Source organism: Elaeis guineensis, chromosome 3 (genome assembly GCF_000442705.2).
Source record: "Elaeis guineensis isolate ETL-2024a chromosome 3, EG11, whole genome shotgun sequence".
NCBI lineage: Eukaryota > Viridiplantae > Streptophyta > Magnoliopsida > Arecales > Arecaceae > Elaeis > Elaeis guineensis.
Genome location: NC_025995.2, coordinates 3742961 through 3815049, shown reverse-complemented (window position 1 = coordinate 3815049; position 72089 = coordinate 3742961). Strand labels below are relative to the sequence as shown.

Here is a 72089-nt window from a genome sequence, read left to right as displayed (position 1 = left end):
TAGGATCTAATCTTGCTCAATTTGGAGTCCTGTAGCTTACCTTTTAGGGGTCCTCACACCAAAATATCTAGAATTTAGATTGGTTGACTAGATGGGAGAGATTAACTGCTTGATTTATTTCCTGCACCTATAGTTTCTTTTCTGAATGATGATGCCAAAAAGGATAAGGTGTGGGGTCCATTGATATCTTGATTTGGTTACTCTGCTTTGAGATGGACTCTGATTTTGATGCAAGACCTGATGACTCCGGATGACAAACCCTACTGAATCGGACTCAACCAATTTCACTTAATTTGACCTTTAAAACATGGTTAAGCCCATTTAGGTATGACCTGGCTCAATTACCTGCAATTGACATAAAACATATCAGGTTCTTACATTTATTTAGTTAATTATTATACCAATTTCATCAAAATCATTAAAAACTAATAATAATAATTACTATAAAAATGCAATACATCAAATACCCCCAAACCTAAGTTTTTGGTTGTCCCCAAGCAAAAGAAAAGTCCAAATCAAAAATGGAGAATCTCAAAAAAATTAATGCTAAAAACTTTATTTAACATTAATATACTCAAAATCCATCTAGACACAAGGGAGTAATACCCAAATGCCATGGCTTAACCACCCCAACTCAAAATCAAAAAGCAAACCCACAAGCTAACTATTCCAAACTCATTCATAGTCAAACAAAATTACGCACAATCAATAGCTACCCTGTTTCCTTTAGGTTTTAATAAAATAATTCGGTTCAAACATCCAATCCTGAATGCAAAATCCTATCAGCCCATCTCCACTAGTGCAAACAACGTACTCAAGAGATCAATAGGACTTTTTCGGATAAAAAAAATGGAAAGCAAGCAACAAGAATGATGGTTATGGTCACATAAGTGAAAATAAATTAACCACAATAAATCAGAGCATACTCAATTACTTATGCTTTACATTCCTTCCTTTATTTGTTTTATTTTATACTTTTAGAACAGCCTATACACTTTGGCACTCTTCCTTAAGTCATCATTTGCCTTTTTACGCGAATACCGACATTGGTGATGAAGGCACCCGGTTACTCAGTAAGTCATATACTCAAAGTGCTTTGCATACTCATAATTCAAGTCACTGTTTGACGTAAAAGCAAACATGGGGCTCATGAATGCTCCTAGTTACTAGGCAACTTGAAACAGCGGAGTAGATTGTGCTTTTTTTTTTTTTTTTTTTTTTTTTTTTTTTTTTTTTAAGGGAAGGAAAACTAAAAATTCAGTATGCTCTAACCATTATAATCAATTTATTCTCAAAAAATATGAACAGTAGATATGAGATAGGATGAAAAGAAAATACAAGGGGTCAAAAAGGATATGCCAAAGGAATGCCTATATCATTTCTCCCAAGTAAATTGTCTACATTTTATTGCAACAAAGCTCACAAATAGGATTGGTGAAGCAAAGTAACTATCTCCTATACGAGATTTTATTTAAGTATTTACAAGTTTAAAACAGTCAATCCCTGAATTTGACTTCCAAATTTAAAGCTAAGATAGCCAAACAATAACACAAAAGTAAAATTGTCCCCCTCTATATCCTTACAAGTGATCAATGAATCAACATTCCAAATTTTTTTTTTTTTTTAAATTTTATTAAAAAATAAAGATAAAGATGCAAACATAATGGCAATCCTATATTATTAACACGAAATGCTCATGCAAATGCACCCCCAAATCTGAATTGGACATTGTGCTCAATGACAAGATCATCATCACAATACATATTATAGTAAGACATTCTTAAAGGTTAGGGGTACTCCCCTTTGTAGCGTGCCTATACGCTTGTGCGAGTTTGCAACTCGTCCTCAGTCATTTCATCTCTCTTGTCTTCTTCAATGTGCCTACAAAAAGTGAACAACGTCCATTCAAACCTTGAAAATATAGTGAGGATTAAAATTGACTCAAAAAATAAAGAAAATAAAAAGAATTTTTGCTTGGGTTGCCTCCCAAGAAGCGCTAGTTTATAGTCGTTAGCTTGACTATCCCAATGCATTATGTCAGTGCTATGGAGATTTTTGGTTGCTCAAATCCTCCATCTATGTATTCCTTCAACCTTTGCCCATTAACTTTGAAGGTCCTATCACCACTCTTCAGCTCAACAGCTCCATGTGGAAAAACTTGTATAATCTCAAATGGACCTGACCACCTAGACCGGAGCTTGCCTGGAAATAGCTTTAGGCGAGAGTTATACAGCAACACCTTTTGTCCTGGTTGGAATTCACGCCTCACAATATGTTTGTCATGCCATCTTTTCGTTCTCTCCTTATAAATTCTTGCATTTTCATATGCATGGAGGCGGAACTCATCAAGTTCATTAAGCTGCAATAACCTTTTCTCCCCAGCAGCTTCCATATTGAAATTTAGCAACCTAGTTGCCCAGTAAGCTCGATGCTCTAGCTCCACAGGTAAATGGCATACTTTTCCATAAACTAGACGATACGGGGACATCCCAATTGGCATTTTGAATGCTGTTCTATATGCCCATAACGCATCATCTAATTTTAGGGACCAATCCTTTCTTGATGAGTTGACAGTAGTCTCCAATATTCTTTTAATTTCACGGTTGGAGATCTCTACTTGTCCACTTGTTTGAGGATGATATGGTGTTCCTACACGATGAGTAACACCGTATTTTATCAATAGAGAATCCAAATAACGATTACAAAAATGCTTACCTCCATCCGTGATGATAGCTCTTGGAATACCAAAGTGTGTGAATATGTATTTCTTTAAGAACTTGAGCACACTCTTGGCATCATTAGAGGGAAGTGCTACTGCCTCAATCCATTTGGATACATAATCCACCGCCACCAGGATGTATTGATTTGAATGAGAAGGTGGAAAAGGCCCCATAAAATCTAATCCCCACACATCGAACAGTTCTACTTCAAGGATATTGGTTAGTGGCATTTCCTGTCTAAAAGAAATATTTCCAGTTCTTTGACATCGGTCACAAGAAGAAACAAAAGCAATAGCATCTTTAAACAGGTTAGGCCAATAAAAACCACACTGTAATACTTTAGCAGCTATTTTGTTGGGTCCAAAATGGCCTCCACACTCTAATGAATGGCAGTGTTTTAAAATATTTTTCATTTCATCATCAGGCACACATTTCCTAATAAGCTGATCTGGACAATACTTATATAAATATGGATCCTCCCAAAAATAATATTTTGCATCATGTAAAAATTTCTTTTTTTGCTGGTAATTAAATTCCGGAGGAATAATATCACATGCCTTAAAATTAACAATATCAGCATACCAGGGTGTACTAGATATGAGTAATGCAAATAATTGCTCATCAGGGAATGACTCATTAATGGGTACCTCAGTGTTCTCAATTTCTTTACTTAACTCTAACCGAGACAAGTGATCTGCTACAAGATTTTCTGCTCCTTTCTTATCCCTAATCTCCAAGTCAAATTCCTGCAATAAGAGCACCCAACGAATTAGTCTCGGTTTCGCATCCTTCTTTTCAAGTAAATATTTAATTGCTGAGTGATCAGTATAAACTATTGTTTTTGCTCCTATAAGATAATGCCTAAATTTATCAAAAGCAAAAACAATGGCGAGCAACTCTTTTTCTGTGGTGGCATAGTTCAATTGTGCATTATTCAGTGTTCGACTCGCATAGTACACCACATGAAGTCTATTCTCCTTTCTTTGTCCCAAGACTGCTCCTATAGCATAGTCGCTTGCATCACACATGAGTTCAAATGGTAGATTCCAGTCAGGTGCAGTGATGATAGGAGCTGAGATTAATTCTCTTTTTAACCTGTTAAAAGCAACCAAACACTCATCAGTAATTTTAAAAGGTGCATCCTTGATCAATAAATTACAAAGAGGTTTGGTAATTTTAGAGAAGTCTTTTATAAATCTTCTATAGAAGCCAGCATGCCCTAAGAAACTCCTCACTCCTTTAACAGATGTTGGTGGTGGTAATTTTTCAATGATCTCCACCTTTGCTTTATCTACTTCTATCCCTCTAGATGAAATCTTATGGCCTAAAACTACTCCTTCCTGCACCATAAAATGACATTTCTCCCAGTTCAACACAAGATTAGTTTTTTCATAACGCTGTAGAACTTGGGAGAGGTTAGTCAAACACATATCAAAAGAAGGACCAAAAACTGAAAAATCATCCATAAAGATTTCAATGAATTTTTCAACCATATCAGAGAATATAGACATCATACATCTTTGAAAAGTTGCAGGTGCATTACATAACCCAAATGGCATTCTCCTATATGCAAATGTTCCATATGGACAAGTAAATGTAGTTTTTTCTTGATCCTCAGGTACAATAGGAATTTGAAAATATCCTGAATAACCATCTAAAAAATAGTAGAAGGGATATCCGGACAATCTCTCAAGCATCTGGTCAATAAAAGGCAAAGAAAAATGGTCCTTTCGTGTGGCTTTGTTTAACTTCCTATAATCAATACACACACGCCAACCAGTGACTGTTCTAGTGGGTATCAGCTCATTTTTATTATTTGTAATAACAGTCATCCCCCCTTTCTTAGGAACTACTTGAACAGGACTCACCCAACTACTATCAGAAATAGGATAGATAATTCCTGCATCAAGTAACTTCATTACTTCAGTTCTAACTACTTCCTTCATATTAGGATTTAACCTACGTTGATGCTCAATTGAAGGTTTGTAGTTTTCTTCCATTAAAATTTTATGCATGCATATACTGGGACTAATTCCCTTAATATCATCAATAGACCAGCCTAATGCTCTCTTATGCTTTTTCAACACATGCAACAATTTTTTTTCTTGTTCCGTAGACAAATGAGCAGATATAATGACAGAAAAAATAGATGAGTCTCCCAAGAATGCATATCTTAAGTGAGAAGGGAGCTGCTTAAGCTCAAGCTTGCGGTTTGGCTTAGCCTCTACTGAATCCTGTATTTTCTCAACATCATTTAATATATCAACATGCTGTTTATTTTTAACACCATCAATCAAGTCATATTCAGAATTGTCAATTATTTCACTAACAAATTTATTAATCACATCTAATCTAAAACATTCATCATTCTCAAGAGGATATTTAGAAGAATTAAGCACGTTAAAAATTACCTCTTCTTGTCCCACTCTTAAAGTAAGCTTACCCTCATGGACATCTATAAGTGCCTTACCAGTTGCAAGGAATGGACGCCCCAATATCAAAGGAACCTCTCTATCTTCCTCCATATCCAAGACAATGAAATCCACTGGGAAGATAAATTTGTCCACCTTGACTAATACATCCTCCACTATGCCTTTAGGATATGTCACCAATCGATCAGCTAGTTATAATGAGACACTGGTTTGTTTCACATCCCCTAGTCCAAGCTTCCTGAAAACAGATAAAGGCATTAAGTTAATGCTAGCACCTAAATCGCACAATGCTTTAGTGAATTCGATATTGCCAATATTGCATGGAATTGTAAAACTCCCTGGATCTTTTAATTTTGATGGCAACTTGTTCTGAATGATCGCACTGCACTCTTCGGTGAGCATGACTGTCTCATGGTCCTCTAGCCTTCTCTTTTTGGAAAGGATGTCCTTCAAGAATTTGGCATAGCTAGGCATCTGAGCTAATGCCTCTGCAAATGGAATATTTATGTGTAGTTTCTTGAAGACCTCCAAAAACTTCAGAAAGTTCTTGTCATCCTTACTTTGCTTGAGCCTTTGAGGAAAAGGAACTGGTGGATTGTAGGGCTTTACTGGCTCTTTCTTTTTCTCTTTTAGCTTCTCTTTGACCATAGTCTCTTCTTGAGTTTGTTCCTTTACTTGTTCTTTAACAGGCTCTTTCCCTTGTTGTTCCCCTAGTTGTTTTCCACTCCTCAAGGTAATTATCTTCACATGCTCCTTCGGGTTCGTTTCAGTATTGCTAGGCAATGATCCTTGAGTTCTGTTAGCTACCATATTGGCCAACTGTCCCATTTGTATTTCCAAATTTTTAATGGCAGCTTGCTGGTTTTGAAAATTTGCCTTAGTTTCACCCATGAAATCAGTAGTGGCCTTGGTGAGAGTTGCAACCAATTCTTCCAGGTTAGACTTCTTTTCTTGCTGTGGAAAACCAGGTGGTCCTCTATTCTGATAATTCTGTTGTTGCTGTTGATTTCTCCAGAAAAAATTTGGATGGTTCTTCCAGGCAGGCGTGTAGGTGTTTGAGTATGGATTGTTCTGTTGTCTTCCTTGGTTTGCCACATATTGTACTTGTTCTTGTACTGGAGGCATGAATGAGCTGTCAATCGGGCAATCTCGAGTAGCATGTTGTCCAGTACACATCTCACAGGTCTGCACACAAGTATTGACAGCATTAATAGACAAATGATCTAATTTTTTGAAAAGAGTGTCTACCTTTGCATTGAGTGCAGTAATAGCATCTATCTCATGAACCCCAGCAGGTCTCCTCGCCATGTTTCTCTCATTGGGCCATTGGTAATTGTTGTTGGCCATTTCCTCCAAAAGATCATAGGCTTCATCAAGCGACTTCCCCATCAATGAACCTCCAGCAGCAGCATCAATATTAATTCTGGTATGGTTGTTCAGCCCATTGTAGAAGGTTTGCACAACCAACCATTTAGGCAGTCCGTGGTGTGGACACCTCCTAAGTAGATCCTTGAACCTTTCCCAGGCTTCATATAAGGTCTCCATATCGAATTGCACAAAGGTTTGGATGTCAGTCCTCAACTTGGCAGTCTTAGCAGGTGGAAAGAATTTTGCCAAAAATTTTTGTGCTAAGTCATTCCAAGTGGTGATCGAGCCAGCAGGAAGAGACTGTAACCATGCTTTAGCCTTGTCTCTAAGTGAAAACGGGAACAATCTTAACCGAATTGCATCATCTGACACTCCATTATGCTTAAGGGTATCACATATCTCCAAAAAGTTTGCAATGTGCGCATTAGGGTCATCATTGGGCAATCCTCCAAACTGAACTGCTGTCTGGATCATTTGGATCAAAGCAGGCTTGATCTCAAAGTTGTTTGCTTGCACAGGTGGTCTTGTGATGCTAGATGAAGTTTCATTCACGGTAGGCATGGCATAATCCCGCAGTGCCCTGGGGTTTGCCTCTCTAGCAACCTCATTATTCCCTACTAGGATTACTTCTCTCCTTGGATCTTCAGCCATTTTTGGATCTACTTTTGCCTCAGATTTCTTCCTTTCTCTGACTGCTTTAATGTTTTGTTTACAAGTGCGTTCAATTTCTTGACTTGAAATGGGATTTGATTCAATTCTTACCAGTCGACCCGATTCTCTTTTCCAAGTTGTAATTTTGAAAGATTATTATCTTTTTTTTTTTTTTTTTTTTTTTAAGAGAAGAGAGAAGAGGAAAGAGAGAGAAAAGAGTTCTAGAGATGAGTCCTAAGGAGTCCTAAATCTAGAGATGAAAGAGAAGAGTGTTTTAATTAGGTTTAAATTTTAATGGCAAACAAGTTAGCACAAAATGGACTTTCTATCCTAGGGTTAATCTAGATCTAGACAGCTCCTAACTGTTCCAAGATCGCCTTCAAGCACTCCAAGCCCAAAACTGACTAACTGTCTCGGCCAGGTAAGTGTAAGATGTGGGAGGTCCCCTGCTTGTTGCTTTTCTTAGACACCAACTGAGTTGGCCAGGTCAGACAACGGAACCAATTGAAAACCACCTTCTTAAACCACTTGCCTTTGACACCGAGCAATTAATCAATTCGAACCCGGTCTAACTTTAGGGCTTTCTTGTCCTATTGAGCTCGAATATCCTAGGGCCAACGTTTAATTGATTTTAGATTAAGGTCTAGGTTATGCAGAATGAAGGATGTGGTTTTTGGGCTAAGGAAGGGTGATCAAATCCCCACTTTATCTGATTAATGGGTTAAGTGCCCTTAAAGTTAATTATGGAGATGCAATGCAAAGAAACAAGATGTCCAATCAAGTTTGATTTTTTTTTTTTTTATATTTTTGGTTATACTATATTAGTTAAGCGTTATGAAATGTCAGTGATTTTTTTTTTTTTAAATATCTAAGAAATAAAATATCTAGATTACTAGTAAAATCAACTATTCTTGATATTAAAGCACCAGTCCCCGGCAACGGCGCCAAAAACTTGATAGCCTATTTCTCAAGTGCACGAAATCGCTAAAGTAATATAATGATAAATAAGAGATCGTTCCCACGAGGACTGAGTTTAATTATCAAAAATGAACGCTAATTTTACTAATATCTAAACGATCGAAACTGAATGATAATGGAAAATAAAATTAACTCTAAAGAACTCAATGAAAGCTGAATCAAAATTCGATTGATAAAGCACTAGGGTATATCTGATTTCACTTGGACCAATTATCAATTCCAGCTATTCCGATTAATAATCCAAATTTAATTATTAATGCAAGGATAAATAATCCTAAATTATTTAATAATCTCTCCCGAGTCTTATTAAATATACTAATTAAAACCTATAATCTATCTTCCAATAGTAAAATAGATTTTAATTAGTTCAACAAGCACAGTGATTATTTTCAAGATCCCACAGGTCAAATCTTCTGCTCCCGCTCCAATTATTATTCCTATGATGTTTGTTATTAACTCCAACTTATAATCTTCCTTCCCAGTACCAATTATAAATCAAAATCAATCAAGTACCAAAGATAATAATACTTAAAAGCATTAAGTGCAAATAACAAACAATTGCATTAACAAAGAAAATTAATACAAGATTCTGGAATTGAAATTAAATTCAAGCTACATCAGGTACCCTAGCTAGAAATTTAGCTTTTCATCATAACAAAATCAAACTCAAGTTTACTTGAATAAAACTCCAAAATCATCCTAACAATGAGTTCTAGAAAATAAATTCAAAGTAAACAAGAGAAAGAAAAAAAACTCTGAAGGAATTGCAGAGCCGAATGAATCTTCTCTTCAAATCTTCCAGATACTCCAAACTCTCCTTGCTTGATTTCTAGCTTTCAAAGATGATTCTCCTCCCCTCCTGCTGGTGTTTTAGGATCCTTAAATAGGGCTAGGGCTAGGGTTAAGGTGGTATTTTTCTCATGATTTTATTCTATATATCATTCTTTTTATTTGGTATAGAATCTCTCCTCCTTTGGATAGGTTTTAAGCAACCACCAGCCATCTACTCCTTATGCTGCCCAAATTTTCTGATTTTATTATGATTTCCATAGTAAAAGAAGGAAAGAAGGCATGGTTAATTAGAGGAGAAGAATTTCTTCCTTTCTGGGTCCACAAAATCTGCAAAACAAGGTAAGGTTTCGGCTGTCCAAATCAAGTTTTTCAAGAATTAGTTTCAATTCTTTCTCAGTTTGCTCTTCATGCAGAATTAGTTTGGACTCTGATTTTTTTTCATTTAATTCTTTCCAAGATAGCTCTTTGCCACCCAAAATTAGTTGTCATATCAGATCTTTGTGCCAAGAAATACTAAGAAGAATCTGGGTGTATCGGGTGTTTCTTGTTGTGTCCAACATTGTTACCAACTTCAACCTATTGTAGCTACCTCATTTGGAATCCAAATTCAATTCTGTAAATTATGTTCCTTTCTTGCTTCTCTCAAAATTCTGTAGGATCTAATCTTGCTCAATTTGGAGTCTTGTAGCTTACCTTTTAGGGGTCCTCACACCAAAATATCTAGAATTTAGATTGGTTGACTAGATGGGAGAGATTGACTGCTTGATTTATTTCCTGCACCTCTAGTTTCTTTTCTGGATGATGATGCCAAAAAGGATAAGGTGTGGGGTCCATTGATATCTTGATTTGGTTACTCTGCTTTGAGATGGACTCTGATTTTGATGTAAGACCTGATGACTCCGGATGACAAACCCTACTGAATCGGACTCAACCAATTTCACTTAATTTGACCTTTAAAACATGGTTAAGCCCATTTAGGTGTGACCTGGCTCAATTACCTGCAATTGACATAAAACATATCAGGTTCTTACATTTATTTAGTTAATTATTATACCAATTTCATCAAAATCATTAAAAACTAATAATAATAATTACTATAAAAATGCAATACATCAGTACGAAAGGAAGCCGCTCTCCAGAAGCTCTTCTCGGTACTCTTCCGAGTCGCGGAAGTCTTCGACGGTCCGACCCAAGGCCTCCTTCGCCGACTCTGCTTCGGCTTTCGCAATGTCTGCATCGGCCTGGGCGATGGACAAGCCTTCTTCGGCCTTGGCAAGATTCCCGAGACTTACTCGGAGCTGCTCGCGGTCGGCCTCCAGCTCCTTGGCGACGCTGTCTCGCTCGTGCCGGAGCCGACGGACGGTCCGAGACTTCTTTATCGCATCGTCCCTGGCCGACTGCAGCTCCGACTCCGACATCGCCAAAGCTCCCTTGAGTCGGGAGACCTCTTCCGTAAGTCGGGTGATCTCCCCCTCGAGTCGGTTCTCCCATTCGACCGACTGCTGTAGCTGGTCGACCAGGACAACCTTGTCGGCTTCAAGGCCCGCGACCTTGTCTCTCCAGGCCGCGTGCATGTCGCCGAACTTTCGATATCCGGCCTCTAGCTCGGATATATTGAAGACCAACTGCACAAAACAAAACCGACCGTTAAGAGACCAAACTTACGGAAGCTACATTAGAGGCAAGGGGAAGAGGAGCTTACCCGGATCATCATCGGATAAAATGAAGACAGCATGTCGGAGACATGCTGGTTCTTCATCGCCTCAATGTTGGTAGGAAGAAGGATCGCATGGCATAGTCTCCTGGCCAGGTCGTGGTTGGCCAGGCCCGACGCACCTTCGGAGAGTGGGAAGTCGGTCGATCCTTCGTCGGTCGACCGTTCTTCATCGTCCGACGCCATGGGGGCCTTCCTTCGGCCAGACGCCCGGGCCCTAACGTCGGAGATGGACGGCAAGATCGAGCCCGACCGAGTCTCGACCGTCGGTGTGGCAGTAGCTGGCGTGGGTCGCTCGGGCTCATGCGCCTCCTCCCGATCCTCCTCTGTCGGCTGAGCAGCCGGTGCACCATCGACTGACTCATCGGCCGCCCTTCTTTCGACCGAAACGGCGCCCTCGCCCGATGGTCCCTCAGACGGGACTTCGACGAGCACTACCAGTGCCGACGGTGCGATAACGGGCTCCGCCCCCGACCCAGTCGGTTCGCTCGGCGGAGCTGTGTGGGACCTCTTGGGAGGCTGCGATGGCCCGGCGTCCTGCGCCGGCCTCTTCCGGGCGGCGTACTGGCGTACGTCGGCTGCCGTCAGTCATGATCTCGACGGCATATCTGCAGAAGGGCGACAGATGGTCAGCACCGTAATAAAGAAACGAAAAGGAGAAAGAGGGCAAGAAAACGAAAAACCGACCTAGGCGGGGGACCGGGCTGAGGCCAGCATCGTACAGGGCCTGCTCGGTGACGAGCTCACTCTGCTTCGGCACCGAGATATCCTTCAGCCGGTGGAAGTCCTCTCGGTCTTCAGCCTCCACCTGACTGTTCTCATTTGGCTCAGTTCGGGGATTCCCCCAACGGGCAGGAAACCCCCATGAAATTGAAGACGATGCAAAGAAGAACTGGTTCTTCCATCCGTGAATGGACGACGGAAGACCAGTGATGAAGGAGAGCCCCTTCTGAGGAACGAAGTACCACCACCCTCTGGCTTTAGGGTGGGGTCGGAGGACGAAGAAAGCTCGGAAGAGGGAGATCCGAGGATCGATCGGCAAAAGCCGACACAGAAGTGCGAAGCTGACTATCAGCCGAACAGAGTTCGGCGCGAGTTGTGCCGGGCACAGCCCGTAATAGTCAAAGATGTTTCGGACGAATTTCAGAACCGAAAAACGAAGGTCGGTCCGGAGGTCCTCCACGTAGAAGGCCACCTGGCCCTCAGGCGGGCTGTTAACCCGACCGTTGGCACCAGGGGCGAACAGTCGAAACTGCCCTGGGATGCAGTATTGCTCCCGGAGCCGATCGACGTTCGGCCCCGAAAGTGAAGAAACCTCCACCTCTGGGGTCGACCGAGTATCGTCAGTCGGCTCTCCCGACCGACTACCTCGTGGAGATGTCCTAGCCATGGACTCACATGAATGACAGGGAAGAAGAAGAAGGAGACGGTGAAGATGATGATAGCCCTCAGAAGAAGAAGAAGGAACTACAAAGAAAAAGAAAAGCGGGGGAGAGTACCTGGAATGAGGACTTACGCAGGCAAAATCTCGACAGTGAAATGAGGGAGGTAAAAAATTGAATAGGGGCGACCCTGTATATATAGTGCCCCCCGACGGTCGAGATGAAAGCACAACCAACGAGGAGTCCCCAGATCCCGCCACGTGGCGTCATTCGGGCCGTCCGTCCGTCCGACGGTTCGGCGCACCCACCTTCAGATCGCGCCACATCACCTCCATCCGCTCCAACAAGCCCGTCCCAATGGCCGCTCGCCACGTGGTGCATAGGCCGTGACGTTTCGTATCGCCGAAGGGACGGCGGGAATGGCGGTTCCTCTCCCCGATGGGACGGCGGTTTTTCTTCCCGATGGGACGGCTGTTCCCCTTCCCGATGGGACGGTGGTTCCCCTTTCCGACGGGACGGGACACCTGACGCCGATATGACGTCTGACACCGACGGAACGTCTGACATCGACGGGACGTCCGACGCCTGAAGGACGTCCGAGACCGACGGGGCGGGACATCCGATACCAACTGGACTCACGGCATTCATGAGACGCCAGACGTCATATCAACATGCGGTACGGTCGGAACCCGTCACACATCCACTCCTTTTCGCCCGACGCTACTACCCAAGCGACGACATCGGCCAGCGCACCGTCCGACTCAGGAGTGGAGGGGGGCAACTGTTGGGGAGTACCGACCGATCCCGTTTGTGCCGACTTATAATCGAACATTTTCGACCGACCGACCGACCGACCACCCGACCGACCGACGACTGTCGGCCGACCGAAGATATGTCGGTCGGACGGATCCTCCTGCCCTCCCTCCCGACTGCATCAGGAGGCCCAATGCCCAACTCCCGCGACGTGCCCGACTTACCGTCGGAGGGATCCAAATCTCCACCCGACGCCCCACAGCTGGCCACCGACCCAAGGTCGGTGGGTTCCACAAGTCGCCGTACTTCTGTCAGAGACTGACGGTCCTGACAACGGCATGCGGCACTGCCGCCTAGGGGCATTATCCCACCTGGGGTATGGGTCAACCCTAGTGATTTGACAGCCCCATGGCGACGTGACACCTTCACAGCGACTCTGACAGTCTGCAGTGAGTTGACAATTCTGCAATTGTCCGCGCCATTAATGACGGTGCCATACCACGCTCCACTATATATATCGGGGAAGGCTACAGTGCTAGAGGCCCTTCGAAAAACCCACCATGCTTGGTCCCTTTCCCTCTCTCTCTCGTTGAGTTCTTGGCTTTCTTCTCACTGTTGCCTAGTCTCCTCTCTGACTTGACCGTCGGAGGGTCCCCGCTGGAGCCCTCTCTGGTCAGTGCGGACTTTCTTGTGCAGGTGCTCGTACCCGGCGACCAGGCGACGAGGGGATTGGCCGCAACAATTCTCTAATGGCTGATGATTTTGGAACCAATGGTAAGTTAATGTGATCGGCTAAGCTGCATATAGAAATATTAAAGCTTGATATACATTATTGACCTAACTATTTTCTATTCGTTAAAGGTTTAAGTGGCTATCGGTTTTGATTGGATTATATTTGGAGGAATGCTACATTTACATGGCTCAGCTGCCATCATGAGCTTGGTGTTCTTCATGCGAGACCAACACCGAAAATGAACACACCATAATACCTCTTAGGATAAACATTTTGATTAGATTGGACAAATTGTAAAGCTCTCTAATTCAACAAGATTGTGATTCGAGAATTTTTCTATTGTCAATGTATGCATCAATGAATGGCTTTCTTTTTCAAGCCAGTCACCAAGCCAATTTATCTTCTCTTGGCTTTACAGGTGCAAATAGAGCGTGCTATGCTTCCTCTACAGCTAAGCGCATATGTCTTCAACCATAGCTTGAGTTAAGTCTAGGCTGAGTTATCCCAAAGGACTTCAGCCCAAGTTTAACCCAAGTCAGAGCAATGTACTGTCCAGCCACTGCACCATTGGTGCCACTGGTGCATCCAAATATTCCATTAGAATTCACAACATTAAAGAAATAATATATGCAAGAGTATGCTTGGGAAGTAAAGTAATATAATGATGGTGGAACTCCAATCAGATGCACATTTCCAAGAAGAATTCTTCCATAGTCTTTTGTGGTCCTGACACTTGTGACATGCTATTTCAGTTTGAAGTGGCTTACTAGCAACATACTTGCTCGAGTGCTATGCTGCAGAGTTCTATCAATTTTTTCCCCATACATGGTAATTAAATAGAGATTGGTGTGATTCACCAGAGGGTTGAATAATTTTCAGATTTTTAGTTCATTCATGGGCAGCGATTTTCCTCAGCTAAGAACGCCATTGAAGCGAGTCATGCCGACAATGAAACCTTAAAGCCATGGAGGTAGATGTTGGATATGCCATGTTAGATTTAAATGTAACTTAACTAACAAATGGTTTGATTGTAATTGCTCTAAAGTTGATAACTAGAAAATGAAATGTCTGTAACATGACACTAAATTCTATAACGCGGTCTAGTTTTGGTTTCCAGTGACGTACTGCTCAATGGAGTGGTCAATTTCAAAGGGTCAGATGTTTGTAGAGTTCAGTTATCATAAGTCTTCAGGAAAATTAAACAGTACTTCACTTCATTTTGTATATGGTTATTTTTAACGTTTAATTAACATTGTTGATTCATTCTCTAATAGCTTAACTTTCTGAAGGTAAATAGTTAATATAATACATGGAAAGTATGTTAACCTTGATATATATTATTACCCCAACTATTTTCTATGTGAAAAGGATTCAATCACTGGCCTGGTTTTTCTAGCATCCCCAAAGCCAGGCAAACAATCACTAGGAAGTTAGAAATAAATTATTAAAACTTAAAAGTTTAACCTCCACTTAATGTGCGTATCAAAATTCATCATAATGGTCTGTGTTCTCTCTCTATATATAATCTGCTCTTGGATATTAAAGCCCAACTTGATATTAAATCTCAGGTAAATGTTGAATAGATTCAGGATAGGTATACATGTAATCATACATTAAAAATGATGTCTCAACACAACACCAAACTCAACCTAATGTTGTCAAAACCCAACTTCATGAAACTAGCCAGGTTGACACAGGCAAGTGTGCTCCAAGCCAAAGTGCAACCTTACTCTATTTGCAAAGACACAATAATGGAACCACAGGAGGCAGATAAATCTACATTGAATATAGCCTGAAGTGCCCAGATTTTTTTTTTTTTGGAAAAATAAAAAATGGCTGATCTGAAACACAAAGGTCCCATATTTCAATAATTTATTACTAGATTATGGAACATATGATTCACATGTTGTTTCAATTTTAATCAAAAAAAATAAATAATATACATATGGGGAAAGGACTTGAATCTTCGAGTCGACTTATGGTTAGCCACAAGCCATAAGCAATTAATCTCATGGATAACAGAAATGTAAGGTGGAAAACTGTGCAGTGTGGAACTAAGAAAGGCTTGCAGGTAAGATGTGAGGATGATTAGATATACATCGTCAGAACAAGACACATCTCAATTCGTCCTGCTAGCCTACGTGCCAATTTGGACTTAAAGTTCTTCAGCTCTGTTACCCCAACATACCTGTTGGGTGGATGTCTGGCCAGGATACCACCTCTCAAGACCCTTTCAGTACCACGCGATGCAGCAGGAAGAAAGAAGAAACAAAACAAAAGGAAAAACAATCAAAATACGTGGATCAGCCACAAAAGGGCTCGTCTCCATGGGGCATGCAAACTTCACTATGAAAAGAAAATTTTACAAGAAGAGACCTCACCCTCAACCCTTGTACACCTAATTCTCTCTCACATAAAGTTCCCCTCACAAAAGCGCTCTCTCTCTTGGAGACCCCCCTGAACCCCTGAAGAGCCTGGCGACCGCTGTCCAGGAGCCTCCTGCTCCTTCTCTCACAGCGCCCTCGCCTCTCTCTCTCTTCTCGGGGGCCGTACGGCCTTCGTACGGCGAGAAACACCAAACCCCCTGATACTGTTCGTTCTCAGGCCTTTTAAAGGCTTAAACGAGACCTTAATCCTTGATTAGAGAAGGATTAGGAATCCTAAACAAAGCCAAAAACCCCCTGGACCGTTGGATCAAAACCGGGATCTCTCTGGGCCATCCGATCGCGCTCCGGTCCACGGAATAGAGCCGTGGACCGCGAGAAACGCGTGGGAAACGCCCACGTGGTCCACAGGCTGGGCCGTGGACCACCCGGTCCACGGTGGACCGGGGCAAGGGCCAGCAGGCCCGCTGGCCTGGGCCGGCCCGCGCGCGCGGGCCTGGGCGCGCCTGCGCGCGGGCCTGCGCGCGCCTGGGCCGCGCGCCAGGGCTGCGCGCGCCTGGGCCACGCGCGCCTGGGCCGCGCGCCCCGCTGGGCCGCGCGCCCGCCTGGGCCGCAGGCCCCCCCCGCGCGGGCCTGGGATGCGCGTCCCGCACGCCGCTGCCGTCCGCCGCCGGTCGCCGGCGGTCCTCCGCCGCCTCGATTTTCGTGCCATCTTCGAAAGCTCGTATCTCCTCCATCCGAGCTCCGATTCAGGTGATCTTGGTCTCGTTGGACTCCGTTTTTTGCCGCGAACCTCGCTGTGGGCTCAATGTGGGCTGAATCTCGAGGCATCAAATCCTAACAATCTCCACCTCGACTCGATATTCGGCCTCCTCCAAACTCCGAGAGCTTCTGGATCTCCTCGCCCCCATGCCCTGGGGCAATCGCCTGCTGATCATGGATGGGCAAACATGGGAGTCGAGCCAGGCTGCTCGATCCCATCTCCGTCGTATGCTGTGCTCCTCCTAACCTGAGACCTGCTCGGGGCATCATCCTGCGGCAATAGGAATCTTACCTTGCGACGTCGCCTCTCGTCCTCCCGAGTCTCCTGTCTCGTGCCCGATCCGCCTCCTGGAGCTCCACCTCGCTGTGGGCTCCGCCTGGCTCCCGATGCTCCACCTCGCACTGGGCTCCCTGCCAGGTAATAATGTCCTCTGCTCCCCTTCTTCCCCTCCAGCACAATCCTATCGCCGCGTAGCACCCTTAGGATTCCTCCACCAGCTACCGTCCTGTAGCCTCTCGAATCCAGTCTGCTAAGTGAGATAAGATTCCGCCTGAAATCGGGTATGTATCGGACCTCCCCCAATCTCCTCACTGCACCGTCATGTGTCCTCCAGCTGACCGTCCCAATGCCTCTGGTCGCACAGCTCGATCCATCCGGCAGATATACAGTGCTCTCACTGTTCTCCAGGGAGTCAAACTGCTCCTCTCTGCAACACACATGATAGGGGCATGCAGAATCTAATATCCACTGCTGGGAAGAAGTAGATACCTCGTCAGATATCTCCAGGACATCTCCATCTGAATCGCTGCCGGCCGTCGCTACAGCAGCCACCGTCCGATTTTTCAGTTGAGGGCAATCTCTGGCTAGATGCCCCAACTCTTCACACCGGTAACACCTGGTTTTGCTCAAGTCCCTCCTGGACTTAGACCGCCCTCGATGCGATCTCCTGTCGCTCCGTCTACCGCCTCCTGCACCTCCAGAAGCCACCAAAGCTGAGCTACCGCCACTTGAGCTCGAAGCTGGGTTCTCCCTCCTGAGAACCTCGTTCTGGAGTATCGCCGCGGTGACCTCGTCCATCTTGATAGTGCTCTTCCCTACTAGAAGAGCAGTCACCAAACTCGTACGAAGGAGGAAGCGACGCCAGCAAAACCAGCGCCCTGGTCTTCTCCTCAACATTCTCGCCAACGCTGAGAAGGTCGGTGAGGATCTTCTGGAAGTGGCTCAGATGCTCCTGCACGCTCTGTCCCTCAGTCATCCGCAGTTGGTAAAACTGCCTCCAGAGGAAAAGAGTGTTGGTGAGAGACTTCGCCATGTACAACTCCTCGAGCTTCGACCACAGCACCGTCGGGAAAGTCTCGCTCAGCACATGGATCACCACCTCATCCGCCAGGTACATACGGATGGTACTCACCGCCTGCATCTGTAGCCGTTTCCAATCCCGCACCTCCATGGTGGTCGGCTTCTCATCGCACAAGAGAGCATCGATCAACCCCTGTTGGATGAGCACGTCCTTCACCCTTGCCTGCCACAAGGAGAAATTGCTCTTACCATCAAACTTGTTGATCTCCATCCTGATTGTTCCTGTTTTCTCCGTCTTCAGTCTTGCTCACTACCACTGCAATCTGCGTCCTTGTACCGTCTTGCTCTGATACCACTTGTTGGGTGGATGTCTGGCCAGGATATCACCTCCCAAGACCCTTTCAGTACCACGCGATGCAGCAGGAAGAAAGAAGAAACAAAACAAAAGGAAAAACAATCAAAATACGTGGATCAGCCACAAAAGGGCTCGCCTCCACGGGGCATGCAAACTTCACTATGAAAAGAAAATTTTACAAGAAGAGACCTCACCCTCAACCCTTGTACACCTAATTCTCTCTCACATGAAGTTCCCATCACAAAAGCTCTCTCTCTCTTGGAGACCCCCCTGAACCCCTGAAGAGCCTGGCGACCGCTGTCCAGGAGCCTCCTGCTCCTTCTCTCACAGCGCCCTCGCCTCTCTCTCTCTTCTCGGGGGCCGTACGGCCTTCATACGGTGAGAAACACCAAACCCCCTGATACTGTTCGTTCTCAGGCCTTTTAAAGGCTTAAACGAGACCTTAATCCTTGATTAGAGAAGGATTAGGAATCCTAAACAAAGCCAAAAACCCCCTGGACCGTTGGATCAAAACCAGGATCTCTCTGGGCCATCCGATCGCGCTCCGGTCCACGGAATAGAGCCGTGGACCGCGAGAAACGCGTGGGAAACGCCCACGCGGTCCACAGGCTGGGCCGTGGACCACCCGGTCCACGGTGGACCGGGGCAAGGGCCAGCAGGCCCGCTGGCCTGGGCCGGCCCGCGCGCGCGGGCCTGCGCGCGCCTGGGCCGCGCGCCAGGGCTGCGCGCGCCTGGGCCACGCGCGCCTGGGCCGCGCGCCCGGCTGGGCCGCGCGCCCGCCTGGGCCGCAGGCCCCCCCCGCGCGGGCCTGGGATGCGCGTCCCGCACGCCGCCGCCTGCGGCCGCGCCGCTGCCGTCCGCCGCATGTCGCCGGCGGTCCTCCGCCGCCTCGATTTTCGTGCCATCTTCGAAAGCTCGTATCTCCTCCATCCGAGCTCCGATTCAGGTGATCTTGGTCTCGTTGGACTCCGTTTTTCGCCGCGAACCTCGCTGTGGGCTCAATGTGGGCTGAATCTCGAGGCGTCAAATCCTAACAATACCAAATTTCTTATTATAGCAAATGCTGCTAATACTCAATTTATTATGTTTGGTGCAAGAAGAAATACAGATAATAAGATGCAAGATAAAATTTTTTTTAATGGGAAGCATAAGAGATTTTCATTAGAATGGTACAACAGGCTTTCAATGGCTTATCTTCCCAAAGATTCTAACACAACTATTTATAACCACAAAGATGACACTTCGGCTATCCCTCATGTAACCTAGCTCATGTCTTTTTTTTTTTTTTTTTAAGACTAATCTTTCCCAACCCTACCTAATTAGGGCTATTTTTGAGAGAAAGGTATATAAGGGTCAGCATCATTTCATTACAAATGATGAGTGCTAGAGAAACCTTTGGTGTTCAGCTGCGTTTGAGCTTGGAGTGGTGTGTTTTGTCCTTAGATTGGGTTAGGCATTCTTCATTCAAGTTGTCTCTAATCCCCTATCTACCAAAATTAAAACAAGTAACTTGGGTCGACTTGGGATCTAGGCAAGACACAGTCTGGTTAATAAGCACCAAAATTATAGTTGAATTATCATTTGGAGAGTGTAGGAGAAACAACATTAAATTGGATCAGGTCAAATTATCAATAATAATAATAATAATAATTTTAGAGAACATAATTATCAATAATTAGTCAAAAGGCTACTTTTCACCCGTAAAACTCAAAATGTCATCCACGAAAATGCCTATATTTGAAAAAAGCTAAATTTGACTCAAGGTAAATGATCGCCAATCCTAGAGCCACAGCAAGCTTTGGGAGACCTAGGTCAAGCTAGACTATGATCTGATTCGAACTCTTTGTATCATTAGCCCTTGGTGATAAGTTGTCTCACCACTGCATAGAGCGTCGAAGCTACAAAAGCATAACGTGAGGTCTGATTTCATATAAAATCCACACATTCTCTAAATCAAAATTTGTAAGAGATTTGATAATTTAACAGCCGGCTCATTTCAAAAGAAAATATTCCTATATGTGCTTGATATCAGCTTTCTCGAAAAGAGACAAAAGAGTTGATAAAAAAATATTTCTAGGAATGAACAAGGCGTTCCTTCTGAGGTGAGTACGATATAAAATTGGCATTATATCTCACTTCTTTCGAGTGTTCAAATAGGCAGCAGTGGAAATTTGTACTCATTTGGCAGATGGATCAGTGCACAGAATGCATCAGTAGCACATCATGCAGAAAGCCATGTGCTTTGCACCATCCTGGAACTTTCTGCGAGCTATGCACTGGACCCTATGTAGAACAACAGCCTACAGATCTGGGTGACATGTATCATAGAAGTGTTTTGATGCTTTAAGAAGAGTTTTGAGGATTTTGGAAGGATGTAAGCAAACGAAATCTATCCAACAATCTTTAGAAAACAGTCAGCGTTTCCCTTCAAATAGAAAAGCTGGGTTTTGGCAATAGGCATGGAACTGTACTGAAAAAAAAAAAAAAAAACACACACACACACACACTAATATTTGATAGCAAATGTAGAAAGATAAATAGATATGTAGTCATGACAGTACAAAAACAAATCTGTGACGATCCATTTTCTTCGAGCATTGTTGTTCTAGATACCAGGGAGGTGTTACAAGAGCTGCATGACTCAAATATAGCATATGGTGATCCATTAGTTTGGTAGGTTTCGGCATGATCATGTCCAAACTTACGGTATATTTTGTTTTGGATTGTTTCCTCCAATAAAAAGAAGAAAATTTGCAGTTGGATTGATGTTTTAAATTATTCTTGGCTGGTTCAGACACATGAGGCTTAGGTTTTGCTACATCACTACTTTATTGCATAAGAGAATCGAGTCAAGGTTTTGGGAGGACGCCAAGATCCACAATTCGGATTGGATTGGTTCTTTGTTGAATTTTTTGAACTCTGCGCGTGAGAGTACTGCAAATGGGCCATCTCAAGTCTACATCTAGTAAGACACATCATCGAACTAAGCAGTGGTCAGCTCTAGGGTTTTGGATTTAGAGGTTAAGTATTATTCAGTGGTTTCAATACATTGGATAGGTTCTCAAGTCAGGGTTAACTTGGATTTCAAGTTTGTCTTTTTTTTTTTTTTTTTTTTTTTTCTTTTTCTTTTTTTTTGAGCACGCCCTGGTATTTAAACTGTAGTTGTCACTGGAATGAGAGCATGAAACTGTTGAATGCTGGTCAAATTGGGAGACATCCAAGTAAGCTATTAGTTGGAGTAGACAATTATAGTCCGGATACAGATATACAAAAATCAAAATACACCATGACGTTTTCATTTTTTTATTTATTTGATCTGGTCGAACCAGGGTCTACTTTTGTAATAGACTTGCTTCCCCACTTTTTAGGTCCATATTGACCTTGGATGATGAGTAAAATGAGGAACATCTACAAATTCGGTTAATTAAATGCTAATTAGGACAGCATTTCACATCATTTCTAATTTTCAGTTCCCAATTTCTATAAAAAATAATTTTAAAAAAAAACTAAATTTTTTTAAACTTGTGAGATAGTCATTTGAATTGTATTTAATGGTAGCAGTAGCTAGTGATAGTATGGCCAACAATTGGCACTCAATGTTTGACGATGGCAGATGGTCGATGACGATGGCTAGCAATGATGATCGATAGCAGTGATGGCCGGCAATGATGGCAATTGTCGACAATAGCGGTGATGATGATGGGGACAAAGGTGGGGCGGTGGTCATGGATGATTTTGGCTTTTAAAAACTAGAGTTTCAGCTTTCACAATTTATAGAAGCTAACATAGGATTTTCACAAAACTAAAAATAGAAACTATATTATCAAATTTCATTTCTATATATCTTGACTTATGTATTTTAAAAATAAAATATAAAAATTTGAAACTATAAGTGATGCTGAATAGGAATTTGAAGTAAACCTAATAGTTGCACAACTCCTCCATAAGGGAGGAGGTGCTTGCTTCAAACATCCTTGATGTTTCTGTATACAACACACACTATTTGCTTATAAAGAAGAGCTTTATCAACAACCGACCCTATGACTATACAAGATCAATTAACAAATAGATATAAGCTATCATTACCAACATAATTAATACCTAATTACATAAAAATATCACTTATAACACATCAATATCTTAAATCTCAGAAGCGTCTGAAATGAAGAGAAAATCCATTTTGCTGGTTTTGGAGTCATAATACCCAATTCATATTTGAAATTGAATGAGTTTTTTTCCTTTCAAAATACAGTCGAAGTATCTTAATATTTCAGTCATAGCTCTCCACTTACCAACCAGAGATCCTGAGTATAAACCCGGACGTGAATTCCCAAAGTAACGACTAGTTAGGGTGACTGGACTCTTCCTCGCTTTTTCTGAAGCATTAAATGCAATCATCAATTTAACCAAAGACAAACACCAGCTAAGATTTTTTTTTTTTTTTTTTCTTGACAAAAACAAGTTAAGAAGAGTAAGAGTGGCTAATGGCTTTTGTTTTTTTTAAAAAAAAAATTTGTTCCCTTTAATTCTACACAAATACCAATCCACTTTTTAGCCATGTAATATTCCCAAGTTTTTCCACGTGCCACTGAAAAAAAAGCTGAATCTTGTACCCAAAAACACAAAAAGAACAGCTGAATGCCCGACCTCTGTCGCTGCTCGCCCTCTGTCAATCCAAGAGACAAAATCATTTTCTTTTATTTTTTTGCAGAGAAAAGGACTATACGTGCATGAAAGTTAAATGTCCCAAGAGACAGCTCGTTTGAGAGCAGATATTCTCGCGCTGCCATTCCGGCTTGTTTTGATGGTGACCAAAGATAAGCTTGGGACCACGAGTAACAGGAGTAAGGAATCGGCTTGCTCCTTTCCAATCGGAACCATGAGTGGTCCCATACCTCAACTATGGTTTTATCTTGGTTTGCCATTCTATGGTTTCCTTGGCCTAACAGGTCCTCAATTGGCCCAAATGTTTCGAGCTGGTCTGACTTAGTTTTTGATGTGAAATATCAATTGTTTTATTATTCTATTTAGGATTCTGGTGATGAAATGGCTAAACTAAATTATTTTGACACATTTTGTCTCCATGGTTTAGTTTTATTTTTGTTGAGGAATAATAATTCTATATTAGATAGAATAAGGACTCTTGTGATGCTTATATATTCTTGGATCCATCCATCCAAATGTCTAAACTTTTAGATAAGAGTTTAAGATGGTATTAAAGTCCCCCAATCCTTCTTGCCTACCGAAACTTCCACGATTCCACTTATTAGTCCATGTGTTTGAGTTCCATTCCTTCACTCTATGTGTGAGAGAGTATGTTGAGAAGTAACAATCTCACATCAGATAGGTTAAGAACTCTTATAGGCTTTATGTGGCATTAGATTAAGGTCAAGAATATAGACTCAGATGCATCCATTTTCTCTCAAAAAATGCAGCAAGTTTGATTCTTTCATTTTATTCCTTTGTTTAAGATTTGGCAATGGTGAGGATCTAATAGCACAATAGAGACTAAACTGTGATATGCTGGGTTATAAATAAATCTTTGGCAAAGTCCCTTCATTCATTGTTTTTATTTATTAATATTGCTTAATTTTAATTATTTATGCTAAATAAACTATAAGTTTACATATACTATAAATAATGTTGTTTTCATATGGGAAAACATTCAAAAACAACCAAATTGACAAGTAGGGCTGTATTAGGTCAACAACTATGGAAAAGCACTATATTTTACATAAATGTGACTCCAGGGTCCACCAAGCATTTTCTATTTTGAATTCATCACCTTATAAGTCTCAAATTTTTTTTTTTCAAAACAATTTGATATTGCTTGAACGTGGTGTTATTTGCATCAACTTTGTTGCATCAAAGCTCTAAAGGATGCTGATGTGGCTTAAGGTAAAGGGAAGTCTGAGCACTGAAATGTCGAGATGAATCTGCAAAAGAAGTCCACACTTGTCGGAGGTTCTCTAATGGAGGATCATTCAATGATTAGAATAATCAAAACTTGAGAACAGTAAAAAAGAGAAAGAGAGATGGGTGAAAGCATGAGGGTGCTTTTTTTTTCTCTCTAGAATTCAGCTTACCACAAGGGTCGCTGATTACCTCTTCATATAGTAGTGGAGTCATAGATTGTCCTGCCTAAATCCGATTGATTGTTCTAGTAGACTGTGGTCTGCCAGGCCGTTAGATCAGAAAATCTAGTAGTCAGAGGGTGTCAGTCACACATAGTGGTTATATTCTAATAGTTTATTAAGAGATTCTCGATGGTGGTTCACGTGGCTGAATATGTCGGTAATCTAAGGTCGGCAATCAGCTAAGGCCTTGTGGCTCAGCTTGGCATTGATCGTAGAAAATCATCCCGCATGGTTAGCCAGGTCCCAACCTTTTGATAGGCACCCGAGTTGAGGGGTCTAATGGGAACCGATAAAGTCACATGGACCAAACCCTCGAGGGCGGTCTTGATGTGTTGTTGGTATCGTGTTGACATCCTCGGTAGGTGGCTGAAGAAGATGTTTAGAGACGAAGTCCGATGAAATTGTCTACCGCATTATTAGGATATCTGGATAATATTCATTTTTTGAAGTCCGCTTTGATATCGCAGCTGATCCAAAAAGTATATTCGAAGATAAGTCTCGAGAATAGTGTCCGAGGTGGTTCGACCTCGTAACAAGCATATAGCATTGAATCAGCACATTTATTTCCAAGATGTCGAACATGTCTTATTCAAAGTCATGTGTAACCCTACTGTTGATTGATGAATGAAGTAGCCCCATTATTAAGATGGTTAGATATAGAACTCCCCAACTCACTTTTGCTACAAGAAGAAAATTATCCAATTCGATCTACTCCAACAAGCTAAAAACATGATCTAAATCAAAGAAAACAACTTTGATTCATGAGATCTTCTTTGGCTCTTTCATACACTAAGTTGAGAATCGATTTGAGTCTCTCTAAAGAGCTCATTTCTATCATGGGGATTTCTATTCAAGTAACCAGATCTATGAAGTAACCAACTCTATTTGTTGTTCTATAAATTCTTATTCCTTCTTCCATAGATTTAGTTTAAGAATCCAATGAAACTTTCTTTATGAATCATTTCTATCATATGGAATATTTCTAGCCACTTAGAATTAACCAATGTATTACATATGTTGTCTACCCCCAACTACCACAAGGTAGAAACTAAGACTAGCCATGTGACTTTGAACTATTTCTCAAAACTATTGCTCTCCCACTTTCTTTGTTTAAGCTTTTTGGGCCAACCACAGGACAAACAAGGCATGGGAACCGCCCGCACTTGCAATGACTCCAAAATTGCCGTATGGCTAATCACTGACTGCATGGAATTGGGGTCAGGTCCGGTCTGACACCGGCTGACCCGGTCCAAAACATCACGGTGGACGAGCTCAACTTTTAGGTGTCCTATTAGGCGGCCCACCCAAGGCAAACGGTTCACATGAGCAGTGGGGCCCCACCCGGGCCACCCCAAGATCTGCATCCTTACCCACCGAGAAGTGCCCCTAAGTTTGGGACCCTTGTCCTTTGACTAACTACCTACATCCGCCCAAATGGAAAAGGTGCAATTAGAATTTTTGCTATTTTTTTTGCATGCACATTCCTTTATCTGCCAAAAAAATGGTTAGAGGTGGACAAATTTAGTGATAGAATATGACTGTGATAATAAAACAACAAAGAGATGGAGCCAAAGTTTTTAATCCTTCCAATATCTTGGCTTGGACAAGTGAGCAGTTCCAAAAAAATTTGAAAATCATGTTTTATCGGTTGGTGCAGCCAATCTTTGACCAACAAAAGTTTTGACAAGATTGAGACTTGCTGGTTAGAATGATAAGCTTCATGAGGTTCCTGCATGCTGTGTCTAGGTTTAGTTATTGATTACATATGAATTAACTCTGTTATACAATGAATAATAAAAAAACATTAGCATACTATTTAAGTTCTCGTTGAAATCAATTGATATGAAACTAATTTAATAAAATTGCATAAATATTTCGTTGATTTTTTAAGGGAAGTAAACTCTTATGTTTTCATTAAGTAGCTAGCAGCAGTAGCTCGCACTGATAGAAGTTAAAATCATATAAAGAACTTTGGTCAATACCATTATCATACCTTTGTTTAGATGTAGGAGTAACTATGGCTACTTGGTTGCTCTTCTAGCTACATGTTATTCCTAAAAGTAATTTGTTGATAAGAACATGTGGGTAGACAGTTGAAATGTTGATGAGAACATTATTCCTAAGTTATGTTTTGGTTTTCTTTTTAGCTAGGTGAAATTCATAAAAACAAGCCACAAAAATTGAAAAGAAAAAAAAGGAAAGTTAATGTATGATTCTAGATTACAACCGGGACTAATAGTTTGTTCTTTGGTAGAGGTAAAAGATGACAACAGCCACAACATTCCAGTATTACTAGTTATTTAACTTATTGTCAGCGGAAAAAAAAAGAAAAAAAAGAAAAGAAAAGTTATAATTTCGCCACACCTAGCGACATTGGAGTGAGATAAAACAAATTAAGTGATTTGTCATTATGTATGCTTTCCCTTCATTCTTTGGATTTTCACCTTCTTAGTTTTCTTTCCAATGACAAATATTCCGAGATTGCAGCTGATGATTACTGGCATGATATCTTGGCATCAGCGGTAAAACAAACAAGAACTTTACATGCTTTTTTTTGGGTAAACAACGTTACATGATATCTTGGCATCTCCCACCTCAATGATATCACGCGTGAGAAAATTAAAGGACTAACATTCACCAATAAAGGCAATTGCTAAAAAAATATATCCTTACTAAATCCCTCATGTCATATCAAATTATATATATCTAGGTAGTACCTCTCATCTATGCTCATAACTGTAACCAAAATTCGAAATTCAAATCCAACACTCCAAAGGGTTTCATTTCTAAGTGAGTAATTGTTTTATATGTTAACATATAAAATCAACTTTAGTTTATAAAGCATGTGAGATCACAATCTACCTGGTTAGCTCAATGTCCATAGGAAATTCTCATGTGATTTGAGTCATTAAATCTTTGTTGTATTGTACGCCTGTCTTATATATAATGCATGCTTAATTTACATCAAGCTAGTGGTAAAACATCTGAATTATTAATTGCATTGTGTGATACATTGCGATGGATCAATCATGTTACACAATTCTTTAATTATGCCCTTTCGCTTGCAAGTCGTCCAATTTGTAACATGTGATGCAATTATATAGCATGTGTTTCTTATCATTAGCTCCAGATTAGTATGTAGTTCTGAAATTATAGGGTGTAAGGAATAGAGAACATGCTATGTGGTGCATGAATCAATCAATTCTAATAGATGAACAAATTGCACCATGCAGTTCACATTTTAGATCAAAATGTCCAATGGATGATATTTCAAATTGATGTAGTATGTTGTCGGATTAATTCTTAAGAGAAAGCAATTACTTCTGTCCTGCAACTTGGTTGGGAGTGCATGGAGATGAATTCTTATGACCATACACGTAAAATGGGGGTATATTGTATATACTTATGTATCAATGGGTGTACTATAGCTAGTTCACCCTCTCAATAACGCATAAAATTAACCTATAGGACCACCATGACAAAGAATAAAATATATGTTTAACATCACACCAGCCGAAGACGGAAGGCAATAAGGGGTACGGCCAAGAACCCAATGCTCAGTTCCTTGGGAAGTTTCACCTCCATTGGAATGTGGAATTATCTATATGCACCCGGAGAGGAAATTAAGTAAGAATATCCCTTCATGCTCAAAAGAGTATAGCGCTCATTTCAAGAGTTTATGGAATGCTCCAACTTAAATATATTCTGGACTTAACTCAATTTGCATAAAAAAGTTTGCTAAAGCTGTAACTCACAATTGAAAAAAAAATTAAGCTCATCATGCAATTCGCTTGGAATTTGCAACAAGATTCAAAAGTGAGGTAGCCAGTGCAAATAGAAAACGAGGATATATGCATGCAGTTACTTATATATCCAAGAGAGTTGAGTAAAATTCCCTCTCAAGAACATACAAACCTCTTAAGGTCACAATCGGAAGAGGAATGATCAAAAACAAAGTGACAGAGATAAATGGTCCTCAAACTTGCACCAGCCCAAGGCTCTGAGACAGCCTCAAAGACAGAAAGCACAAGTAGATAGCCAAGAGCCCGACGCCCAACACCCTGTCCAGCTTCATGTCCTTCCTTGGCAGTATCACCAGAGCCCACAGCAGCCCCCCTATCATAAACCCTAGAATCTCAAACAACGCTGGCCCCAGTGGAATCACAAATGGCTCGGGGTGCACCCCCCAGGCCGAGACCACCAGCGACAGCCCTAACCCAGCCAAGGTATTGAAAATGGGTCCCGCATAGCACCCAGATATGGCAATCTGGGCCCCATCCTGGCCTCCATTTATGGCCATGGCCACATTTGCTACCAGGTCCCCTATGGAGTTCCCCCATGCAAGAACGGTTAGCCCCAGTATCGCAGGATTTATCCCGAAGATGTATCCCAAAGAGACCAAAAGCCCCACCAACTCCTCAGCTATGATGTAAGTCCATAACACACTCATCAGAAACCCTGCTGCTAACCATGGGAAGAGTACCTTCTTCGGTGGGTTAGTCTTCTTTGTGGTGTGGAGTGCAATGATCCCCAACACCAAACCCACGAGTCCTGCATACAAGTATATGGTCAGCCCTTCGTTGGTGCCCATTCCTCCTCTCTTTGAATTCCAGAGTGTTGCCACTAGAAGTGGAGCAAATGTGGCCGAGGCCACTGCGAATGGCCTGCACCACCTCTCCTCGGACACATCGGGTATCGTCAGCCTCCTTGGAAGGTACAAAGGCATGTCGATGAGGTATAGAAACCAACCCACGTAGTAGCACACAGCTTCTCTAAACCTGGAGTACCCTGATGGATTCTGTTGCAGCTGGTTGGCATCTGGAGGGGACTCTTTGGTGATGGATACGGGCTCATGGAGCTTCTCGTCGTCGAGGATCGGGACGTCGAGGTCCTCATACTTCTCGCGGCAAAAGTGGGTGGCTGAGACGATGGAGACGTAGACGAAGTAAAGCGAGCTGAAGGCCATGGCCCCCCAAAGGTTGACGCGGCCGACGAGGAGGATGGCGAGGAGGGAGGAAAGCACGAGCACAAAGAAGCAGACGTCGCGCACGAAGCATGCCCGGTCGATGCGCGCCGCTCTCGAGCCCGAGCTCGCGCCGCAGACGTGGATGATGCCTACCACCACGCATGACACGAAGAAAGCGCCGCCGAGGACGCTGCTCAGCCCCACCTCCCCCAAGCCCGACCGGAAGGAGACGATGCTCGCAAACACGTCGGGCGAGCCATTGCCCAGCGAGAGGAGTGTAACCCCAGCTATGGTTGGTGATAGCCTCAGCTCCCTCGACAGGCTCTCCACAGAGGTGCAGAAGTAGTGAGAAGCTGTGTTTCCTAAGATGTAGAACAAGACCAGTAGCCAAAGGGCCAGGAGGGTATATCCTAAAGGAGGATATCGCCCGCAAATACAATAGAAGATATGGAGATAGTTGACATAACCTTGAGAGACGCATGGGATGTGGGTCTTGAGGTATAGGCATCTGGAGTGATGGTCTTTCTGGTTTTGGAGGCCTACGCAGCCATCTCCCTTAGGAGCCTTAAGGGTTGCAAGGTTGAAAGAAGGGGAAGGAGATCTGATGTGGGTGGTGAAGAAGAAACACAACAATAGAAGGAAAGTAGTGTTTATCATGGCCTTGAACTTGCTGGAGAACACAAAAGCCATATCTAAAGGTCTCTTTCGCTCTCACTCACTCACTCTTGTTAGAACCAATCAACAAACGGAGACAGGAATGTTCAAGAAGACAGTTTGGGTTGTCATGGCCCAAAAATGTGCACTTTGGCGAGCAAAGACACGAATAGAATGGAGAGAGTCATGGTGAAGTGACTCAAAAGTTATTTGCTTGTTGAATGGAGGTAGAGGGGGAGCTAATTGAGAGAAGTGTGTGTAAGGAGAGGGGGAGAGGGTATATCACCATGACAGGCCTTTTGGTGGTTGTGCTCCTTGGATTCCATGAGGCTTTTAAAGCCTCGGTGGCTGCTCGGCCCTTGGGAATAGGGCCATTCAGCCTTATATTATGATAAATACCAAATGCTCTGGGTAATATATATAATAATTGGGTAAATGTGCATATCGGGCTCACCAGCTCCCCATGGTATACTGGAACGCAAATCTCTCGTCACATCGAGGTCCAGACAATACAAGAAGAGGACATGTGTCAGTCTACGGTTTGTGCGCGATGGTGTTTCCTGTTTAGGGTTAGCGGAGAGAATGGCCTTCCACATATTGGGTGAGTCCGAGCAGTCCTGACGGTTATGTTCCATGTGGCACTTTTATAAAACGTTCCGAATCTTGTGAAGAGGGTAAGGGAGCATGGGACACCCGAAATTAAATTGAAGGAAGAAATTTAATGAAGAAAAGAGTCGGTGGGAGGGATAATAATTGGAACCACAATTATATGGTCACGCAGCAAAGAAGAAAATAAAGGATGGCTTCTTATTTTACCGTATTTCCTCATCTGCTTATTTAAAAAAAAAATTTAAAAATTAAGAACTTCTACTAATAGAATCATGAGTCCAATGATTTTGAAAAAAATCAAAAAGAAAATAAGATCGTACGTAGTATCCTCTTTCTTCCTCATCAAATCTTTTATCTATTCTCTTTCCCATCAAGCCATCTCATACGTCCATAATGTTTTTCTTCTCCTTTTAAACTCTCTTTTTTCCCCTCCAAATTCTTTTCTCTTTTCTAGGATCCGTGCACCAATGGGTTCATGCAATCTAAAAAATCACACACACACACACATATACATATAATTTCTTTAATTAGACAAAGCTAGGAAATCATGTACTATGTATGATACTAATGAATATTATTTTTTAGAAGCCATATATTAATTTATGTAGAGATATGTATTAGCTTACTATATAATTAATTTACTTGATATGTATCATCTAATCATATAGTGTGTACTAATAAAAAATATATTATGAAAATTTTGTATCGATTGACCTGAAGGTATGTATTGGATTGCTGTTAGATATATATTAAAAAAAACTTGTAATATGTATTAGAAGTCAAGAGTATGTATCATTTAGTTATATAGTATATATTGATAAACATAATATTTTATAAACTGTATATCAATTTACTTAAGAATATATATTTGGGTTGCTAGATAGCTAATTTACTAAGTGTATATCATCTAGCCATATATTATATTAGTGAATACTATAAGAAAAGATATGCTTGCAACAAATATTTCCAACGGATAATAAATTATGTATAGAAAAAATATTTTTCTCGATGAATATTTATTTTTATTGCAAATATATTATTATATATAATATTTTTTAATAGAATAGTGGTAGTCGTTAGAAAAGTTCTTTTGTCAAAGAACCATTGGTACAGATGGAGGGAATTGGGCCTTAATTTGTTGGCACCAAAGTGACGCGTGAGGAGAAAAATTTTATACTGCAATGAAGAGTCTTCCCTTGAATCCATGAAGCCTAAATCCTTCATAATTTTTTATGAGCTAGAATCGTAATGAATGCCCAAATTTCGATTATAAATTTTCTCCAAGCTCTTTCCATCTTCTTCTCATTCTTTTTCTTCTCCTTTTCTTTTCTTCATTGTTTCCTCTTCTTCTTTCTTTCTTCTCTCTTCTCTCTATTTCTCTTCCCTTAGCTCTAAATTTCTCCCATTCGAGTGCTCCTTCCCAGATCGATGGCTGGAGCGATCAAGCTTTGTCATGCTTGTTAGAATGCAACATGTGATATATACTGAATGTAGTCTAAGATAGCAAACCAAAATTGAAAAGAACTGGAAGCATGCGTAGCACTATTCTAAGGCATATTTCCATCCTTTATGCAAGAAATTTAGAAACACCACCCCAAGATATGACTGGTATTCTTTGTTTGCAAGTATGACTGTGAAAGAAGTTGATGAGAACACTTTTAGCACTCAAAAAGAGAAGAAGAAAACTCAGAAAGAAAGAGAGAAAGCTTTAGAAAGAAGAGACATGTTAGGTTATTTGATGGCTTACTAAGTTAGGTCCCCTAAGGACCCTTTTATAGCCAAAATTTTGACCATTTGAGCTAGCCCAATGTTCAAAAAAAAAAAAAAAAAGAGCCTGATATTCAAATAACTAAAATCCAACATTCAGATGATTAAAAGCCAAACGTTCCAAAAATTAAAGCCAATGTTCGAAATATTAAAGCCCCAACATTTAAAAAATTAAAATGATAATTAAAAATTGAAAATTATTATAATAAACAAAAATAATAATTTTGGGTTGGCAGGGTGCTAAGCTTGCACCCGCACGCATGCCCATACCCTACCCCATCCCGACCTGACCCAGCCTTGTTTGCATGCATGCATATTAAAGATTTTCTTTCAAACCTCCTCAAATGCCTCTTAAGGACTTAGTCAAACCCTTTTCTCATATAAAGGGTTAGAAAAAACTCTCCACTCCCGATGTGGGACTAAAAGATCTCAATCAAAGTAAAAGAGCAAATTTGGAGGGAAATTCATTTAAGATATTTTGAATTTTCTAATTTAAATTTTTTGCCAACAATCCTCCACAAAACTCAACATTTTTCAAATAATAGTAAAATAAAATAATATAATTTTTTGGATGCTTGTACTATACAATGATTAAGGTAACTTAACCTTACTTAGTATGAATAATTTCTATCTGAAAGAATCAGAGTGAACTAGGACTTGAACTATGTTTCTTTGATCCCGACTTCAACTACTACACATAGTATAGAGTTTCTTCATCACAAGTTTGTACATTAGTGGTCTTGCACATATATCTTATTTTTTTATAAAAGATACTAGAGATAGTCTTTTCTCATATCCATGACTATCATTACAAGAAATTAAGGTATTAGCGACAGTCATTAACAATGATGTTTTAGCTATTGCTAATAAACTGTATTAGCGACGGTATTACCGATGATAATAATTTCATCGCTAATATCTTTTTAACTAATGGATATTAGCGACAGTATTTTTGTTGTCACTAATAAAAAAATTTATTGACAATAAATAGCGATAAAAAATAAATCATTGTAAAAAAATTATTTATTAAATTTATTAGCGATGATGGAAATGATATTAGAGATGGTACTTTCCATCGCTAATAATCATTAGCGATGGCACTATTAACAATGGATTTTACCGTCATAAAAAAAATTTATTTATTAAACTTATTAGCGACGGCGAAAAGAGTATTAGCGATAAAATAGACCATCGCTAATGATCATTAGCGACAGCACTATCAGAGATGAAAATTACCATCACAAAAAATAAATTTTTTTTATTTATTAAATTTATTAGTGATGATGAATAATTATCTTCATCATTTATTATCTAAATAATTATCATTAGAGTATCATCATAAAAGATCGCCTCGATCTGATAGCCCTAACTATGTCGATCAATAAATTTCAATTTCAATGATCATGAATGATTGTATGATAATCTGATAGATAGAGATCATCGATGGATCTAAAAACTTATAATGATGATCTTGATGATATTTGTAGCAAACTATCAAAATTTTATTTCAATCGAACATTATTATCATGATCAATTTAGCATGAGATGATTTCGATTGTTGAATAAAAAATGAGTGATTAACCGATTAAGATGATTTTTTAGATATATGATCTTTGTTACTACTTTAATCATTTATATAGTGATGATCATAAAATCTAAATCATGCATATATGAACCATCTACATTAAGTAGATTTTATAAAAGTATAAGTATAATTACTTAAGGACTTTAAGAATGAATATCAAGAGACATATAGTTTTGCATCGTTCATATATATATGATTTGAATTTTACGATCACTATCGGACAAACGATTAAAGTAGTAGCAAAGATCATTTATCTAAAAAAATTATCTTATAATTGGATGCTGTTTGATCTTTTGATCACTTATTTTTTATTTAACGGCTCAAATCATTCCGTACTAAATTGACTATGATAATGATGTCTGATTGAAGTAAAATTTTGATAGTATTCTATAAATTTCATCAATATCATCATTATAAATTTTTAGATCCATTGATGGTCTCTATCTATCAGATCATTATACGATCATTCGTGACCGTCAAAATCAAATTTTAATGATCGACATACTTAGGGCTACCGGATCGAGGTAGTCTTTTGTGATGATACTCTAATGATAATTATTTAGATAATGAATGATGAATATGATCTTTAAATTTTAAAATTAATAATTTTTTAAAATATTAATAATTTTTTAAAATATTAAAGTTATTAGTAACGACTTTTAGCGATGATATTTTTATCATCTCTAATAATCATTATTAGCGATGAAAGATGACTATTAGCAATGATTATAATTATAATTAAATTAATTAGAATTTAAAATTTTTAATAAATTTAATTTTTTTAAAAAAATTTAGATTATAATTATAATTAAATTAATTAATTACCGATGGTTATTAGTGATGGATGTATTCGCCATCACCAATAATTTTGAAAAAAATTATTTAAAAAATTATAAAAAAATATTTTTTCTTGATAAAAGTATTAGCGACAGCTATCTATTTTTAGCGACAGAATATGCCATCGCTAATACTTTTACCGATGGTAAAATTTAAAAAAAAATTATTTAAAAATTTATGAAAAAATAATTTTTTTCATAAAAATATTAGCACGATGGCTATCCATGTTTAGCGATGGATTTTACCGTCACTAATAAATCTACTGATGGTAATAGGGACGGTGACTTGCCATCACTAATACTCCGCCATATTTATTCAAGTACGGTGGAAAAAATTTCTTTGGTACACTCCTCATCTCTGTCCTCAACCCTCTATTGTCGATGCCCAAACCCCCTCAACCCCCTCTCACCGATGCTCAAACCCGCGTCAACCCTCTCTCACAGGCGCCTAAACCCCACTTCCCTCTTCTTTCCTCATCCTCTCCTCTTGCTGATGCCCAAACGTCCCATCCTCTCGTTGGTGACTCATCCTCTCATCGGTGCCCAAAATTTAATGAAGAAAAGAGTCGGTGGGAGGGATAATAATTGGAACCACAATTATATGATCATGCAGCAAAGAAGAAAATAAAGGATAGCTTCCTATTTTGCCATATTTTCTCTGTTGCTTATTTTAAAGAAAAAAAATTCAAAAATTAAGAACTTCTACTAATAGAATCATGAGTCCAATGATTTTGAAAAAAATCAAAAAGAAAATAAAATCATACGTAGCATCCTCTTTCTTCCTCATTAAATTTTTATCTATTCTCTTCTTCATCAAGCTATCTCACACGTCCATAATGTCTTTCTCCTCCTTTTAAACTCTCTTTTTTCTCCTCTAAATTCCTCTTTCTTTTCTAGGATCAGTGCACCAAGGAGTTCATGCAATCTAAAAACACACACACACACACACATATAATTTCTTGAATTAGACAAAGCTAGGAAATTGTGTACTATGTATGATACTAATGAATATTATATTTTGAAAACCATATATTAATTTATGTAGAGATATGTATTAGCTTACCATATAATTAATTCACTTGATATGTTTCATCTAACCATATAGTATATACTAATAAAAAGTATATTATGAAAATTTTGTATTGATTGGCCTGGAGGTATGTATTGAATTGCAACTAGATATATATTAAAAAAACTTACAATATGTATTAGAAGTCAAAAGTATGTATCATTTACTTATATAGTGTATACTGATGAACATGATGTTTTATAAGCTGTATATTAATTTACTTGAGAATATATATTTGGGTTGCTAGATAGTTAATTTACTAAGTGTATATCATCTAGCCATATATTATACTAGTGAATACTATAAGAAAAGATATGTTTGTAACAAACATTTCCAACGGATAATAAATCATGTATAGAAAAAAATGATTTTTTTGATGAATATTTATTTTCATTGCAAATATATTATTATATATAATATTTTTTAATAAATTAGTGGTAGTCATTGAGAAAATTTTTTTGCCAAAGAATTGTTGGTAAATATTGAGGGAATTGGGCCTTTATTTGTTGGCACCAAAGTGATGCGCGAGGAGAAAAATTTTATACCGCAATGAAGAGTCTTCCCCTGAATCCATGAAGCCCAAATCCTTCATAATTTTTGATGAGCCAGAATCGTAATGAATGCCCAAATTTTGATTATGAATTTTCTCCAAGCTCTTTCCATCTTCTTCTCATTCCTTTTCTTCTCCTTCTCTTTTCTTCTTTGTTTCCTCTTCTTCTTTCTTTCTTCTCTCTTCTCTCTATTTCTCTTTCCTTAGCTCTAAATTCCTCCCATTCGAGTGCCCCTTCTCGGATCGATAGCTGGAGCGATCAAGCTTTGTCATGCTTGTTAGAACACAACTTGCGATATATACTAGATGTAGTCTAAGATAGCAAACCAAAATCGAAAAGAACCGGAAGCATGCGTAGCACTATCCTAAGGTATATTTTCATCCTTCGTGCAAGAAACTTAGAAACACCACCCCAAGATATAACTGGTATCCTCCGTTTGCAAGTATGACTATGAAGGAGGTTGATGAAAATACTTTTAGCACTCAGAAAGAGAAGAAGAAAACTCAAAAAGAAAAAGAGAAAGTTTTAGAGAGAAGAGACTTGTTAGGTTATTTGATGGCTTACTAAGTTAGGTCCCTTAAGGGCCTTTTTATAGCCAAATTTTTTTCAAAAAAAAAAAAAAAAAAAGAGCCCAACATTCAAGTAACTAAAATCTAACATTCAGATGATTAAAAGCCTAATGTTCCAAAAATTAAAGCCAATGTTCAAAATATTAAAGTCCCAACATTTAAAAAATTAGAATGATAATTAAAAGTTAAAAATAAATAAAATAAATAGAAATAATAATTTTTGGTTGGTGGGGTGCTAAGCTCCCATCTGTACGCACGTCCATGCCTTACCCCATCTCGACTTGACCCGGCCTAATTTGCATGCGTGCATATTAAAGATTTTCTTTCAAACCTCCTTAAACATCTCTAAGGACTTAGTCAAACCCTTTTCTCATATAAAGGGCTAGAAAAAACTCTCCACTGATGTGGGGCTAAAAGATCTCAATCAAAGTAAAAAAGCAAATTTGGAGAAAAATTTATTTAGCATATTTTGAGTTTTCTAATTTAAAATTTTCACCAACAATATCCCATAAACTCAAAATTTTTTAAATAATAATAAAATAAAATAATATAAATTTTTAGATGCTTATACTATACAATGGGTAAGATAACTTAATCTTACTTAGTGTAAATAGTTTCTATCTGAAAGAATTAGAGTGAACCAGATTTTTAACTATGTTTTTTTGATCCAGACTTCAACTACTATATACATAGTATAGAGTTTCTTCATCGCAAGACTGTGCATTAATGGTCCTGCACATATATTTTATTTTTTTTATAAGAGATGCTAGAGATAGCCTTTTCTCATATTCACGATCATATACAGATACTCTCATATAGGTGAGCCCCTTTCGGGATATGTGTAGAGTCATATCACATGGAAAATATTACCTCAGATCTCATTCAAAGTGATAGCTCTTCCTTAACCACTAACACAAGAGCACTAAACATGGATGGGATGTAGTCCATGACTCTTATATCAATAAATCACAATGCTCCCTAACCAACTAATTAGTTTATTATTATCATATTGAATTTTTTTCAAGAGATCTTCTATCACAAAGGTTAGAATTCCACTATTACAAGATCCATTATAAGCAAAGTCCCATCTCCCTCAATGTCTCAAGGACCTTGATCCTATTCAAGCCTTTAATAAGATAGTTAGTAAGATTTTGGTTAGACTTTATAAAATTTAATACTATTATATCATACTTTTATTACCATCTAATAAACTTTTGTCTTAACTTTATATATCTATTAGTTTTAGAATTTATGAGTTTTTTTTTTTACAAAACTCAATTACAGCTCTAGAATTATAGTAAATAGATATAGCAGGAATGGAAGTTTGTATTAAAGAAATAGATGACCATAAATATTTTCGCCATTCAGCTTCAAAGGATGTGATATCAAGGGCTATTAACCCTATCTCTAGGGTACTTCTAGCTATTATTTTACAGATTGCCAAGAAATAGTACTACGTCCAAGAGTAAATATATATCCTAAAGCAAACTTAATATCTAAAGAATCAGCAATCTAGTTAGTATCACTAAATCCCTAAAGTATAGCTAAATAGTCAACAAATCTAAGTTCATAAGAAAAGGTATCTTTAAGATATCTAAAAACTCTTTTTAAAGCAATCTAATGAGATATGCTAGGGTTACTAGTATACCTACTCAATCTAGAAACAACATAAGCAATATCAGATCTAGTTTTATTAGCTAGATATAGTAGTGATCCAATGATTTGAGCATATTTTGCTTGATTCATAGAGTTATCAGTATTATTTACTAATTGAACACTAGAATCATATGGTGTAGACAAAGAAGAATGATATGAATATTTAAATTTGTCTAAGATTATTTGAGTATAGTGTAATTGAGTTAGATAATAGGAATTAAATGATGCATTAATCTTCATACCTAAAATTACATTTGTTTGACCAAGATTTTTTATGTCAAAGTGATTTGATAATAAAATTTTGATTTTTTTTATGATTTATTTTATTATATGTTCTATGAAATATTTTATTTTATATTATCTATTATTTTTAATATTGTATTAATATGAAAAAAATTATGCTTGATCCAATAAGAAAGTGTAGGTTCTACTTACTAAGCTTGTATAGCTCATACTTTTTTTTTTAATTTTTTTCTTTTATAGAAGTATAAGATTAGGATCGACGAAGGATCTAGGCTTGAGGATCTGCATAGTAATCTGAAAAATTTTATAGCTGAAATTTAGTTTATTTGATGATCATAGACTTATACTTAACTATTTATGAATTTTGAGATATGAATTTGATATTTGATTTTAAATTTAGATATTCTGAACTAATTTTGGTTTAATTAAGAATTTAAATTAAATTTTTTACTATTTTTATTTTATGATGCATCTATTATTCTATTTAAGAAAATGAATATTGGCTTTATATCATCGTGGACTATATCTCTCGGTAGTATGGCCGTATTATATTTCAAATTTGAGATCCTGATAATTAATATTTTTGGTTTGGCCTGGTTCATGGGTTTAGCTACCTTTGGCACCATTTTGTTGGGTGCTTCTTCTCTGTAACTCTTGTTCCCTTAGATTCTGTACATATTTCTCTATTAATAAATTCTGTTTTGTGGGGGGGGGGGGTTGGGTCAAAAAAAGTATGTAATCATAAAAGCAAGAATACAATTAAGTTGGTGAAGAGAAATTTATAGGTTAGCACTCATCAAGTACAACTCCTGTTCATTCAAACTTGCTCTTCTTCCTCATAATAATCCCTCTAAAAGAAATAACAAGGGGTCCTCACAAATCTGTATCTCACACTTCCATTAACGAATACCCATTCTGTGCCACATTATATTTAAGACAGAAAAAGAAAGAAACAGATGCAGCTGTCTCAATTCATACTTAACCATTAATTAAACTTCACGGTGTAAGCTGATTGCAAGCTCAAGTTATAAAAATCAAAAATTTAAAAAAAAGTGAAAGAAAAAGAAGAAGAATGTCACGCTCCGAACTCAATATCCGGATCGGATACGTGATGGCCGCACACTCCTTAGAGCAAGTCCTAAAGAATATGCAAGGCTAAATTAAATCATTACAACCTTATCAAACATAATATTTAATTTCAATAATAATTTATAAAACTTACATAATTACAATTAACATTCCTTCAATCCTCTGATCAGGTATCAACGGTACTCTATCTATGCATCCGCTCACTCACAAATCCATACCATAGCCAACCATAGACATCTTGTAACTCTGAGAAGAAAAGAAAGATGAAGGGGTGTGAGCTTTACAGCCCAGTAAGAATTTTCATATCACACCAATATAATAATATAATCTGAAAATAAAGAATAAGCAATGACACATAAAAGCTGATGTTCACTGTTCAGAATACTGCAAATATTTATAGATTATCTGTTTTATCAAAAGAGATGCATTATCATATGTTAATAAGTGAAACAATTTTATTCAACGATTGTTTCATGTCTTATCTTTCTATTTTCTTCCATTATCACATCGTCTTTAATCTTTTTCTTTTTGGCTTTGGCTTTGGACTATCAGGATCATACGACGATCTTTTATTCGGATCGATTTCTGTGATCTTCCTCAGATCGAAATATTTATGATCTTTCTCGGATCAAAGTGGCCATGATCTTTCTCGGATCAAATCATTCATGATCTTTCTCGAATCAGATTCTTTCACATATAAGCCTGTGGGGGCTATCCCAGACATAAGCTCCTGGCAGGCTATTCCACATGACAAGGCCAGTCCAAACCATATTTCTATTTCTTTTCATTTTCATGAAATTATAATATTTGATTTCATTAATGATCAATTCAACTTTTGCAGTGTAATAAATATGTCATACCCATATAATCGTGCCATCAATCGCTGATACATATGTATTGATATAACATACTCATGCTCAAAATCACATAAATAAATAACAGTGTCTCAGATATAACAAATTCATCGATCTCAAATTTAACGATGCAAAATCAATGAGATAAAACCAATGGTAAAATAACATATATAATGGTGATCATGTACAGGGATTCTTACCTTTATCGGTGACTGATCCAAATCCAGAAATCAATATTCTTCTTTGATTTATGAATTTTTCTAATAAAATATTCCACTCGATATCTTATGCAGACAATCGTATCTCTTCATAACCCTAATCAAATATAAAAATCATATATGAAAAAAATTACCGATAATCGATCATAATTACACAAATCTAGGACCTCTCTCAGGATTAATCAAAATTAGGATTTGTCTAAGTATCTGGATCCTCCACTGATCTATAAGACTTCTAGAGAGAGAAAATTCATGAAGAGAGAGAAAATTTTAGAGAGAGAAAGTAGAGAGAGAAAGTGAAGAAAGAAAATTTTTGTATCCTTCAAACGAGGCAATCATGATCGAGATCATCAAAGATCACATCAGGGTGACTCAATATGGATTAACCATGATTGATGTTATCAATTTTGAATAAAGATCAGATCGGGATCTAATCTACTACATGAATTTCGAAGTAATCTCAGATTATCTTATTTTCATCTCAAGTTTATCCTAAGATCCGTGATGAAATCAAAGAGAGAAAGATACTAGAGAGATAAAATCCATAAAGAGAGAGAAAAAGGGCTAGAGAGAGAATCTGGAGAGAGAAGGTAGAGAGAGGAGAGAGGAAAGAGGAAGAGAAAAGAGAGAGGAGAGAGAGAAAATTCTCTCTTTCTTCTTCTTCTTTTTAATTTTTTTTTATATATTTTTTAATTTTCTCTTTCTCTTTTTCTTTTTCTTTTTCTTTTCCTTCTTCTTTTCTTTTTCTTCTTTTTTTTTCCTTTTCCTCGTCCAAAACAGGGGCATCGTCCCCCTCCATCTCCTCTCACCCTCATGCGGCCAAGGAGGGCCGACTCTGGCTACCCTCCGACAGCAGCCGACGATGACGCATCCACAGCCCCGGTGACAGCCCCAACGGTGGCTGTTGCCGGTGGCACACGGGGGAGAAAAATAAAAAAAATAGGGATGGCCCTGTTCTTCTCCAATTTGACAGCTTGCCGTCAGTTGCCAGCAAAAGAAGGATGCCTTGGAAGGAAGAAGAGTAGAAAAGGAGCTTACCTTGCTCCGATGGTCGAGAAGAACTCCAACGACCTCCTTTTTCCCCATCTAAGAACTCACGGATCCTCTTGAAAAAAAATCCCTCAAATTTCTTAAAATCTCTTCAAAATACCTTTTGTAGATACCTAAGGGAGGGAAGGAGGGTTTTATAAGGGAGATTTCCTACCCTTACTCGGACTCCATGCATCCGATTTCACCGGGGTCGGAGGGGAAGAAGACTCCGGTTAGGAGTCTTCCTCCTCCCGTCGGGCTCTGTTTTGGGCTCTCCAAATTTGCCAAGCCCAAGAGCTCTATGGGCTGGGCCGTGACAATCTCTCCTCCTTAAAATAATTTCATCCTCGAAATTAAGTTATGTCGTTCGAGATATATATTTCAAAGTATACATTCTTCATGTCATTCTCAAGCTTACGATAATATCTTATATATTATTTATTTCTCATGATCTTGTTATAACAAAAATTATTTGAAATCTCAAACTCATCCCTTCTTATTGATTTCTCAACTTTTTGAAGAACTGTAACATTTTGGACTTGTATTAATATACCACTATTATTTGTCTAATACATTCCACTCGAAATTCATAATTATCTCAGAATACCCTTGATAAAAAATAAATAAAGATCAAACATCGGGCACTCTTCACAATCATCAATTTCTTTCTTCTCTTGACCTTTCAGCAAATTTTATATGTAAACTCTCATCTTAAGAAAACCTCAATCTTCTATATCAGTTCGAGTAACAATATTAAATTTGAAAAAAATGAGATCTATGTCAGGACATTCTAAGTTTGAACTAATATCAGAACTATCAAGCTGTTAATAAACTTGAGATATCTAAAATTTTTTGGCATTATTTATAATGAAACAACCTACTGACAAAAATTATCTGACTATGATCAGATTAGATCAAAATCTATAGCATCATTTCATTATCAATAAAATCATTCCTTATTTGCAACTAATGTATTCCATCATAATATCTTTTGATTTAAAAGATTAATATTTCTAATCAATTTAATCCACCATGCTTTTGCTACGCACTCTGATCTTAATTTATCAAATTATATAAGTCTATCAAAGATAAAAATATCCTTATATGTTAGATCAATCCAGGATAGATCTAACCTTCAAATTTTATATAAGACTTAGGGCAAAATTTTAAGTTTCTTTATCTTTACTACCTTCGGGTATAGCATATAAAAATTAAATCTTGATCCACTTTCTATGTTTGAAATCATTGCATAAGTTTCATCACTCTTCAAGAATCCAACATGTCTAGAATCAATTGGAGTTAACCTTAGATTTACCTTACAATCATTTAGATAATTTCTAAATCAATCTTTCTTTTTAAAAGAATTAAATCTAACTTGACAAACTAGAAGAACTCAAGCCAACATCCTTAAGTAGAATCAACTTGATTATTTCTTATAGAGCTCTCTTCATCACAACCCTTAATATTAATCGATAAATCCATACAAAATCTTGTCCCTTGTATAAGTCATTCAAAATTTAACACTAGCAAGATGTCTTAGTTCAATCCAAACTTTGACTTGAATAATTAATACATTTCACCATCTTCAACAATTACAAAAAAAATTAAAAAAAATCTAATCCAAAGAGAGTAATATAAATTATTAAAGATTTCATCATAACCTGTATATCATACTCTGATAAAATAAATTTTCTTCTCTAATTTAACAACAATATCAAAATACTTTTGATCCACTTAGAAAAGTAAGCTTTTAACTTGAAATTCAATGCAACTTGAAAGATCAAGGAATCATATTCAGAATATGATATTTTGAGTAACCAAAGATTTCACCAAGATGTGTATCTCATATTCTCATAATAAAATTCAAGTATATTTTTCTTCTAAGATTGAGTTTCATATATGATCCTCTTATAGGTTCAATGCTCAAAAATATTTCTCTCTCATATGATGAAATTTCTTCTTAGACCATATCCTAACTTTCTTCTAGTAAATTTAAAATTTGTAATGCTCAGATAATTAATATCAAAATTAAAAAAAGTTATCATAATTTTCTTCCATATAAGTTTAGCATTCCAAAATCATCGAGTATACTCAACATAACATATCAATACCTCTCACTTCCTTCTAAGATCAACTCTTCTTATATTCAGGCCACCCTACTAATTGAAATCCAAGATATAACTCATCAATTTTATTATGGACATCATACGCCACTTATGCATAAATTTCATCTTAATATCTATTGATTCGAAATCTAAATATTGAATCTTCTTTTTTATATCTATCATGTTTCTCATGATCATAACCTAAGTTCAGATATCACTAAAATTATAATTCTGAATAATTATAACCTTAAACTCAAATACCACTTAAATTATATTTTCTAGTGATCATAACCTAAACTCTAATATCATTCTATCATACCTTTAATGATCATAATCTTAAACTCTGATATTATCAATCATACTCTATTGATTATAATCCCAAAGTTTTGATATCACTTATATGACAATTCCTAGTGACCTTAAACCTGAGCTCTAGCACTGTTCTATCATATTCTCTGATATCACTCTGTCACATCCTATTGATCATGCATAAAGTTTTAATCTCTCTTCATAATCTCTAGTGATTTTAAATCTAAGCTTTGATATTATTCTATCACATCCTAATCATTTATATCGTAATCTCCAATGATCATAACCTAAGCTCTAAGATCAGATATCACTCTGTCATATCCTATTGATCTTACATAAAGCTTTGACATCACTTCATAATCTTAGTGATTTTAAATCTAAGCTCTGATACCATTTTGTAATGCCCCGAACCCAACACCTGAATCGGATACATGATGGCCACACACTCCTTAGAGCAAGTCCTAAAGAATATGCAAGGCCAAATTAAATCATTACAACCTTATCAACCATAATATTTAATTTCAATAATAATTTATAAAACTTGCATAATTACAATTAACATTCCTTCAATCCTCTGATTAGGTATCAACGGTACTCTATCTATGCATCCGCTTACTCAGAAATCCATACCATAGCCAACCATGGACATCTTGTAACTCTGAGAAGAAAAGAAAGATGAAGGGGTGTGAGCTTTACAGCCCAGTAAGAATTTTCATATCACACCAATATAATAATATAATCTGAAAATAAAGAATAAGCAATGACACATAAAAGTCGATGTTCACTGTCTAGAATATAGCAAACATTTATAGATTATCTGTTTTATCAAAAGAGATGCATTATCATATGTTAATAAGTGAAATAATTTTATTCAACGATTATTTCATATCTTATCTTTCTATTTTCTTCCATTATCACATCGTCTTTAATCCTTTTCTTTTTGGCTTTGGCTTTGGACTACCAGGATTATGCGACGATCTTTTATTCGGATCGATTTCTGTGATCTTTCTCGGATTGAAATATTCATGATCTTTCTCGGATCAAAGTGGCCATGATCTTTCTCGGATCAAATCATTCATGATCTTTCTCAGATCAGATTCTTCTACATATAAGCCTGTGGGGGCTGTCCCAGGCATAAGCTCCTAGCAGGCTATTCCACATGACAAGGCCAGTCCAAACCATATTTCTCTTTTCTTTCATTTTCATGAAATTATAATATTTGACTTCATTAATCAATTCAATTTTTACAGTATAATAAATATGTCATACCCATATAATCATGCCATCAATCGCTGATACATATGTATTGATATAACATACTCATGCTCAAAATCACATAAATAAATAACAGTGTCTCAGATATAATAAATTCATCGATCTCAAATTTAACGATGCAAAATCAATGAGATAAAATCAACGGTAAAATAACATATATAATGGTGATCATGTACAGGGATTCTTACCTTTATCGGTGACTAATCCAAATCTAGAAATCAATGTTCTTCTTTGATTTATGAATTTCTCTAACAAAATATTTCACTCGATATCTTATGCAGACAATCGTATCTCTTCATAACCCTGATCAAATATAAAAATCATATATGGAAAAAATTATCGATAATCGATCCTAATAACACAAATCTAGGACCTCTCTCAGGATTAATCAAAATTAAGATTTGTCTAAGTATCTGGATCCTCCACTGATCCATAAGACTTTTAGAGAGAGAAAATCCATGAAGAGAGAGAAAATTCTAGAGAGAGAAAGTAGAGAGAGAAAGTGAAGAGAGAAAATTTTTGTATCCTTCAGACGAGGCAATCATGATCGAGATCATCAAAGATCATATCAGGGTGATTCAATATGAATTAACCATGATTGATGTTATCAATTTCGAATAAAGATCGGATCGGGATCTAATCTACTGCATGAATTTCGAAGCAATCTCAGATCATCTTATTTTCATCTCAAGTTTATCTTAAGATCCGTGATGAAATCAAAGAGAGAAAGACACTAGAAAGGTAAAATCTATAAAGAGAGAGAAAAAGGTCTAGAGAGAGAATCTAGAGAGAAAAATTAGAGAGAGAAGGTAGAGAGAGGAGAGAGGAAAGAGGAAGAGAAAAGAAAAAGGAGAGAGAGAAAATTCTCTCTTTCTTCTTTTTTTTTCTTTTTTTTATATATTTTTTATTTTTCTCTTTCTCTTTTCTTTTTCTTTTCCTTCTTCTTTTCTTTTTCTTCTTTCTTTTTCCTTTTCCTCGTCCAAAACAGGGGCATCGTCTCTCTCCATCTCCTCTCACCCTCATGCGACCAAGGAGGGCTGACTCCGGCCACCCTCCGACAGCAGCCGACGGCGATGCATCCACAGCCCATTGACAGCCCCAACGGTGGCTGTTGCCGGTGGCACACGGGAGAGAAAAATAAGAAAAACAGGGATGGCCCTGTTCTTCTCCAATTCGATGGCTTGCCATCAGTTGCCAGCAAAAGAAGGATGCCTAGGAAGGAAGAAGAGTAGGAAAGAAGCTTACCTTGCTCCGACGGTCGAGAAGAACTCCGACGACCTCCTTTTTCTCCATCTAAGAACTCACGGATCCTCTTGAAAAAAAATTTCTCAAATTTCTTAAAATCTCTTCAAAATACCTTTTGTAGATACCTAAAGGAGAGAAGGAGGGTTTTATAAGGGAGATTTTCTATCCTTACTCGGACTCCATGGGTCCGATTTCACCGGGGTCGGAGGGGAAGAAGACTCCGGTTAGGAGTCTTCCTCCTCCTCCCGTTGGGCTCTATTTTGGGCTCTCCAAAATTTGCCAGGCCCAAGAGCCCTATGGGCTGGGCCGTGACAAAGAAAGGGAGGCTGTATCGGTGTTTCAAACATTTGACACCACGGTCATAAGCCCAAATAAAAACAAAATTATTTTTATTATCTCCAACAAGAATGAAGAGCCACTTCTCATAAGAACAATCCTCGCTGCCCTATATGCCATCCATGCTAAAAAAACAATGTCAGGGCTGCCATTGCATGTTCGGTACATGGAAATGGAGGGGCTTGCAATACTAAAAACGTCCAAAATCACTGCTCCAACAACTATGCGATCTTAGTTCTTATGCTTAGATGAACATGACATAAGTAACGTTTATCAACAATAATTCCTTCTTTTTTAAATTTTGTCTGGGTCCTATTTTTGCTCTCACCTGAAACTTGTATTATGTGTAAATTGATGTGTTTAACGGAATTATGAAGTAGCTATCATTGCATTTATTATTCATACGAGTTTTCTTTTGGAATATTTTTGATTTTGTGATACATCTCATTTTAAAAACAATCTATTGTTGTCTCTTGTTGCTTATTTGAAAATCTGTTGCTCTCTATTTCTTTCTGTTTTTGTAAACTGAAAGGCATCTACGTTCTCCAAACCTATCAAAAATTGATCTTGGTAAGTCAATTTAAAGTTTTATCCACAATCTTCCCCAATAAAAGTCTAATTACAGAATTTAAGAGATGGTACATGCAAAGCAATCATCCTTTGATCTGAAAAGTCAAAATACCATGCATTTTGCATTTGAAAAGAACACATGGATTATTTTCAAATGGATGCACAATCTATGACTTTTAAAATCAACTGCTAGAAAATATCAAAGTATTTTTGTGTTGCAAAAGTAGCTTATGTTCTAGCAAGAGTTAAGCAGTAAGAAGGAAAGGTCACCAAAAGATTACATCGAGACTGATAAAGATATGCATGACAGGTGACCAAAGCAAGAGAACTAGTAGTTATTAAAAAGATGAGATTTTGATTATAGTGAGCCCATATCAAAGGCTGGCCTTAAGCTTTGATGGATGATGACTTTTATTCTAGCCTCTATTTGTCTACAAATTGAAATATTATAATACCATATGGAACTAGTAGAATTAATTTTTTCTTTGTGTATAAAGATAAATAACCATGGCTGAAAGAAATAATTATAATGGGAGATGCATTACTAAAAGTAGAGGCAAAGAAATTGATGCTATCATCCAACAAGACCTTCCACCTATATATTACTAGGGACACTATTGATGATGAGCAAGAGGATGAAAATGATAACTTCAGTACCTTTATATGTTATATTTTATATATATTCCTAATATTTTTTATTTAAAGTGGATGTTTATATATATGTTTTATATGCTTGTGTTTTTGTAGGTTGTCATGAATACTATGAAAAGAGGGCGAGGGACGACTATGAACAATGAATTAGAAAATTCGAGGACAGGATCTTGTAGAGTGGGATCACAAGAGAAGAATTATAGAAGAGAATCGTACTCAATTCACAAGTGGGTATAGTATAATTGTTAAAAATCTATCCTTCGCATGCACCTCTTAAAGTTAAAGGATAGAGTGAGATTCCTGAAGACAAAATAAAGAATATGATATCTTTTGTTCATTTCTATCAAATGTAACCAGACTCAATTAAACTATTGCTATGCCCTTCAGTATTCGTTCTCTCAGGCTTAGTTTATACTTTATAGGACAACTAATTTAGATACCGATGTGCACTACTCAAAGATTGCTCACCTGCTACTCAACTGCTGCTATCTTCTTTTTGATTTTGTTCTTTTTCTGTAATAGCAGTTTCCATGCTGCTTTAGTTTTTTATTTTTTTAGCCTTGTATCTTATTCTAGTGTTATAATGCTCGTGTATTTCTTAGGTCCCTTCAATTCTGTACCAAAATATCCATTATAATTATCAAATACATTTCAACGGTAATTTTAGACCCATTATAATTACCAAATTAACAGGTTCAACATGATATTTCATTAACAGTACATGGACTTGCTAATGTTAACCACTTGAAAATATAAACTTCAATGCAGGCACAATGATGAAGAAAATATTTTTCTAAATGATGAAGAAATATTTATGCATGTTTTTGTCCTTAACAAGTGCAACTGTCTTTTATGTGAAGGAATGGGTCCAGCTCAATCTACTTTACGATCTATTCAAGCTCAGGAGCCGAAAGTCATGATTGAAGGGGCGGTGAAAAAAGTAGAAAATGCTAAGATAAGAATTGAATAAATCAAGAAAAAGCTGAAGCTACAAAATTAAGATTTGAAGCCACTGAGAAGGAATTGCATGATATGAAGAAAAAATTTCAAGAGACAGATATTGAGCTACAAGATTCAAAAGGAAAACTTGCAACATTAATGAATTTGCTCTTTGAGGTATATTTATTATTATAAAGTGGTTTCTCCAAATTATGTTTAATTTTTACTAGAATTTATCTATTTGATAGCTTTTAGTTTGTGGTGCCAACCATAGCATATCATCTTTTGCTCCATATACATTCAGCTTTTGAATTTTAAAGATTAATTGCATGAATTCTGTGAGATTAATTTGTATGTTTGTTTGATTTGGATGTGGTTGGAACAGTCACGAGGAGCAAAGAAACGACTTAAGGCATGTTTATAGTTGCAGACATCTTTATGACTGAAATGTCATGTAGTGCAAATAAAACTCTTTTTTGTTCTATTAGAATTTAGCCTTTATGCTTTGGTGGTTACTAGTTAGGTTAGATATAAGTATATAGAATTATGTAGATGAACATATGTGAACAACTTATGGCACGTCCATGGTGGGATAAATTATGTAGTTTGATTAAAGCATATATACCTACTTGATTATAGTTTTATTAGTTAAGTTCAGAGTTTTCATTTTGAAAATTTTTTCAGCATTTGCAAGCAAATGTTTATGAACTGCTTTAATATTGATTTTATAATTGACTTTCATTTAATAGGTTGGTAAATTTATGATTTAGATATATTTTTTTAAATAAAAAATTTCACCAATGAACTACATCCGTTGGTAATAAACTTTTCAATAATTAATTATATTTGGCAGGATCATACCTTTCCCAACAAACATAACCATTGCTAAAAATAGATAGTTAATTATGAATTGATGCTCATAACTTTTATGAATAAATATCTATTGACTAAAATTTTCATTATTTTCTATGCTAATAAAATCATGATAAAAGAGTTTATCTTTTCCCGACGGATCTATTTTCATTATAAATATAGTTTCTTCGGATGGAATGATTGTCGTCATAAAAAATTATCCTTTTTCAATAAATTTTCTTCTTCATCATAATTTTTTGCCTACAAGACTATTGCCGTTGGCTTCCAATGGACTTAAAATCCGTCAAGAAAAGCTTTTCTAATAGTTTGTATTACTTTTTTCTATAAAATTTTTCATTGCAAAAATCCTTTCCTCTTATATCTATTTGTATTCTACAAACTATACATCGATTTACCTAGAGATATATATTAATTTTCTAGATAGTCATGTAGTGTGTACAAGTAAGAAATGTATTCTGAAAATTGAGAAAGAAAGAGAATACTGTGCATGATTTTTTTTTTTTTTGATTTTTTAAAATTATCGGACTGACGACACAATTAGTAAGAATTCTTCACTTTTGAATTTCTTCTTTAAGATAAGTAATAGTAAGGAAAGTATAGGAAAATAAGAAGCCCATCTCTTATTTCCTTCTTTGATGCTCGCCCCATATGATTTTTATTCTAGTAATTGGATTCACAATAACATTACTACACATTTGGAAGCCTGATTGAAACTTCTGCTCACGCAAATATAAGAGACGCAGGAGCTCTTTTGTCCGTCCTTCAAGCTTATTGTTCTATCTCTGGCCAACTAGTTGATGAGACAAAATCTTATATTATCTTTAGTCCCACAACTTCTCCCACAATCAAGAGGCAAATATGCCATATTCTAAATATTTAGCGAAGTAGAAGAACTTGGAAATATTTGGGAGTACCGGTGTTTGGAAAGTCCCTAAAGGCATCAAATCGATCTCCCTAATTTGGTGGAGATGGTGATGGCAAAACTGGACAACTGGAAATGGAAAGCATTATCTTTCTCAAAGCAACATTAGTGCAATCAGTTTGATCTTTAATCCTGATATATGCTATGTCCTGCATCCTTATCCCTTCATCTATCCTGTTAAAATCAAAAAAGAAAATCTGGGCCTTCTTATGGGGGCATTGAACAGAACATAGGAGGTTGCATTTGATGTCTTGGGATCATGGTTGCTTGCCTAAGAACCAGGAGGGCTTGGGGATAAATTCATTGTCTTAGTGCCACCAAGCATGTTAGTGTTAATTGGTGGCTCAGGTGATTTTAAATCCATCCTCCATATGGGCCCAATTGATATCGACTAAATACCATTTTCCTTGTCTTTGGGAAAATTATGCTGCCCCAAGACATTGCTCTCCAATTTGGAGGACAATTTGTTCTACTAGGTCAAAAGTAAATTTCAATGGCTCAGTGGCATGGGAAATCTATTGATGTCTTTGGAGACCCTTGGATTTCCAATATTTTTCTTAATTGGTGGCCCACTTTCATTAACATGGAGGCTGCCACTAATGGCCTCAAGTTCTCTGAATTTGTTACCATGTCATGGCAATGGAATGAAGAACAGTTAGCGGGTCAGTTTTCGGCTGAGATGATGAGCCTTATTACCTGCTTTCCGATTGCTCAAGGAGTTAGACTTGATCAGCTTGTCTGGTGTCATAGCCATCAGTCCCATGTTCACTTGGCTGACATGTATCAAATCCCTGATATCAGACATAAGGTAGAGAGTGCTGTACAGTGGGCCTGGTTTGGAAAATGCAAGTCCAGCCAAGGGTCAAAACATTTTGGTGGAGGTTGGTTTAGGAGGGGCTACCATGGAAGCAGGTTCTGGCTAGAAAGAATATCATTCCTGCCTCTGCTAGATGCTGTGATTTTTATACTAATTCCGAGGAAGACTATGAACATGCAGTTATCAATAGTTCTTATGCTATGCAGTGTTGGCAGTTGATTAGTAGAACATGTGCTGTTGATATCAGCCCTCTCACACTGTCCGGACTAATATTTTTTTTTTTTTTTTTTCAAGTGTCAAGGTAGAGACAGGGGTGCAATCTACTATGGCTTATGTAGCATGATTGATTTGGAAAGCGTGTAATGATCGTTTGTTCCGGTAGTTGCAACAATCTCCACAGCAGCTGGTTCAAACAGTTAGTTTATTAGCTAATGAATACACTAACATTAACAACAAGCCTTCAATATCTCCGTTTCGGCACTGGGACAATGGCAATCAACATCAGCTGAATTCTCAATCACCTTTATTAGTCTCATGGTTGTCTAAATGGGGATTACATGGCTAACCCAAGCTCTAAATGGGGATATCATGTGGTCTAAAAGGGATGTGGTGGATGCTTGGTTTGCGGCTATTCTTGAAGTGGATGGATATGCTGTTTCTTTTATCAGAAATGGGTGAGGTGCTTTCTATGGTTGGTTCTGGTATTTTGCAGCTTTGTTGCATGTTGCAATGGTTCCTGTTCAACTATTTATTATAATAATATAATATGGTATGACAGAGATATAATGATGAGATTTATTGATATGCGTTTTAGCCGTCAAAAAAATTTTATTTAATTAAAATATTTTTTTGATATTAATTAAAAAAAATTAAAAAAACTTCAAAATAAATTTTTTTTTCAAATAATTTTTTTTAGCTTCCTAACAAACTCAAAGCAACTTTTTGATTTTTTACTAAACACCATTATACTATTTAAAAAATATTTTAGAGGGTCAGAAAGTATTTTTTGACGCTCCAAAAGCTTTGTCAAATGGGCCTTAAGCTTGGGAAGATTTGGAAGGATCTTGCAACACTTATCTAAATAGCCCTGATGAAGAGTATATATCGGCAAGAATCACCTGTCATACTAGAGATGTGTGAGGGAGGTTGGGGATGACTGCTTACACATCCAGGAGTTTGTTATGATCTCATGAAATATAGATCTCATAGTTAAAGAGGCCATTTCACCGTTACGATTAGCTATCATCGGGTAGAGAGAGATTTGATTTTCTAGGTATGTCCTTAGGATGGCTGTGGCAGAATCTGGTTGGTTGAGGTGATGGACTCTATTGCTAGTCCATGTCATATTCTGATTGGTTGGCAATGCCACATCATGTAGATTAAATTTGAGATGTCTCAATAAGAGGGCTGGAATTTGATCGGGCTGAGCCGGGCTCAACTTCTATTCAAGCCTGGCACGGAAAAATTTTTTGGATTTTGGGTCAAGCTTAAGCCTAATTATTTTGGAAAACAACCAGCCCGAGCCCAGCCCAAGCCCAATTGGGCTAGCCCGAGCCCGTCTTCCTCCGCTTGGCTTCGCTGGGCTTCACGGCATCCACTGGAACTTGCCGGCATCATCGCCAGTGCTGGCCCCGGCTCCATCATTCCCTTCCCCACTGCCGCCGATTTCATCATAGCTCCTATTCCTGTTTCAGGATCAGGCGGTGGCTGCGGTGGCGCTGGCCAGGGATCAGACGACCAAGAGTCAGGGGACTAGGGCTTTGCTTTTTTTTTTTTGTTTTTTTTTTTTTGTGAGAAAACACCGGGGGTGACCGAGTCTCCAAATGGAACACCGGGATTGGAAGGGCTTAGGTTTCGATCTAATTGGCTAAATCAATTAGTATTAATTAATTAAAATCAGGTTAACTCAAATTAGGTAATTGGTCTAAATCAATTTGAGTAAGAGATTGGGCTCAGACCGGATATTCGGGTTGAACTTTGGGCAGGGCTTTGACCGGATCAAAGGTCTACTTGAGTCCGATCCGAAAGCAAAACGAATTTTATTTTTATGATCTGAATCCGACTCGAATGATTTTGGACCGAGCCCGAAATCCGACCCGAAGCCAGACCGATTTTGTGGGCCTTGGGCCAACCCGAGTTCATTTCCCGTCCTAATCAATAACCTATATAGAACTTCCTAATTTGATATACATAAATAGATGTATTTTGGATCGATCACCAACCTGAAAGCTGATATGGGTCACTGATATTATAATTGCCTTGACCCTCAAGCACCCTAATTGAAGAATGGCATGAAGACTTTCTGGCCTATTGATAAACCATCAAAATTCTTCTTCGTTTGGCCCTGGACTAAATTATCTGCATGGCCCATCTCATGAGCACCAGCCAGGCCGACTGGCAGATGCCGTTTCAACTCAGCTATCAGAACTAAATGCAATTATAAAGTGAGAAAAGAAAAGATGAGAAAGAAAACAAAGGTGATATTTGTGATGTAAACCTCATGATGAATTCAATTTAAGAATGCATCGAGATTATTCTCTAGAGATAGTCAAGTCTTTGCATACCTTTTGAAAGCAGTTTAAGTTAATCTGGTTTAAGAAGAGAGAAGGGGCTTTTCTCGTTAATGTTTTTCTCATGGCCTTTGTAATTGTAATTTAGTGAGTCTTCTTTAGGTCATAAACCATGTGATGCCCATTCCAAATATGGTTTACATACCTACGTACATGCGTAACATCACGAAGCAGTCTAAAACCAAAATAATGCGGTTATGGTGATTATTAAAGCAAACCAAGACATAGATCAAAGGGTATTAAATTATAATCAATCGAAGAGATCTTATAATTAAGACTATTTAATGAAGAAAAAAAAAAAGGAAACAAAATAATCCTCAATATCGCTGGCTCAATTCATCTTTTCAGGGACTCCATAGGTGAAACACACAAAAATGTTTTTCCGAGCTAGGTCCATGCACAGGTGAGTGAACTCGTGATGGGAAAGTTGGTTTCATAGTTAATTCAAGGTCAGCCTAAGCTCATCTTAGGGTGCAACCTACTGTTTTGTGTGCCTGGCTTAAGGCTGACAAAAGCTTCGGCCAAGTAACCTTGAGATATTATTAAGTGCGGTGCATTCCAAGCATAAAAAAGGGACACCAAACTGATGGTTCTAGCATCAACGTTTGATGGTTAGAGTCATCTGCTCCACGGGTTTTTTTTTTTTTTTTTTTTTTATGGAAAATGGAGGAAGAAAGAAGCTTCCCCTTATTTACTAATGAAAGGATTTATGTAAGAAAATATCACACCCCAAACTCAAGCATCTGAGTTGGGCACGTGACAGGGCCACACAAACCCTAGAGCAGCGCCTTGAGGATCATGTAAGATCTAAATAATTTAACACTTCAAAATTTAAATAACCAAGTAAATACCAAATCAATCAACCGAGTCACAACTTCAAATCAAATGTAAACTTTGTTCAATACAATTATTCAAATATTCATTAGTATCAGAGAATTTAAACTAACTAAACTACTAAAGGCTTCAGTTCTTATTTGCTCTCGCCCAAACCATCCAAACTAAGCATCCTGTAAGTCTAAAAAAAAAAAAAAAAGAAGAAAATATGAGCTTCTCCAACTTAGTAAAAATCACTGCACATGTACATCAAGCCAGTAGATAAAAATAATATTTCTGAAACCAATATAATTTGTGAAGACTCATATGTATATAATAACTGAAATATTGTCATAAATATGCATTTAATAATATGGATCATCATATATCATCAAGTGAAGCCTTCATTCATTGTTGAATTACATATTATATGTTGCATCTTTTCACATCTTCGGTTTGACAATCTTTTATCCCTTTTTGACTTTGGACTAACCCAGACCATACCTCAATCTCTTTCCAATCCAATTTTTCTTTCATATAAGCCTTTTAAGGCTGTCTCAGGATGAGCTCCTGGCCGACTGTCCCACATACGAAAGCCCGTGAGAGGCTGTCCCAGGCATAAGCTCCTAGTGGGCTGTCCCAGGCATGAGCTCCTTGCCGGCTGATCCACCTATAAGCCAGTGGGGGTTGTCCCAAGCATGAGCTCCTGGTGGGCTGTCTCAGGCATGAGCTCGTGGCCGGCTGATCCATATGTCGAGGCTAGTCCAAACTATATCCTTTTCATTTAATTCTTGATTTTATCGAATTATTTCAAATTATAGAATGATGAAATTGATAAATCATATCCATAAGACTCATACCATCAATCATAAAAATCTTTTCATAACATGCTTATATTTAAAAGATTCATATAAGCCATATATCAGTGTCTCAAGCATAGAAAACTCATCGATTATAAATTCAGTATTGCAAATTCAACATTATAAGACTAACGAATAAATAACATATATACAGTGATGATCATGTACAGGATTCTTACTTCGATCAATGAGAAATCAAATTCACAGCCTTATAGTCTGAAAATCAAAACTCTACTCGTTGTCCCCCTGGTCGTTGGACTGTTCTCCTATCAAACAAATCAATTTAACCAAATTAATTTTCTAAAAAAAAATTATATATTGAGGTTTATCGAAACTCTTACCTATGTCCCTTTTTATTTATTTATTTATTTTTACTTATTTATTATATATATATAATTTAATTTTTATTTAGAGAAGAGAGAAGAGATTTCTTCTCCTCTTCTCCACGATCAAAACAAGGGACCCAAATCCTTTCCGAACGCTTCCCCCTCATCTGGCTAAGTAGGCCATCTCCGGCCATCCTCTCTGGCAACTCCAACGATGGTGAGGCTACCGTCCCGGTGGCAGCCCCACCCCTCGCTGCCGGCGACGGAAGGAGAGAACAACGCAAACAGGGGTGTCCCTGTTTGAGCCCGAATCGGCATCTCGCCGGTTTCCAAGCACACCGATGGCCGGAGGATCAATTCGAAAAGAAGGGAGAAGGAACGTACCTTGTTCCGGCGGTCAAAAACAGCTCCGGCGGCCCTTCTCTTCCGATCAACCGCTCACGACATTCTCTTGAAAAAAAATCCCTCAATCCTTTTAATTTCTTCGAAATTTTTGTTGTAAGATCCTAAAGAAAGAAGGGGGTCTTTATAGAGAAGGTTTTCTACCCTAGTCGGACTCCTCGAGTCCGATTTCATCGGAACGGGAAGGAAGAAGACTCCGATTAGGAGTCTTCCTCCTTCTGTAAATTTTTTTTTTTTTTCTTCGTTGGGCCGTCAAGGATTATAGGCCCAAGAACCTGGGCTGTTACAGAAAAGATGAAGAAGATACAAAGACAAGATCCAGAATTCACCAAGGAAGTCGATGTATACAAGAGCCGTCAAGTTAATCGATAATTTTTATCATAAAAAAGAAAGGTTATTCCATAATTTCCTATGACTATCCATCCTTTTTGCTGAACATAAGCACTCCCAATTGTGGAATGTGTGCAAAGACTTCTGTAGAGTGGCAAACACCGAAGGGCTTCTCTTAGTGAAGATTCTCGCATCTCTCTTTCCATAGCTCCCAGCAAAGATCTGCTCCATGGTTTCAGAGGTCATAAAATGCTCTTTTTATCCTTCAAAGCCCGTCATTTAGTGGTGCACTTATATATCCTCTTATGGTAGGGCCACACAGTTGGGTGATTAGGTACTGCCTTTTTGCTCTCTGGCAAGATCTTTATACTCCACTTCAAGAGTTTGATGCCATCCACAAGTTAACAACGGAACCATCCAATGAGATGGAGATTGTCAATTGTACAAATGCCCATCTTGGAGAACTGAAGCAAACCCCATCCCAAAAGTGTGAAGTGGGCTTCCCATCACTTGACTCGTGCTCCTTGCTTTAAGAATAATTATTGGATCCACCTGAGCATCAAAATACATTATACCTTGAACTGGAGCAGAATTGCTGGGACTACATAAAATAGCAAGAGAATTATAAGCTCGAGTATATAATAAAAGAGGCTCGATATGTACAACTCAACTTATGATCATTATGACTGTCAATCAGATTGCAGCATTTTTTTTTGCCTTACCAGGTTAGAGTCACACGTAGATTATCAGGCTTACAAGGAACCTAGCAAAATGTACAAGTTACAATAAATGGACTTGCAATTAGTCATCTTAAACACAATTAAATAGACACAAAATGCATATGTAGATGCTAATATTACAACTAAAAGAGGCGAATCTTAAGCCATATACTTCAAAGTAATTCTAATGTCTTTCAGTCGCATGCTGATGTTGAAAAAATAAACTTCAAAGTAAGAAACAGACAACCCATATCAAGAGGCTCTAGGAATCAGATTGTAGTTATTGATTTTGATTTTTAGGGAAAAGCACACTAAGCAGCAATTAAGTCTAACTTTTGCATAAAGGAAAAAAGCCGTACAAGGAGATTTAGAGTAGATGATAAGATTGTCCTGTGTTAAAAAGTAGATTTTAACAAATTCTTGCAGGACGCATGACAAGGAGTCAATTACTAACAGAAAATAGTAGATTCTAAAGAAAAACATATGAAACACACATATATGGTAGTAGGCATCAATCAATCAACTGAGAGACAATATTGATTGAAATTGTATAAGAGCGTGCCAAGAAGGATTCAAAACTTAAAATAAGGCAAAGCACAAATTTCATTACTTTGGTTTGATGTACCCTGTTCATATTCTTAATAAAAAGATCACAGGTTTCCATCATTTACATTAGAAAAGAAAAAGAAAAAGAAAAAGAAACAAGGTGGATGGTAACTCAAGTCTTAGAAGATCCAAACAAGCACTGAAAAACTGGAACATTTTTTTTGATAAAAAATTAAATAAAATGGAAAAAAAAAAAATCAAAGAAGAGTATGCACCAATAAAGATAGTTCATCGCCAGATTGAGATATTCCCACCTTGGCTATGACCCATGCATTTCGCAATGAAGGTACATCTTTCTCTTGTTTCTTCTCCATCTTCTTCCTCGGTTCTATCTTCTTTCTCTTTATATTCTCGACCAGATGTTGATGGATGGGATGTGAGCAATCTTATGCCAGTCCTCACCTTTCTCCCTCTCGCAACGCCTCACCAGCTGGGGACAGTTGGAGATCCACAACTCTTCGAGTGCAGTGAGGTGTTGCAGGCTATCTGGTAGCATTGCTAGGTTGGGAATATCCAAAATTCGAAGACTGTAGAGTGATGTGAGGCCTCCTACCCACTCTGGCAAAGCAGTCAACATATCAGCTTCATCTATTATTAAATAGTGGAGGGCAGTGAAGGGAGTGGGCTGCTGTTGCTTCCTTCCTTCCCCATCTAGACTCAGATTTTTGTTTGCCTTTAAATCAAGGATTTCCAGTAAGGGCAGGTACGTAATACCCTCAGGCAAACAAGTCAGCTCACCACAATTCCAAATTTTTATCCGCTCAAGGGCGATAAGATATTGCAACCCATCCCACCACCCAGATGATGATGATATTCCACAGCTCACAATTTCCAGATATTTGAGTTTGGACAACCCTGCAAGGCTCCCTGCTGACAACAGCATCTCACTGCTGCTTCTAATTCTAAGAGTCTCCACGGAGCATGGGATGCATGGTTGCACGGCTAATTTTGGGCATGATTGTATCAACAAATTGGTAAGGCAAGGGAAGGATGCCATCTTTCTTCCTGTCATCGTTGATTCTATATGCCATTTTTCCAAACTGGGCATGTCTACTAAAGTCAAATCCTCTAGTGACGGGAATGCGATGCCGCCACCATCCCCATAAAACTCTTCTCCGATCCTCCTCATGGCATGCATAGAATACAATCTCAGACTCTTTAATGAGGGCCATGGACCAAGTGGAAGATGTTCACACCTCTTGAAATCCCACATTTCAAGCTTAACTAGATTCGGGAAAGAAGGTGACATCCAATTGGGTAATCTGGTGCCTATATAAGAATGGATTTCCAACTCCTTCAGATTATGGTGAGGTTGGAGCCTTTCAAATACACCCTCTGCCACTTCCACTTCAGTAGATGATGGTTCATGTTCCTCACCCGGACCTTTGTTCCATTCAAGTCTCAGGTAATTCAATCTTGTCTTTGCCCTCAGGTTTGCTTGCATGGCTTCATCTGGATCTTTCACATGATGCAGATCTTTAATTTTCAACCTACCTCGAATAGAGTTCAGCTGTCCCAGCTCTGCGATGGTGCGCCCATTCTCCCGAGCAACAATGAACATCGGCAATGTCTCAAGGTTACTCAATCGGCCCAGGCCACGAGGTATGCAAGCCAAATTGTCACATTCTGTTGTATCTAGGTGTCTAAGGTTGCGTAGATTACTTATATCTTCAGGCAATTCTTCTAGCATTCTGCAACCTTCAAGATTCAAGGTCTGCAAACTAGAAAGTCTGATGATAGAGGTAGGTAACATCGTAATCTTAGTGCACCATGATATATCTATATATCTAAGGTTGCGTAGGTTACCTATACCTTCAGGCAATTCTTTTAGCAGGGCGCATCCTTTAAGATTCAATGACTGCAAATTGTAAAGTGTGGTGATCGAGATAGGTAATGTCACAATCTGCGTATATGATAGGTCAATGAACCGTAGATGCTTTAATCTGCTTATTCTATCTGATAACTTTTGCATTCCACTGTAACTTAAGCCCAATGCACGTAACCGAGTGAAAGTTTTTGTTGCATTGAATATAAATTCATCCACATCAACAATATGACCATGTCGTGCCTCCGAAAAAATAAGCGATCTCAATTTTTTTGCTTCATAAATTGTCTTTAAATCAATTGATGACCCATGAGCATTTGTTATTGATAGATAACGGCATCCATGTGAAATGCTCTTCGTATCCCCCTCCATGACTAAAGTTTCATCCTTTGTGATGGAACATGCAAGATCATGGACTAAATCATGCATCTTACATGTCCGTGGATCATTGTACTCATCCATTTGGACATCTTGAAAGAATGACCTCGACAACAAATGATTGAAGTATTGCTTGCCAATGTCTTCTGCGTTTTGAGAAGTACCTGATGTATCAATAAGTCCTTCAGCCATCCACAACTGAATCAATCTCGGTATTTCAAATTTATGATCTTTTGGGTACACAGAACAATACGTGAAACACCATTTCAAGTGACAAGGTAAATGATCGTAACTCAACTTTAGTACGTGGAGAATTCCAGCTTCGCCCATGGGTAACCCTCCTACTTCAAAATCTTTGCAGACAGCTGACCACTCTTGTAACTCTGTGTAGGAGTTCATCAAGCTTCCAAGAGCTTTTACTGCTAAAGGCAAACCTCCACACTTTTTCATGATCTCCCATCCAATGTCCACCAATTCTGGGTTGTCTTCCTCCCTCTCAAATCTAAATGCCCTTTGCTTGAACAGAGTCCAACAGTGATCAATTTGTAGCCCCTGCAGTCTGTATGGTGGGACGATGGTTCCAGTTATAGAAGCAACACGTTGGCTGCGTGTTGTTACAATGATCTTGCTACCTAATTTGGCATGCACGAACAAGGGTTTTAGTTTTTCCCATTCCAATTCATCTTCATTCCACAGGTCATCAAGAACCAAAAGAAATCTTTTGGTTCTCAATTCTTTTTCCAAGAAAGATGACATGGTCTCTAGGGTGGATGAATCTTTTGTTTCCCCTTGAACTTGCACCATCATTTTCTGCAAGATCACTTCTTCATCAAATTTTTCACCCACGCACACCCACATTCGGAGCTCGAAGTGCTTCTCAATCCTATCATTATGATAGACTATTTGAGCAAGGGTAGTCTTTCCAATACCACCAAGGCCAACTATTGGGAGGATTGAGATATTTTGGCCATTGTCTTCGTCGACTAAGATTTGTATGACCTCATTTTTTTCATCTTCTCTTCCATAAATTTCAGAATCAACAGCTAATGACTTGGTCTCACGGTTCACAGGCCTATCTGAGTCAGACTTCACCATCGAACCAAAATCCTTGTTCTCCTTTACAATTTCATCAAATCTCTTCCCAATCTCTCTTATCTTGCCAGCCATATCACATTGAAATGCAATTGGATTGTTCGAGGAAAAGAAGTCACGCACCTTTCCGGTCATGCGGTCGTGTCTCTCTATTCTTCGCCGCAGTGCTTCAATCTGGAACTCATCCACCACGTCGTCAGCATCAAAAGCTGCATCTTTGAGCTTCTGCAACCAATCATGCAGAGGTTTGTTGGTGATAGATTTCTTTTCTGCATCATCAAGCACCTTCTGGATCGTTGATAACCTGCTCTGCAACTTCTTGATGTCAGTGTAAACACTCCTCGCCAGTCCCAGCTCCTCCCATAAAACAGAGGCCAACTTGTTCACCACCACACTCACAACAGGACTGACAACAACAGCTATTGCTATTGGTGCCATGATTTCGGAGGATGGTTGGAGTAACAGATGGAAGAATTATCAGAAGCTTTGATCTTTTCTACCGAGTCTTGATTCAAATGAATGGAGACTTATGGTGGTTGAATCGTCCAGAGCGAGGACTTTTTAAAACCATATGACAGGGGGCAGCCAAAACATGACGAATTAGTGGATGGAGAAATTGAGGAGTTAGGATGGCGTGGACCAGCAGGATGAAATCGACAAAATTCGGACAGAAAAATTGCGATCACAACAACAAGTGGGCCATGTAGCATTCTTACTACTCTTCAAAATTACACTTTAAACACCGCTGAGGCATTATTTACCAATACAAGACGCCTCGAAGGTATTCCACCCAGAACTTCTGTTAATGTGGCTTCCTTCTGTTGGTTGTTCTTGGTGTGGGTGTTTGAGTCGCAAATCTGAATCGGGTTCTGCTGCGAGGCTTCAATCAGCCAACGTCTGATGAACGGATACGTGACCTCTGCCTCGAGAGCTGCGACCAGGCATACTGTGATTTGCCCACGGGAAAAAATATAACATAATATAATGTATTTACCTCAGTTCTCAGGCAGCAAGAGTTTGTGTATTCTATTTTTTTATCAAAAAAACATTGGGGAGATGATACCTGGACGGGTGGGGACTTGACATGGGAGTCGACCTACCCAATTTGAATAACGAGGGAGAAGTGGGCCACGCAAGACGATAACCAGACGTTCGGCGAAGCGTAAAGGGCCGGCATAACATGAAAAGTCAATATAAACTAAATTTATTAAAATAAAAATTGAGAAATAGAATGAGCCGGTCCAAATTTTATAAGAAAAAAATAAAAATTTGTCAATCCACTCCAGCGACTTCTAGATTTTATCTAAATAAGTCTAGTCGGCTGATTTTTCTAGTTATGCTACTCCAATTCAATGAGTCTTATAGAACTTTTGATCCAAACAATCAAGCATATTCTAAAAAATTTGATAATTTGTTAATATCAAAATGACTTGCTATATTTTAATTGTTTATTTATTTTATTGCTTTTGGAGCCGTCAATCGTGAGAGGAGAAGAGAAACAATGTAAGATAATATGGGAAGCAAAAATCGTGACTTGGGTGAAAGAAGTGAAATAAATTATGGAGCAAAATATCCTACCAATAAAAATATCAATTGCAAAAAGAGAGGATAGAAAAGGAGCCACTACCAACATGGACCGCAATAGTGTACAAGAAAAGGGGAGCAGTTGCAGAAATATTAGTCGTGATTGCTGATATAACAATACTACATTAGCATGCTAAATCAATATAGCATAATATAGCATAGAATTACTACTACAATATAGCATCCGTAAACTTCTACAATTAGTTTATGTTGAGAGTTGGTTTTTAATTTGATCAGAAAGTAAAAAGATTTTTTTCAATCTATTCAATTTGGATATCTCAAAAAAAAAAAAAAAAAGAAGAGAAGAATTTTGAAAGCAAGGATCAAGTCCCTTTTCTTTTTCTTTTATTTTTTTCATTGATTAAAAATGAGGTACATATCCTCTATTTATTATAATAAGGTCCATCCTTGTATAAATTGGATTAGATTCCTTTTCTAATTTTAAAGAGACTCTTTTATCTAAATTAAATATATCTAATAAAAATAATTTGAAAAAAGTTAAAATTCTTCATGAGGTAAATTTCGACTTCTATATTAACTCTGCCTTCTTTCACTCTGCCGGATTCTTTTTGGATTGGAAAGCTATGTTTGGTCACAATCTTATCTGGAAAATTTTTTTTTTGGATTGACTGATCAGTTTCAAGGCCTAGATGAAGGAATGTTGTCTTGATTGCTAGGGACACTGCCCCCTTGAGGGGCAGCATCACATCATAGATCTCGAAAAAATTATTCAATTTCAAAAACAAAAAAATTATCGAAATTAAACGTCGTATGATCAAGTTATAGTTTTCAAAAATTTAGCTTGTAAATTGACTTTCTGATGTGGCGGTTCTTGCTCCTGGATCATATTGAATTGGCTTTCACGTCAAATTTATTGACTCTCTTGGATCATTCTTGGTCATGCAACTGGGGCTCTCATTCAATTTACCAATGGTTTTTTTGAATAAAATGAGCCTAATCCCATCGGGCTAAGGGTTTGGTTCCACCATTCATGTGAAAGAATAATTGATCTTCTTTCACGAACCTGACCATCCAATTGTGCTCAGTGCATTGAGACGAGTATGAGGAGTCTAATGTTGCATAGATGAGTGGGGCAGATCCGACTCAAAGCGCTTATCTTTATTTAGATTTTTTTGATATCCATTCCAATCTCGATCTCAGTCTCGATTTGTAGAGAGAGAAAAGAAGAAGCCCAACCCTCCATCCTCGCAAGTTCCGGCAGCCCCCCTCCAATCCCGCAAGTTCTCATGGCCCTCCTCCATCCTAGTGAACTTGAATGTCTATATTTCTTTTAATTCTGTGTAGTTTAGATGATACTTAATGCATACCATAAGTTATTCTAGGTTTCAATCAAATTGTTGGTTTTGAATTATGACTTGTACATTCAAACAATGATCTATGTAAGTAATTGTTGGAAAAAATTTTGTATGGGCCGACAATGTGAAGAAGCCCAAGGCCCAAGAGGTCCAAGCCCAACTAGATAGAATGCCAAGCTATCGCTGATCCCTCGTCAGCGCCCTACAACTTGAGTAGACAAGAATCCGTCAGTTAACCTCTGACGAGCCCTACACGGGTCAGCCAACGCTTCCTCAATGGCCAATTTTCCAAAGCCAACCACAGGGATCGTCGGCGCATCCAAGCAGCTGTTTGGGCCCGACCGGATATCAGCATTCAGCCGATTGCATTGGCTGACTAACCTTCGGCGATGAGTGAGTTCATCTTCCCTCGACCTGCATCGGGCCCAATCTCGACCTCAGACCTGCATTCCTTCATCGACTACAGCTCCACTTGCGAACCTCGGCCCTAAGGCACTAGCATCGGCCAAACGACCAGGCGTCAGGTGCTGACCTATGCAAGGCCTTTATCCTAGCATTGCCCTCAGTTGACAGGCCTTTTGCCGATCCCCAATCATGGACCATGTCAAGAGACGTATCCTGCAAGGTTAGCCCTCGCACGGTCCCATCAGGTCACGTCATCCAGGACCATACCCCTAGCGGTAGGATATGCGTCGCGGTGGGGAGCTATGTCAAATCAAGCCATTCCGAGAAGCCATCGATTGCACCACAGAGCCATTAATTGCCCCACATGCATGGTGACACTTACCGCCAAGGACCCGATGGGACATGATGGGATAGTATGGCTAGAGGAGACAGAGATGGCCTTTTCCTATCGTTCCATTTATGCTTCTCTCCTCGGAAGGCAACCCAAAACAATCGACCCCTGCTCGATTGACCCTTCATCAGACACTCTCTCAACCTTATAGTCAACTCGCTGCTTACCTCACGCCAGCTATCACGTGACAGTTCGACCACGATGCCTGTGATCATACCAGCAAATTGTCCTTCGAAAGCTCTCGCCTTTATCTATAAAAGGAGGCCCAAAAGAGATCCTAAAAAAGAGGTACACAAAAATTCTTCCTCTCATGCTCCTCCCTCTATTGGACTAGATTTTTGACTTGAGCGTCGGAGGGTCTCCACCAAAGCAATCTCTGACTGAAACTTTTTTTGCAGGTCTCACCCCTAACGATCCAATGCACCACTGACTCCAGCCGCTCCGATGCCAGATGAAAACCAGCACCAACAAATTGGTGCTAGAAGAAGGGCACTGTGTCCATTTGGAGAAGCACAGATCGAGAGCAGCGCAAGTCATGACACCCAGAAAGACGTCCTCCTGCTGCACCAACGCAACGTCTCGGCCGAAGGAAAGCCAGGCGAATCACGCCATGCAACCAACCCTGGCCGAAAACCCTCTGCCTCCATAGTCGGTGCTGGTGACGGTGGAGCAGTTCAACTTGCTCTTCCAGTAGATCCAACAGCTGACGACCATCGTTCAAGTGGTCCAGGCAGCCCCAGCACCCCCGACAGTGGCACCGTCCACCGCTCAGGCCGCTCTAGTTCCTCCACCTGCGGCCTCACAACCGAATCCAGCCCTACAAATGGTGTTGCCGCCATCGGAGCAGCCACAGGTCCTACCCCAAAGCCCTAAAAGGAGGTGGATCCACCAAAATCATCCTAGAGTCTAGAGCCAAGGTGGCGTCTCTCCTCGAGCCCTCATTCGGAGCATGATTTGACCCCCAGGCAGCACTACCCTCAAGCCTCTAAGGCCTGCACCGACTGGGATGTCAAAGTCGAGCGGCGGCTTTAAGAGCTAGACTGATGGATTGAGGAAATCCACCACCGTGAGTCAGTACCCTACGACAGGTTCAATAGTGAATCATCTTTCAACTCGCGTATAATGCAAAAGCCACTCTCTCATCACTTCAAGGTTCTTCAGCTTGAAAGCTACGATGGTATCACCGACCCTATCGACCACCTTGAGAGCTTCAAGATGGTGATGCTTCTCTATGCAGCCACCGATGCCATCCTGTACCAAGCATTTCTTTCCCCCTTAAATGGGGCTGCTCAGCATTGGTACTCAAGTTTGAAGCTGACATTGATTCACTCTTTTGAGCAGTTGAGCCAATCATTCATCAGCCATTTTATCAACAATCGACGACAACAGAAGCGGTCGGACTATCTCCATACTATCAAGCAAAAAGAGAAAGAAACCATCCAATCATTCATCAGCCGCTTTAATGTAACTACGCTTGAAGTGCGCGACATGGACCAATCGATCATGATATCTGTATTGGTGAGTGGACTACAAAAGAATGACTTGAAGAAGTCATTAGTAAAGATCCATCCTCGGGACTTCCTCGATATACTAGCTAGGACAGAGAAATACGCCCACATAAAGGAAGTCTTCATGGAGGATGAAGCCCCCCTAGTTCTACCATTGGGGGAGGAAAAGAGAAGCGAAATGAAGAGCGCTCACCTAGGCGGGAGGAGAAAACTCACCGGTGCTCAAGGTCCCCACCTCATCACCAAAGGAATGGGACCCCTCGGAATCGCCGACCTAAGAGTCCTCAGAGAAGAGATTGGCACACCTCACCACCATCGAGAGAGTTTAATAACTATAACCCACTTAGCGCATCGAGGACCTATATGTTGATGAAAATTAGGGGACAGTTTTCAAAGGCAAGAAAGCTACGAATACACCCAACCCAGAGAAATCTGAATAAATTTTGCCTCTATCATTGGAACATGGCCATGACACAGAGGAGTGCATGCAACTCCAAGATGAAATTGAGAACCTCGTTAGATGTGACCGCCTCAATCGGTTCATCTAACACCAGAGGGAGCAGATGCAGGATCGACGAGGATCGCCTACACCGGTGGAGCGGGTGTAGCAGGCCAACCCCCAAGAAGATCGACCCCTAATTGGCATAATAAACACCATGACTGAGGGCATTGCAGCGCAGGAGCAGGCAAAGCTAATGAAGTGGCAAAAAGGTGGAGGATTGAAGAACCCATAACTTTTGCTGAGGATGCTCTAGAAATTCAGTTCTCACTCAATGATATGGTGGTTATAACTTCAAATATTTAAAACCATGATGTACATCGTATTCTAGTTGACAACGAAAGTTTCACAGATATTTTATTTTATGATACTTTCATAGAGATGACAATATCCACTGATCGACTAGGAAGAATCGACTCCCCTCTTGTGGGATTTACAGAAGATGCTATCCTCACAGAAGGAGTTGTCACTCTATCTGTGAAGGTTGGCCAATGTCCTCTTCAGTTTGCTATCCAAGTAGACTTTCTGATCGTCCGAGCACCCTCAGCTGACAATGCTATTCTCAGTCTATCAGGATTGAATGCACTTTGAGCCAACGTGTCAACTCACAGCCTGAAGATGAAGTTTTCGACCACACAAGGGATCGAAGAGGTCCATGGAGACTAGGACATGGTGCGCCACTGCAACAACATCGCTCTCTGTGGAACCAGTTCCATCAAAGCCTATCCCATTAAAGGACTGGACACTAGGGGAAAAATGGCCAAAAATCTCATTTTCATTCCTCTAGCAGGCAGAAACAAGGAGCATGCAGTCTAGATCGGCTCGAATCAAGATCAGATAGCAAAAAACTAGCTAACCTTCTTTTTGTAGAAAAATACTGACATCTTCATCTGGACACACCGACCGACATGCTCTAAATTGACCCCTCAGTGATGGTGCTGTTAGATGTGTGCCTTAAAAGCCAATCTTAATTGATGCATATATTTTTTTAGAGTATATTTTTATAATTATCGGATAATTTTTTATTACCAATCATGTTGTATGTGTCCATGATTTGTCTTAAAAATTAACTAAGATGATTTGTATATTCTCAAGGTATTGAGAATTTGAGACATACATCATTAATGGTTAATTTCTAAATATTTTTGATTGTAGGATCATCACGGAGGATAGTGATCAATCTATTTAAGATCGATGCATGGATCATCTTCTTTCTGAACAGATGAATTTTGAGTCTACAGTGTAGAGATATTGGAGTGAGAGTGCAGGTGGTTGTTAAAGAATAACTTACACTGAGTGTAATCAATATGAGAAACTATTTGGATATCTACTTACTCATCAGTTATTTTTTTGATGCTGCAGTGGCGTGACTGATCCTTTCACAGCAAGGCTACTTAATTTGACTGCATATTTTTTTGATCTCTAGCCATTTAGGTCTTTACTGTGTATGTTGGCTATTGTAGATTTAGATTCTCTGTTTGGAGTAGGATGCACCTAGATGGAATCTATCAATCTTGGTAGAAAAAAATAGTCCTATATGATTTGTAAAACTAAGTTCAGGAAGTCTCTGATCAGAGTAAGAGTGAATACTGAAAAAGAATTTCTACGAAATTCATAAGTAAACTCGAGTCGAGCCAATCTTGCATATGACTGATGATAGGATTTGATGAGTTTTTCATGACCTCCGTCAAGTCAGGACTCATGATAGAAAGACTAAATCATATGATAACTACACCTATGAGTTCATACTTTTATTCTACTGGATTGCCATTACATACTGCTAGGTGTCACTGGTGAATTGTGAGACTCATCGGGTGTCATCTTGATGATCGATGACCCTCGAAAAATAGAGTTAAAATTTTTCAATCTATCAAAAAGAGTTTTGATGATATTGTGATGAAAATCATAATATATCTCATTATCAGACAGAATAAAATCTATGAAGTCACACACAAAAGAGGTTCTTATCCGATTAGATGGCTGATCAATGATTATAAATCATTAAAGGATAAAATCATCAATATGATTGATGATTTATTTTATGCAAATATTGTCATTAGGTAATTCACTAAGCGTTAGTGAATCATGAAAGGATTAATTAGTAAGTAGATTGCTAATTGACTCAATTAGATTGAGCAATGAGGTTCGGATTAAATCTAATTGAATTAGATTCAGTTTGATTAGGATTGAATTTGATTGGATCAAGCCTAATTGTAAAGAAGATTAATTCTTGATTTGATCAAGACTTGGATTCAATCAATTTTTGATTAGATTGAGATTTAATTGAGGAGATTGAATTTCTAATTTGGTTAGATTCGCTTCTCCCCTTGGGTCCAAACCAGATAAGATTTGGTTTGATACAAAATAGGAAATTCAGAATCCTAAAACCCTGGGATTCATCCCTTGCACACGCCCCATTTTCTTCACGATGATATTTCTCATGGAAAAATATTTTTTGCATGAAGGATATCAGTGTGAATGAGAGGTGGGCATAGATAGAAGGGCGCAGATAAGGCAAGTGGTTTTATGATGAGTCATGAACCTTATCCTTTCCTAATATGAATATGATTCAAATCAAAAGAATAAGACAGGCGGTTTCATGATGAGTCATGATCTTTATCCTTTCCTAATATGAATATGATTCAAATCAAAAGGATAAGATAGGTGGTTTCACGATGAGTCATGATCCTTATCCTTTTCTAATATGAATATGATTCAAATCAAAAGGATAAGACAGGTGATTTCATGATGAGTCATGATCCTTATCCTTTTCAAATATGAATATGATTCAAATCAAAAGGATAAAGCAGGGTGTTTCTTGATAAGTCATGATCCTCATCTCCTTCTTATTTTGAATTTGATTCAAATCTAGATAAGGAGATAAGAAAGAAATCAATCAGAGATTTTATGGAAACTTTTGGTGGCACCCCCTCCTCCAAACCCTAATCCCTTGGCCCTCTTATAAAAAGGGTCCAATACTTGGACGCCTCAAGTAAGAGAAGAATAAGAAAAAAACTAACCCTCTTTCTTCCTCCTCCTGTTCTTCTTAGTTCTTAAAAAAAGGTCTGTGAGATCTGTGAGAGAACAATCTTAGCCATCAAAGAAAAGTTTTCTATAAGGGAGCTAACACCCCAGGGAAGACACCTATCTCTGGTCGGAACGAGTCCTCATGTAGATACCTGTGGAGGTCGGACACATGCACGGCTAAAAGAATCCGTTCACATCCACGATCATCGACTGCGGTGTAGATCGACCCGTACAAAGGTATTGAGATTCGATCTCCATATTTTTTTTTATTTTTTAGATTATGTGCATTTCATAAATCCAGAGGCTCAAGTAGTATAGATTAGATTTATTGCATATGGGGTTAAAGGGGTTCAACCTAGATTTATTTTTCACTGCCATCAAAAATTATTTTAAAATTCATACATGCAACCTACCCGATTTCTAACAGTGGTATCAGAGCTATTGATTTTTCTTGATATATATAATCTGATTTCTAATTTAGATGTGAAAGTATAAGTAGTTTAAAATTGATCTTGTACTGATATAAAGTTATCCTGATATAAGATTAACCTCCTATATTGAAAAGATTGTCCTAGCACAAGATTGATAGTTTTTGAAAAAATTATATTTGAAATTTTTAAATCAATTTTTTAGATATGAAATCAAATATGTTTAATCTTGTTAGATCTAAAATTAGAATGATTAAAAATTTATATCAGACTGACATAAGGTTGTCCTGATATAGGATTTACCCCATATATTAAAAAGATTGTCCTAGTCTGATGCAAATTGATTTTTAAAAAAATATTTTTAAAATATTTTAATCATTATTTTAGATCTAATTATATATATATATGAGATATGTATTCTATTGATTTTAGATCTGAAACTTAATATATATGTGTGATATATGGTTGTAGTTTAAATCTAAAACTGCATGCATGTGAGACATGCTTTGAATATAGATCCTTTAACACATATGTTAGATATGTATTTTGATTTATTTTAGATCTAAATATTTATGCATATATTGATATATATTTTTGATTATTTTTAAATCTAAAAATGATGTATATGATATATAGTTTGTACACCCATAGTTTAAAACTTATTTTTCAGTCAAACCCAGGATCTAAAACCATAGGATCTTTATTTTTGTTGCATGGTAAAGTTGTTTAGATTTAAAAATTATGTCTCATCTAAATTAGAACTTTAAATGATGCAAGAAAAATATCAAAATATGAAATTGTAGCTGGCATAC

At 38.4% G+C, this 72089-nt stretch overlaps 2 protein-coding genes across 3 annotated transcripts; both read right to left on the bottom strand.

Moving 5' to 3' along the window:
• Window positions 1-28240: 28240 nt before the first annotated feature.
• On the bottom strand, window positions 28241-30371 carry LOC105042472 (cation/calcium exchanger 1). The gene has a single exon (XM_010919704.4). The coding sequence runs from the start codon at window positions 30115-30117 to the stop codon at window positions 28438-28440; it is 1680 nt and encodes a 559-aa protein (XP_010918006.1). The 5' UTR covers window positions 30118-30371; the 3' UTR covers window positions 28241-28437.
• Window positions 30372-57493: 27122 nt separating this feature from the next.
• Window positions 57494-63108, bottom strand: LOC105042483 (disease resistance protein RGA2-like). Of its 2 annotated transcripts, none has more exons than XM_073253557.1 (2): window positions 59079-63108; window positions 57494-58262 (listed from the first exon to the last, which is right to left on the bottom strand). In XM_073253557.1, the coding sequence occupies exon 1, from the start codon at window positions 62555-62557 to the stop codon at window positions 59168-59170; it is 3390 nt and encodes a 1129-aa protein (XP_073109658.1). In that variant the 5' UTR covers window positions 62558-63108; the 3' UTR covers window positions 57494-58262; window positions 59079-59167. The 2 variants fall into 2 exon arrangements, with proteins under 2 accessions (XP_073109658.1, XP_073109659.1); XM_073253558.1 differs by having other exon boundaries at window positions 57494-58051.
• Window positions 63109-72089: the final 8981 nt, after the last annotated feature.

Excerpts from the sequence above, each read along its gene's own strand:
- LOC105042483 (XM_073253557.1), bottom strand. The coding sequence starts at position 62,557 with ATGGCACCAATAGCAATAGCTGTTGTTGTCAGTCCTGTTGTGAGTGTG.
- LOC105042472 (XM_010919704.4), bottom strand. The coding sequence starts at position 30,117 with ATGGCTTTTGTGTTCTCCAGCAAGTTCAAGGCCATGATAAACACTACT.